Here is a 70872-nt window from a genome sequence, read left to right on the forward strand (position 1 = left end):
GAGGGGTTCGGAGCCTCGGAGGAGAGGGAGGGCCGGAGGGGTTTGGAGGGCGACAGGGGTTTGGAGGGAGGCAGGGGTGAAGGGGGGTTTGAAGGGAGGGGGGTTTCGGTGGTGCTGTTTGTGGAGTCGGGCTTCACGGCCGGCGGCGCGGCGTACGGGCGAAGGGAGGTGGAGCGCGGCAGGGTTGGGGCTTCAGCCTTCAAGCCTTCGAAGTTCGAAGGCCATGGGGGCAGTCGGGCAGACCGGCAGAGCTGGACCAGCTGGTTGGAGCCTTGGACGTGGAGGATGGTTGGAGAATGGAGAAGGAACTAGGGTAGAGCTACGCTGCAGCAAGTCGGGGAAGGGGATCGCCGCCTCGCCGGATCGGGATTCGGAAATCGGGGGAGGGCTGGGAGTGGGAGAGGCCGAGAGGGAGACTAGGGCATCTGGGTCGCCAGGTCGGTGGCGGTGGGGACTGGGGATTAGTCGAATTCGATCGGGACTCGGGAGGGGGCTGGCTGGGTGGGTCCGTGGGAGTCGATCAGATATTCAGATTATTCACTATTCAGCAAAGCCAAATAGCTAAATAGTACTGCTGTACTGGAACTCTGGGAGACTTTTGTTTGGGTTGGGCGGCTGAGAGCCTTTTATTTGGGCTGGAAGATTAGAGCTCGTTTGGGCTCGTGAACTGCTAGGGCTCAAGTGTAAACGAGCCTCAAATTGGGCTCCAGTTCGGGCTCGTTTGACTAATGAGCCGAGCCCGAGCCGAGCCCAAGTAGCTCAGCTCATTAATAACCCTACTCGGATGGATGGGTACATAAGTTGGATTTTGCAAGTCTTTGCGTTTTATCAATTACTTGGATCAAAATTCTTCAGCCATCAACATAGAATATCCCCAAGAGACAGCTTAAATAATCTACGGCAAAACTGCAGAACTTCTCTATATCTACATTCTACATCAGTGGAGCTTTTCACTACATATTCAGCGCATGTAATAAAAGAAACACCCACATAAATAATGCTCCTAAATAAATAATCCTCTATGCTTTGATTTAGGCTCCAAGCAGTCTAATTTGATTGATTGTCAAATGTAAACCAGCCTGGTAAATCTAAAGGGCCTTTAGACAATTCAAGATATGCATTATAATAATAATGCATCCACTTGTGACAACTTACAGAATCATGCACCAATTCACCAACCAAGGGGCCAATTCCTTGGCCCAACAGGTAATGAGAGGTAAGAGATTAACATTTCACATCGCCAAAGTGGATGCTGAAAAAATATGTGCTCGTGCAAGACAACTTGATAGTTAACTTCATTTGTTGATGACATCATATTAAATGGGTATCATCTTATCGATTATTTTTAATGCCATAAATAGCCATCAACATAGTCGCATGTATAGACATATCAAAGTAGAACCAACTTTTAATCAAATGATGAAGACAAAAAGAGAGAGGAAAAAGTCATTTCTCAATACAATCAGGCAACACGAATTAAGCAACAATGTCGAATAACTTCGATGTTGATGTAATATCTCCAATAATTGGAGAACGCCAGCATTTGAGCACACTACAGCGAAAGTAGACTGCTTGCAGCAAACAAAGCAGAAGCAAAAAATATCCATCCAGCAATACGAGCTAATATGAATCTGCTTGAAGATCCTCATCCATATGCACACTTATAACAGCAACGGCAGTTTTGGTAACGCAGGTCCAACTACAAAAAGAAATGAAAAGGAAGAAATACGATTTAGGAATAAGATAAACAGCATGGAGAGAAGCAAGCACGAAGCTCTCTGCATATAAGCATACACGAGCTGAAACAGTCTACAGAGACTAATTTGCCATACAGGCTGCAGGTGTGCATTGATATCCGTTTAACAATGAGGAATAGAAAGTTACAATGACCAGCGCAATTATGCAAATTAACTCAAAAAAGTAGTTGAATTATTTGCACAAAGCAATTGTGTGTAATATGAGATTACGTAAGGCAAGAAGTTGAAAATAAGCCAAGAGAGTAATCAGCACAGCTAAATTGATATATCACAAATAAAAGCAGCACTATAGATAATATTGTTAAAGAGAGTGCATCTAACTGAAGTCAAGACAATGCAGAGAGCAGATATGGTCACTTAGAAAAAAATAAACATAAATATTTTGTTACGATCATCTCTGGTGTGAGTGTGCACGCGCTCACATGTTTGTCTAGAAAACCAACTTTCCAAAAACAAATATGAAATCCTCCTTCATCCACACGAAAACTAGTTACAACATCAGGATCAGAGCATATTCTATATAAGTATATGATCTGGCAAACGTCAAGGAGAAATCAGGAAGACAAGGACTATATCTCAGAAATGAGGGGAAAGATCAGTAATGCCTCCTCTATCAGGAAGCAATATTCAGCCTCCTCTATCAAAAAGCAAAATTCAGAAATTGTAAAAATAATCCATGATTCTATTGCAAAAAATTGCGAGATATCCAACATAGTAATAAAATTTCAAAAATATATGCCTATTCATTATTTTTAATACATTGGAATAATCCTTTGAACAAATATGCAAGAATCAGTAGAGAATTATTCAGTGATCCAATGTCTTTGTCATTTGACTGAAAAATATGGATAGGGTACTTCAATATCAATGAAAAATCTAATTATTTAGCAATATAGCAAAATCCTACAGCTTTGGAGGGTGGAAAAATGTAATGCACAGTTGTGCCTACTTTTAAGCAATTGAAGACCCTCCATGATCCCTCTCAACATGCTCCACCAACAATACTGGATCTCGAAATCCTCTGCTACATTTGGGGCACACATCGATCATCGCCCTACTATGAGCCTGCTGAGTATTGCGCTGATGAGATTTTTCAGCATGCTCAATCAAAGCAGACACAGTGGAGAACCTCGCTGGACATTGAGTACACTGCTCCAAAAGTGCACCGCCACTACTGCTCTGTGGCGTTCCATCCTTTGCCCTTTGCAAAGCTTGGGTAGTTGCATTGCCTAGTTTCTGCATGCCTGCTTCAGCAGAAGCCCTCAAATTTGATGCTGCGCTAAGCAAGCCTGAACCCCACCACGAGGAACCATTTGAACAGTTATTCGATGACGACTCGCGTTTCTGACTCCTATTTAGCAGACCAATAAATGGGAAGCCAGAATCTGGTTTTTTTGGTCCAGGACACTTGTGGTCAGGCCCAAATCTATGCTTCAAGCAGTGTTCTTTGGTGCAGTCTCTACATCTTAACGTGTTAGAGAAAGTTAGTATTTCTTTGCAGCCAGGAACAGGACATCGTTTTTTTTTGGTTGCTTTCTGGTAGTTTGATGGGTCACAGTCACTGTTTACATGAGACTCCCATGTGATATTAGGGTCTTCATTTGGGATCAAGCGAACTCCTTTAGCACAGAGTGGGCACACTAGGACAGTCACATCCTGTTGGTTTGCATTTGGACAGAGGTGTTTGATGTAACTTCTGTGCTCCAGACAAAATACCTAGTCACCATTCCAATGCAGAATCAGTTGGTGTCTGATGTAAATATAACAAAATAGAAACAACACAAAAATAATTGCAAGACGAATGCTACATCATACTGGTTTAGGAGATAGCAGGAATTCCTAATTTGTATGAGAACCTGATACTCTTGACAAGGAAGAATATAACTGGTCTCCATCTAGCATTTATATAGTTCAGCTATAAACTAGGTCTAGCCTCTCCAACTGAACATGGTCACCATGTGATACAAAAAGCTAGTATTTTTTATGGAATAAATTGTATTTAGGTGCCACATGTGTACTTTGCAATACCATCAGCATACAAGTACTCCAAGAACAATCTTGACTCTTGAATTATACCTAACACACACAAAAAATGCACAAGTGCCAATTCCTTAATACTGCAGATGATAATAAGAAATGCTGATCCATACTTGATGAAAGTGAGAGCTAGAGAACCAAGTTGGCCCAAAAAACTCCTCATCTTAGATGAAAAGGGAATCCTTAATATAGAAGGGGATCATGCGAAAGATCATTAAAAAGTTAATCTACTCTTGGATGGAACCAGATAGATTAACTTAACCAAGTAAAAATACCTTCTTTGGGATTGCTATATATTAATACATGACAACTGATACCACGGGAAAACTTGAAATATATGTTCCACAATTTAGATTCAAGTGTAAATACAATATCTTACAATTGACTATGGCAGCTTTACACAGAAATCTGTCAATTGCACATAGCTTAGACTCATTAAATTAATTTTCCTTCAAAGTAACTTCCCTGATAGTCATTTACCAATGCCCAGTTAAAGAAGGTGGCTATAATCAAGTTAAAGGCAAGCTGCAAATTTAATAATAATAATTTTGAAAAATGGATAAAAAATAGCAAAAGTCAAGCTGCATGCAGAAAACTAAGAAGAAGAATAACATAAGTAGATGGCACTTGCAGATAGAGTTACTCTCTATTATTTTGATAGACATAATAAAATGGATTAAATTGCAAAAGAAAAGGTTCAGGAAAGCTGGCAATAGATGCAGTTATTGGGAGGAATGTATTGTCGACAAGATTCATAAATCCAACCTTGGTTAGCCTTTATAAGACTGTAGGAAATGGTTATGATTCATAAATCAGCACTGTGAAAGCTGTTTAAGAGCCTATGGATCCTGCTTCCATTTCCTGGCCAGGCTTACCGCATTGCTACTCCCAAAAAAGTACCAAGTACATTACCTAACATATATCAAATATATTTAAGTATCTATACATATAAAGTAGCATAAATTTAATCTATACTTAAGTCAATACTTTGTTAATATATCATCAAGTAGGCAGCAGAGATACATTTTGACAACATCATCACGTACAAGGTTCACAATCTCAGTGCCAAACCTTGTACCAGTACCATCTTGGTACAATGTCAGCAATGCTAGGTATAAGGTCGGTTTGACGTACCAACACTCCCGTATGCCCCCAATATTGCGTACCAATTTGGTACTGGTATTGTATGGTATACCCAGTTCGGTGTACCATGATCAAGTATGTATCACATTAATACAAATACTATCGTATAGATGATGTATGAAAAATTGTTTAATAATACATAATTCATGATAAATGCAGTATATTTACATCTCTTTTGTTACATAAACTTTTCAGACTTGAAGAAGACGGACACAAAAATTTTAATAATCACCATAAAATATACATAAACATGTATGTCATTATATGTTTAGCATTCATAGAGTGGTATGGGTATATCTACTTATTCTGAGTTCATATATTTGCAGTTTTATGATTTAGTTGTTCATATGGGCCATGATTGGAATGAACCGGAAAAGAAGGCTTTGCAAAGCTAACCTAATGTCAAATTGGTGGCATGAGGCTTGGTTATATAGCTATCTATAATAATAAGTTGACATATGTTAAACATATGCCATCAAAAAAATTCTGGTTACATCAAAGATAGAGTAACTAATTGATAGGTTAATTTTTTTAATTGTGGTTCATAAATTCTTCTACTTTTTTCTTGTTTTCATCTCTTCCTCATCATCTTTTGCCTCCCCGCTTCATGGTCCACAACCCTTTTCTTTCATTCCCTTTTCTTTCATTCCCTTTGACAATTTTCAGCACAACAAAGACTGAAAATATAATACAAAAATAAATTTATCTTAGTAAAAAGATTAGATCATAAGCTACTAAATTGGTAAAAATGGAGGATAATTACTAACGGTTGTGAATGTGGACCGCAAATAAAACTAATAAAAACGATCTTTATGAAGTTAACAACTAAAATGATGTAATCTATATCAGAAGTTGATTCTATCTAAAAGAACAGATTTACAACCAACTTATACAACTGTTTTGATAGAGGATAAATGAATATGCAAAGTGATATGGTACTTTGACCATGCAATGGATTTTAATATAGCAACCAAAATAAAATTTTAGAAGAAGAGATTGGCACCTGGCAAATTCAATAGCAAGTCAAGATCTTATGGATATATTATTCCACTTAAACGATGAGCAATCAACTTATGATTTTAAATTAATTCCCGATGAAAATTTGACCATATGATATGCAAAAGAAGTAGGAAGCGAGGGAACAAGAACTAAAATGTCAATTTCTACGAATATCGACCTTAAGCCTTTAAAGAAAAATTTGGGCTTAGCTCCATAATGATGCTATAGGCTAACTAAAAATTGATATAGGAGGGAATAGTGATGATTATGGGGAATATGATGCATGAAGAATCAAAAAATGTAAGAAAAAAGGGTCAATAACCAGAGGTAACGGTTCAACCATGTGATAAAGTTAAATGAACAAAAGGCATATGCAAGGACCTGGGTGTTGGGCCCATACCATACCATGCCATGAAGTACAAACCATGATGCACAGATACCAGCATGATTGAAAGAGTGCGCGATGGTTCTAATATCAACATGTACCAACATGTACTGGACTATATATAACATATGTTGCTAGGACGCCATGGTCCATGCACATACAAGTTGTTCAATGGATAAACCAAACTTGAATACAACCTACTGTACCCAAACTTGAATATACCATTAAAGTTTATTTCTTAATTTTCCTCTCTTGAAACTCCCTGATATCAACTTCTTCAATGTTATTGCTTCAATGATATACTATGATCCAAATTCATGTTAGTAGTTTGTCAAGTAACTAAACAATGTAATGCATATGTCCAGTATTATTTATAAACTGGCACCAGCTTTAGTAAGGTTTAAGATGATAATTTGATCATACAAGTGTGTGATGGGTTCAAATAAGTCTCCTTCCCGCAAGCAAGAAATCAACAATAGCCCAAATGGGAAAAAGGAAAAAGAAAAAAGAAACAGGAGAGAGGCAAAAAGGAAAGCTAGAACGTGTGAGCCTGATAATTGTGGGTCTGACAGAAATCCTTCATTATATTTTATGTTAGTGAAGGATAAGTGTCAGCAAACTACAAGTTATAACCCCATAACTAGTTCAAGGCCCTAAGTGAAATCCCCTTAAATATAGGGGGCAGAGCCATGCTAGTCATTTTTAATTATGTGAGTCTGGCCTACTTCAATCAGAAACGTTAATGAATTCTACTTCAACGAGGGTTCTTTTCAGAATTTTCTAATGATTAGGCGTGGGCTTAACACAATGGTCACATTTTAAGGGGGCAAGAAAAGAGTCTGAATCCTGTCAAGTTCAGAGAACGAACTTGACAGTCTAATTTCCCAATCATGGTTGTCCAACTATTGGGGCAGCCATGATGCATCAGGGCCCATGCTGTACATGGAACAGTGACTCCACAATACATACACAGCACCCAATGCATCATGGCCATCCTGCAATATACAGAAAGTCGTAATTGCGGAACCTGAGATGGCCTATAAACTTAAGAGGATCACAAACTTGAAAGAAAACATTGATGTTAACCCATCTCACAATAAACCTGCAATGCCTTCTTTATGAGTCCAAACAATGACCATTGAGCTCTACTACCATTAAAATTGAGAGCAAGAGTTGGATGGTTTTGCAATGATTGGATGATGCACTATGGGAAAGAAGAGTTCGACAGATACAAGTTATACAAATGTAGTAGGATATATCCTTTCATCTATCATGTGTAAATCATAAATTGCTAACTAGGAACGAGAATCAACAAGACTGATGTTATTTTTTTCCCTTTCCTCAACCCTACCTCACAGGAGTTTCACATAATGGCTTCATAAACACACTCTTTTTTGACAACCCGAAACTCTTAGATAGATCAACGACCCAACCTCCTCAGAAATTTGTGTCATTAGAATGTTTGATTCAGTTGTGGAGTATGGACCTTGTTTTTCTACATTAGTTAGTCCTATAACAAGTTCGTGATCAGAAAACCAACCGAACAATGCCTTCCTTTCCGTTATCTAGTACCCGACAACAAATAACGACACTCTTTGTCCCTTGACATCAATTGTTGGTCCCAGATCCACAAAGATTAGCCTTTTCCCTTGTTTTTTCACAAAAAGATTTGTATTATTAGTCTAAACCCCGGAGTATGACATATTAGGTTGAAGTTTTCGCTACCAAGAGCCAGATAATTAGGCATTCTATACAAATGCAAATCCTCAGATCTTCCATCATATTTTATGAACCCCACTTCCCTCTTAGAAAAGAAGGCATGAGATCCAATTAAATTCTTCCATTAATATCCTAATAAATTCCATCAATTCTAGAAGTGATTCCATAAGCTATCCTGATGTTTTCCAATATTAAGAAATCAAAAACGGAAAGAAAGAGAGAGAAGATTGAGGAGAACCTTGTTGCAGCGATCGCACGTAAAGGGCAAGAAGTCGATCTGCTGGCAGTCTTCGACGCTGCAGTGCATACCGAGATCGGGGAACTCCGGCGTTCCCATCGATGGAAGGAGGGCGACCAGATCAATCTAAGAGGAGGCCAAGGAGATGAAGAAGACTAGAGGGACACGGCGATAGATATAGTCCGATTCGAATTGGGATCGCCGTCCTCTCTCTCTCTCTCTCTAGCCCTCGCTCCCTCCCCTTTTTTGTTCTTTTTCTCTTTTTTTCTCCTTGTTCTTTTTCTCTTTTTTTCTCCTTGTTCTTTTTCTTTTTTGAGGACGGGTTCAACGAACCGCGCAAGGGGTCGCAGGGCGGAAGAAGGGGAGATGTTTCGTATCGGAGGATTTTGGAGGTGCTGAATCTGAACCAGTAGTAGGTTGCCACGTATAACAGATGTGGCAATTTGGCGTGGGGCTCATGCGGTTGTGATGCGTTGGTATGGCGGTCGTGGCAAGGGCTGGTTGTGGAAAATTATATATTCGGGTTTGTACGGGATCTGGAACCCCTGAAGGGTTCGGACAGGGAAACCCGGTTCGCGTGCGCCGTTCCCGCTCGGTTGACTTGATCACGACTTCTTTTTCTTGGGCTGTTGTCGTATCCGCCGTCGGATCAGGATTTGACGACGAGGGGTGGCCTAGGTTCCACGATTTGTTTTTCGGCGGGAAGGAACCGTTACGGTGTCTGAGTTGTCTCCCCGCTCCGCGTCCGAACGTACCTTCTTGCACCGGTGAACAGCTACGGCGCAGTTGTTTTCGTCTTGCCGTGTCTGCGTGAATCACGTCACCGAAAATTATGAACTTTACGCGGTACCACTTGTAACATTTTATATATGTGAATTTTATAATATCAATAAATAGTTACATGGAAGAAAAAATTAATTTGGCATCTTTTAATTTATTGGAGCATAGAGTTAATATTCTAAAAAAAAAACCTTCAGTTTTAAATTGTCTAAATGGAATTGCCAAAAAAATCTATTGGCAAACGAATCTAAATTTTAATAATTTCATCGTATAATAATACAAATATGGTAATTATCTTGAGAATTAATCATGATCTAGTGTACTTAAAAAAATAAAGATAAAATCTTTACTTCAATTTTATAAAATACATATATATATATAATTATTCTAAGAATGCTAATTAAATGGTTTCTAAATCCTAAGCTCCTCACTACTCAATCCCAAGCACTGTCTACCTAGCTGCATTTGTAAAAAAAATGAAAAAGATGTGATGAGCTTCACAGCCTAGTAACTTACCAAATTCTCTAGTAAGATTAAGTTATTATACAAGAAAAAATAAATTTTTAGTCGGTATTACTTTTTCATATATAAAAAAACATACCAACAAACATATTAAGTCTATCAATATAGATTTGAAGATGTATAATGTATTTGGCCAAAATAGATTCTCTAAAACAAATAGAGATGGACTATTCATTCTCACTCTACTGGTCTTCATGACTATGGCCATAATCGGGTATGTGGGAAGCTTCGAAAGAGACTAGATTCTGACAGCAACATGTTATCATCGGTTATACACTAGTGATCACCCCACAAGAGGTCAAGAAGGAAACTATCTTTGAAATCATATGGAGAACATGCTTATATTAGCATGTGCCAACAATTAGCCTCGATTGGCTATGACCGAAAGGAAACTAGCTCCTAACTCATTATGTGTTCAGTCAATATGCATCAGTGATCGCTCCACTAGAGCCTAAATCTTAAGCTTGTGTGATCATAGTTAGATTAGAGAGTAGCAAAATTAAAATATATACAATATTAAAAAATGTATCAATGCAATGAAGTACGATTTATGCTTGGGTAAATCATATCATACTTAATCCAATATTTTACAATTCAATTTCATGCAACATGCATGCAAAACTTAATTTCAACATAATAGAAAAGGATTAATTTCCAAATAATGTATACCAGATTATGTGTATGATTAAATACACTAGGGATAAAGGTTTCTTACAATTTCACTCTAAAATCTTTCAAAATTCGCATATCAAGAAAATTGTCTAAAAATCTAAAATAATCGAGTGTCTTATTAGACTTCTAACTTAAAATATCCTAAGATAGCGTCTAGTTTATGTCCAGACTACTGAATTTAGCCTAACATCTAGGAGTTTTGACCACCTTTTGGATTTAACAATTAATTATAACCTAGCACTAATACATGAACTTCTCTAGGAGATGGGGTTCATGATCATCTGAATGCAAGGGAATCAGTCTTGATCATGCTGCTTTGCTATCCGGATCCTGATTTCCACCCGATCAATTTAAAGAACCTGGGTTTGTTTTAATTTATCAATTGAAAGAAAATTATACTAATTAAAAAAATAACGTTCGATCAAGATTAACTAATGAAAATAGAAGAGAGAGAGAGAGAGAGACTCGGTTTGGGTTCAATCGAGAGCCAAGGTTTGGTCTGTCAGTGGCATGGGTCATCACTACATCCGGTCCATGGGTCAACCAACATAGAACGGATAAAGAGACACCGGATCTAAGGCCAGTTGGGCTTTTGGGCTTGATCCACTTGATTTAGGTCCAATCAGGAGCTTGACTTATTTAGTTTGGGTTGGCCAACATAGAAAAAGAGAGACTTGACCTGGATTTACTTAGAGCTTTGGGTTTGGTCTGTCGGTAACACGAATTAATCACGATGTTTAGTTCACAAGTCAAGTAAGAAGAGAAAAGAGGATTTTTTTTTTGAAATAACAAATAAGGAAAAGTGGAAAGCAATTGTGAGAAATTAGAAGAAGAAGAAGAAAGTGAAAACATAGAGAAGGAAGAGAGGGAAGGGAAGGAAGAGGAGGGATCGGGGGAGGGGTGGTGACAGCCAGCGTGGCAGTAGGGGATCACTGGCCAGCCAACGACCACCGATGGTTGTAGTGGCTGGCTGGAACACGTCGAACATAGAAGGAAAATAAGTGGGATAGGGCATTCAACTCGGCTGAAAATTGGTGGAATCGAGCTCAGCTTGAGGGAGGATGGAAGAGGACGAGGGAAGAGGGATCACTGACAGCGGTGGCGGCAGCAAATCCCAACTGACAGCGGTGGCGGCAGCAAATTCCAACTGGTAGCGGTGGCCTCTGATGGAAGAAAGTGATAGATCTCGAAACAGAAAAAAAAGAGCACCTGGAGGCTAAAGAGAGAAAGGGGGTGTTTTGGGTGATAGCGCTCGGCTGTAGCAGCATGACAGGCACTAAAGAAGAGGAAAAAAGGAAGATGAAGCTTGGTGGTGGATCGTCTAGAGGGGCTGGGGTTTTTAAAAGGGGTTTTGGATCAACTCAACCGAATGGTGGATAAGGACGACCATTCGTTGGTTGCAGCAATTCCCAATGACTGCTAGCCATTCGTACCAATCCTAGGAGTTCGTGCCAGTCATGCCTCCCTGACCTCATCCCTAAGGGCGATTGTTTGGGTGGAGAATCATGATCTCCTATTCCGGCAAGTATTATTTCTTTTTTGAATTTTCAATCAAAATCGGCCTGCCAACTTTGATCCAAAATAGGCCTATTTTAGCCTGGTCCTCATAGGCAAACTACCTCAGGAAAATTCGTTACAATATTAGAAGAATCATATTGCATAATCATAACAATCAAGATGAATCTGTCCTCCTAGTTCTTTTATTGGAGATCAGAGTCATATTAATCTTCAAAGCAAGGTCAGGATCTTTCCATAATGATGTACAAGATGAAACCGCCAAGTTGGGTAGCACTCAATCAAGTCGACAACATGCTAATATAAAGATTAAGATATTCCATTGCTAGTAAATTGAATACGCTTGCAAGCTGCTAGTGTTTCCATTTGTATGGGTCAAACTGCAATTCAAAGGTAGATGCAAATAGCAGATTTGATATTGTTATCCATCGCCCATATACATATTCGATATTTCATCATGCTAAATATACCTCTAATTATCCCAACTAAAATTTACGATCATACAAAACTACAACATCCACAAAAATTAACCATTTAACAATTGTATTCCGAATCAAGCATGTCTTAAATATAAAACCATGACTGACATGACAAGAATCGATAAAGATCAAACACTTGCCAAATTCACTCCTAACCAAGTCTACCTTTTAACTGTAGTACCCCAGCAGAACACCTCCAAAGTATCTTGCTTTGCATTTCTACCAATCATCACCCTTCCTTGCCCTCCCCCGGCATTGTCTAGATTCTTCCTCTTCTAATCAAGATTCTCACGACGTGTCAATCCGGCAAATCCTGACCGCAGCATAACATGCTCCCCCCCTCGTTCCTATCTTAATCCCACGGTCCACCCCACCCGACCGCCTCTTCTCCTGGTTCCCCCACTATTTTCTCCCAATTCTATACTTATTCCATCCGCTTCTTATTCCTTTTTGTTTTTTTTTTTTTATGTCGCCCCTCTTTTCAAACAAATCACCCGCAGCGCCATGCCCCGCTTAAAGCCAATGGCCTTTCACGTCGCGTGCCCGATCACTTGGTTCGTTTCCCCCCTCTCGGCTCTCTCCCTCTCTCTCCCTCCCCCCTCCCTACTCTCTCTCTAAAACGCTCTTTTCTTTCTAAATAGTTTCGTGAGTTTTTGGCAGCCGGTTGATATGCGACTGCGAGCTCGGCTTCCCGGAGGAGCTACGGAGCCCGCGGGCGCGGAGGGAGTTCGAGGAGCAGGGCGAGAGGCTTGAGGAGTTCTTGAAGGACCCGTGGCTCGTGAGGGCCGGCAGCGGTGGCGGAGGAGGGGGCACCGTCCAGGTTCTTGTTCCCAAGGTCGTGCCAACGCCGGCACCTCCCCTGCCGCCGTCGACCTCGGGGGACCATGGCGGAGGCGGGGATGACGCGCTCTCGTCTGCGCATGTCCGGTGGGCTGCGTTGCAGCGGCAGGCGGCGGCCGCGTCGATGGCCGCGGAGGATTACGTCCGGCGATTGGAGGCCGGCGGGGCCGCGGTGAGTTCTTCTCGTTGGTTCTTTTGTGTTACTTGATTCATGGGCTGGGGTTTCTTGTTTAATCGGGGTTTGTTTCCGTCGTCCGTGGGTTTTGGGAAATTTTGAGGTTTTAAATGAATTTGACGGGGAAGAGATTTAATCTTATTCCTAATTTTCATGATTTTGAAGTATATTGCTCTTGCTTTCGTTTGCTCGAGAAATGCAACGTATAATCCCTTGTGATTTCCTCTTGAGTCAGTTTTGCGATCAATGCAATCTATTGCTAGTTTTTAGCGATATTATAAAATTGAACCAACAGGAGCAATATTTGAAATTGGTATACATTAATCACAATTTTTGCTGGAATGATGTTTGTGCACATTCATTTCCTCATAAATGATTTTATTGTAGTATCTTCTTTTCAATTGCTCATATATACTTTTCCCTTTCCTTAAGAAGTCGAGTTTGTCCCAAAGCCAACTGAAGATATTCTCATATCACCCTCACATTGTTAAAGGTCTGGCACGACTTGCTGCACTTTGACGTCATGTGCCGGAGACTGATGCACAAGATACAATGCGCTGTCAAAGGATGCACTAATTTGACCTGAATTTTTAAAATTTCACTTTTTCTGTGATAAGCAGATATGTTTTCGGTGGTAGAACCAGGGGAGCGGCCCCACCACATACACATTAATTTCAGGCATCACAGCCTCTTTCCTTATTTTCCTGCTCGATCAACACCATCCTTTTGTGCCTGTTTAGAAGAACAGAATCCCCATTGACAAATTTCTTGTTATACTTTCTTAATTCTTGGTTGCTCCATGAATATATGTTTAGTTAGTTGTATGACATGCAGCTCTCTATCTGCAAGAGGACAGGATTTATTTGATTTTCTTATGAAAGTTTGTGTTTAAACCAATTTGTTGTTTACCCAGGTTGCCAGCCTATGTTACATGCCAAGTAAGGACATGATAGGCATGAAATGACATATAGTTCTACTGTTCTAGTATGATGTGGAAGTGTTACGCATAGGGTTTAGAAAAGGATGGTTCTGTCCGGCTAATGTTAATTGACGTGAAATACAATATTTATCTATAGGATGAAACATCTATATATCTTTATAGTAGGTTCGAACTGGCCTTTTCAATAGACAGAAAGTGCAGAAATTCAGCTTGATAGGCTCTATTTTTGTGGCTTTTGAAATAGTTTCTGTTTGTTTTGCTCTTTCCTGTAGTAAAATTGGCATGTCTACTGTGCCTGGTGGGTTCAGAAGGCCTATCTGATGAATGGATGCAACCTGATAAAATTCGATGAAGATACATTGTTAAGATGCTTTTGCACCCCACTTGTATGCCGCTTTGCAACCCAGCTGGAAACTTTCTCATTTTTCCTTGACTCCTACTAGACTTCCTATTTTTTTGGGCAAATAATCCATATAATATGCATATGTCTACTTATAAAAGAGCAAGATTCATTTGATTTCTTATTTATGATAATTACAAAAATTTCCTATTTTTATTGTGGAATTGGATTTCTGGCCTGTGGCGTGTGTTGCATGAGGGCATGCTTGGCATGGCATGGCATCCAGTTTCCTACAACATGTGCATTATTACCTAGAATCTGGTCAAAAAACAGTCTTATTTTATTATGCTATTTCATACTGAAATTCATTATCTGTAACTTTGATATAGTCTGGTAAAGGAACACTCAAGCGATGTGCATGCTGGTGTCAGCCCCTCTGTTGAACAATCTACAGAAGATATTTTTGTGAAAATTTTTCCAATTCAGGCTTAGAAAATGAATCTTTTGTATATTTATGATGAAACCCTTAAGCATCTACAGTATATCAGAACTAGCCAATCAGAGAAATGGACATATTCTTGTTGATAAGTTATATTTCTGCTGCTTTTTGAATATGCCTTAAAAACCTTGTTTGTAGTAAACCTAGTGAGCTCGGTATGCTTGATCGGTTTAGACGGATGGTCGCAAACTTGTGATCCGGTACTTGGTAAGAGGTGTCGAAGATACATGGTTGGGATGCATGATGCTCACTTAAGACGACTTGAGTACCTGACAACCCCTTCACTGATTGTGATGCCTCAAATAAATATTTCTTCTGTAGTGGCCCATGCTGCACATGTAGCCTTCATTGGATTATTTTTGGCCCTGCTATTCATCATGAGAGTGTCTTCATGTCATATCATTTCATTAAGAGACACGCAAATGCCTTGAAATGAAATACGTGAAAGAAAAGTGCCACCCTTTGTAGTAATTTTAAGCAGTGTTTGAAGAACCAACCTTACCGCAGTAAGGAACTCCCTTACCAAGGTGTTCCAAGTAGTGTCCCATATTGACGTTACGAATCATGTGGCTATATGGGGGCATACTGCTGTTCATACTGTGTTGGTACGTGGCTAGTGCGTGCCCATACCATGGTACTTCAAACCTTGAATTTAAGTTCGAGATCTTTCCTGATCGGGATCTTTCTAAAAGAGAAGTTCTATTGTAAAGCATGATGCTCACTAACCATGCTGAAAAGTAACCAATGATTTTTTGTTTTTATGGCTGGCCATGGATCCTTTGTGTTAAATATTATATTCTCTGTGTTCTTGGCTGAATCTTTGACTGTTTCAAACATTCAGACCACAACTTGTCTTGCTTAAAAGGGAATGTTATTGCATTTCTGGTTAAAAATTGATTATCATGAATATAAAGCCAAACTGGAATCAATTGTAAGAACCAAATTGGAGAGGGTCCTTGGATAAGGATCAATTTTTATCATAAGATCCAGAGTTGGAACTTGAGACCCGGATAATGGATCATACAATCCTTGGATCATCAGATCCATATCTAGATCTCCTTATTACATATGAAAGCATTTATATGATCCATCTTTTACAATCCACTTGATTTATTTCACTTTTAGAATGACACATTCATCATTAATGAGCTTTTAAAACATAAAATTATAAATATGCTAAGGGATATTAAATTTCAAAAGTAAGGAAAAAGAGATTTAGTTATTTGGAAGCTAAGACCTAGAAGTAGAGTTTGATATCTTTGCAATCACTTTTGGTAGTAGATTCCTTTTCTTCTATGATCTTCTACTTAAAGGATTTGGTGAAAACTCATTGTTAAACATATTTTGTTGGTTATATTCAAAATTAAGATTTGGTTTTTTCTAAGGTCTGCTGAACCGGCCGGTAAGGAAAAAGATATTTAGTTATTTGGAAGCTAAGACTTAGAAGTAGAGTTTGATATCTCTGCAATCACTTTTGGTAGTAGATTCTTTTTCTTCTATGATCTTCTACCTAAAGGATTTGGTGAAAACTCATTGTTAAACATATTTTGTTGGTTATATTCAAAATTAGGATTTGGTTTTTTCTAAGGTCTGCTGAACCGGCCCGTACCGGCCGGTTCGGCCTATACTGTACCGGTACCGCTCGTGACCGGTACCGGTAGGGAAGAAGAAGAGGAAGAAGAAGGAAGAAGAGAAAGAAAGAGGAAGAAAGAAGAGGAAGAAGAGGAGAAAGAGGAGTACCGATTCACAGTTCGCACCTAGCCTCGGGCTGACCCCCTCCCGAGCACCCCGACGACGGTGACGAGGATCACCCCCCTCCTGGTCAGTTTCTTCCTTCCTTTCTTGCTCATAGGAGAAGGGGGAAAAGAGAGGAGAAGAGAGGAGGAGAGTGGAGAAGAAAGGCGAGGAGAGAAGGTTCAGGAAGGAGGAAGAGAAGGAAAAGAAAAAAGAAAAAAAAGTCCATGCGCAGTATCCTGCGTTGGGAACTGTGCCCGCACAGGGCAGCACTTCCACACGGAATGCCCCGCGTGGGCCATTTAATGCCACAGAGTGGCATTTAACATGGACCTCCGCGCGTGCGTCTGCACGTTGGCTTTTTTTCTTCCTTGGCCGCGCGTCGGCTTCGTGGATTTTCCTTGGCCGGTTCGGCACTGGATCCAACCGGTACCGAACCGGTACTGGTGCCCACCGGTACATCGGTACAGTCGGTACGACAGATCTTGGTTCATACTTTTTTTCTACATGTGAGAAAACTCCATGTTAATGTCCTGTATGGTTCGTTGAGGAAGAAAATTTTATTTCTCAAGAAACAAAAGAAAGAAGACAGTTTTGTACTTTGAACATGATGATGATGACAGTGAAGATGATGACATGTCGCTTCTCTTTTCTAGGCTTATTTTAATATACATTGTTTAGGAGTCAATTTGAGATATCTATGGACTATATGGCAGTATACGACTATATTAAACAATTAAGCACAATGCTGGTTTTTTGGATATGATGAGTACAGGATTACTAAAAAGTGAACTTATATCTTTTTTTTTTTATTTACTATAATATAATTCAATCATGTTATTCACTCGTCATATTCATTGACTTTATTTTAATGTTTAAAATAAATCAAAAAAAGAATCTTCTAGGACCTCTACATTGTGACATGATCTTGATATGATTGTACGCCAACTACATTAAGAAGCAAAAAATTGGGTTAACTTTGCCTATAATGACAAAGCAATTATTTACAATGCTAAAACGTTGCTATATATAGATTATTTTTAATGGGTGAAATTGAAATAACAAACTTCCATGTTTGTTCTTGTCAATAATATTCCCATCCTAATGTACTTTACTCTCTTGATGCAATCCTATCCAATCTTTCTCTCTCTCTCTCTTTATATGTGTATATGTATATATGTATGTACAATTGTACATATACATATATTGCTGGTTGTCTCCTTTGCGCGTGCGCGTATATGTATATCTCTGTGTGTGTGTGTGTCTGTATACACACACACATATTATATATATTGTTGGTTGTTTCTTTCTTTGCTCACTTTTCCTTTTAGTAGATCAAAATTGACCATGTTTCTCCTTTCCTATTAGTAAAGAAATATTTAAAATAAGTTCATCTTACCCTCATGGGCAGCGAACTTGCCCATATCTTGGTAGAAATGAGAAATCAAATGAGGATGGTGGGGGAGTATGATATACAAGGGTAACCCTTATATGGAGGGGAGGAGCAGTTGGCTTGATAATTTGGGAGAGAACCCTCTTAACATTTGAGTTGAGATTGAACTCTCCAACTACATCCCGAGATTAGATGTCAAAATTTGTTCAATGATCCTGAATGTATTGAGATTGCAAGATTAGGTGCTTCTCAAGCCCCTTCTACTTCTTCCATCCCCTCTTCCACCCATTCCTTAGTTAAATTAAAGTCTTAACATTATATTTACTACCAATAATTTTCATGTTGACCAAGATATCAGTTTGTACCAATATATGGAATTCATCAATACTATACGCAAACAATTTCATCACAAACTCAATCTTTGCCCTTGTTACGTTGGCCAATGTAACTCAAAATATTGTTCAAATACAATGTCAATAGATCCCCCCTGTTTACCCCCATATCCCCGCTGCGTGGGCGTCCAGGAAGTCAACTCAAAACGAAAATAAAACTACTTATTAATGCTTTGGCCGCTGAAGAGGAAGAACAAGAGTCTGGTTGCGCTTCGGGACGACTTAGTGAAGATTTTTTGGTCTTTTTAAATGGCTTTAAATAAACCATTAAAGATTAAAAACAATACCTTAAAAGATATTAAATCTTCGTATTAATGATATTTTAGTGTATTGGTTCTAATTCCTATACACTAGCAGATAAAATATCTCAGTTCTTTCCAAATTTTCTGAATTCTATCTTGGTTGAGATAAATTAAGCCTTGGATTTTTCTTGGTATCAACCACCCATCAAGATGGCTGAGAATCGGTATTTAAAAATCTTGTTTAACAACCATATATGAGATATGACATAAATTAGGTACTTAATCATGGTAAATTAAGACCTTAATTCATCTTGGTATCAACCACTCATCGAGATGGCCGAGATATTGATTTTTTAAAAATCTTGTTTACCAACCATATGAAAGAGATATTATATAAATTTGGTATCTAGGCATTTAAATGCCACCAAAGCACTAAGGCCCGTTTGGTTGCGGGTAATATGGCATGAAAAAATAAATCCCATGTCATATTACCATTTTTATATAAAAAGTGGATGAGAGAGATGGTAAAATAAATGGTAGGTCCCATGCAAGGTCGGTGGAACCATGTCGAACCGGGCAGTTCTGACCGGTCCAAGCCGTACCAGTGGCTCACTAGTACGGTTCCGGCAACAGTTTTCATTGCCAGACCCGGAGAAGGAGAAGGAAAGAGAGAGCGAGCGGAGGAGGGGGAGGGAGAGGGCGGGATGCCGACGGAGGGCGGTGGAGCCCGACCGAGGCTGTAGGAAGCGAGGCCGCGGCTAGACCCCTGTTTTGTTCAAAATAGAGGAACCGGCTGCGGCCTTGGCCGGCTCTCCGCCGGCGTCCGCCACCCTCCGCCGGTCTTTCTCCCTCTCTCCCCCTTCTCTCTCTTTTTCTCTTTTCTATAGTCTGCGTGCCGTTTCCTCCGCTGTACAGGCCTGACATGGCCCGTACCGACTCTATCGCCAGAGAACCGGTACGGTGCCCGGTATCGGTTCCGCTGACCTTAGTCCTATGTCTATTTTTTTTGAGAGAAAAGGCAAGACAAATACTACCCTCAAGTGGTATTTGTTTTTTCATGCTGGATTATTGAGTGGCGGTAATTTGAAAATATCATTTCTTGATGGAAATATTCTCACTTATATTATATTAATATAATATATATTGCTAATATTTATAAAAATAATATATATATATATATTTAATATTAATATATTTATTAAAATAATTAACAGATATTTATTAATTGTCGATAAATCTAACATAGGATTTATTTATATTTAATATATTTATCTATATACCAAAACATACTAAAATTTATTTATAATAATAAATATATTTTCTAATTTATGTATAATTAATTAAAAAAATATTTATTAACTCATGTAAATATATTTCAATATTCAAAATGGCCAATATTGATAGTGTTTATGTGTGTGAGCCATAATGACCAACAAATGGATTGATAAAGAAATGTTATTACCTAAATTGTATATTTAAGGGTATTGTTGGAAATTTGGCAATATTCTTATATAAGATTACATCGAATCAACATAGTAATCTTTTTTTGATGCTATTTTCTCGAGTAATTTTTTTACCAACCAAATGTGGTAAAATTTATTTCTCTCCGCAATCATTTTCCTAGATACATGATTCTCAGGAATCGTCAAATTACCTCGTAATCTGACATATCCCATCCAGATGAACCCTAAGAGTAAATATGCTACGCTGGGCCTTTAGTTTTGTTTTTAAGGACATGGAAAAGACCATGGCTTCACCTTTCGCTTCAAAGTAATTATTTACCACAACATTTCTTTAAGAAGCAATAGGAGAAGTCTTGAAATCAATACCTATATTTGTCCAAACCTTCAACTTTTATCAGCCTCCCACATTATGTATCCAGTAGCAACTTCCTGGGCATCCAAACTATACACAATTTTCTACTAAACTATTGTCACCTTATTCTTTTTTAATTTGAGAAATATGGTGCGAATGCCACCATCTGGTTTTTAACCGGAAGCCTCTCCCCAGCACATGGAATCACAAGAGAGGTGCCTAACAGTGGACCCAAGTTCTACTGGCCATTGTCACATTTGTATTGGGTGGGGAACTTCAACACTTCTCCCTAACTGATGTCTTATCTGTCTGTCTTATGATATTTGTGCTTCAATATTTGTTTTGATAAACAGGTTTGGGTAGTCTTCAGACGCCATTCTTTTTGTTGTTTTTTTTGGCTTCTTTTCTGTTTGAATCAATGTGTGCTGGGGTCGTTGATGGGATGGGTTGGTTCAAATTTGGATTGAGTTAGCCTTATTTACTGAAATATACTACAGATTTTTTTAGTCTCTTGAATGCTACTCGACTGTGTTGCCCACTTTTTCCCTGTTTGGTCCTTGGTTACATGAATGAAACTTATCATTCATTTATTTTGGGATTTGTGAGAAAATTCCTAAAATAAGTTATGATTTGAAGATATCTCAATATTAGCAACATATGCAGATATACTACTGCAATGCTACTGCATTTTTATATTGACATGTGATTGTCTCATTGGACTGGTGTTCTATCCATAACTGACTCATTTATCTTCTTGGGTCATTCTGCAGTGGTGCTGGATATTGGGTCAGATTTAGTCCAGAAATGCCCCCTCCTATTTTGCTTCATATTTGTTAGGCAATTAGGCATGCCAGCCAACTATTTGATCAGCTTGCTTTTTATTCAACATTCTGACCAGCATTTAATACCTGTCTCATTACTTATTTCGTAGTTGATGAATCTCTCGTCATAATTTTGACTTGAGAATGAAATTCCAAATAACTGACGGTTAAATTAGCTCTGTAACTATTTACCTATGGGAAGTTATTCTTGCAACATATGAATTTGCAAGCTTTGCTTCGTTTCCTTCATCTCATTTCCCTACTGTAGAGAGTTTATCTTAGTAAGTAATTTCAACTTTGATGTTGGTGCTAGTTATTATAACTTTATAGAGCATTTATGCATTGAAATGAAACATTCTTGACTTTGTTATAAGGATCAGGTTGCATTATCCTGAAGATGTACCTAATTTGATTTTAACATCCTTATGTTGCTTTATCAAATAGTTCAGTGTGTTAACGGATTTCTTACTATGTTGAAATCCAGATGTTAGTAATTTAGTTTTCAATCTGATTTGAGTGAAGCATCACTTGAAGAATTTAGTTTTTCCATTTAATGATTTCTTTTGAAAGTGTAGATGATCCTTTTGAAGGAGGTTGACAAAGATCCTTGTGTTGTCACAGGAGGTACCAGGAGAAGCAGCTAATACTCTTGTTACAGAAGATCAATGTTCTTCAATCAAGGTTATGTGCCGTATTTGCTTCTCTGGTGAGAGTGAAGGCAGCGAAAGAGCTATGAAGATGCTGCCATGCAAATTCTGCCATAAGAAGTACCATAGAAGTTGCTTGAAAGTTTGGGCTGAACATAGAGGTTTCTGATTTAACCTCTCAGTTCTTGTAGAAAACCATTTACATCTACTTACGTACTTGAACGTGCTGTACTTGCAGATCTATTTCATTGGAGTTCATGGGCATGCCCCTCTTGCCGCATTTGTGAGGTTAGTTCTTTGTTTCTCCAAGGTAGTAGCCCTTAACCTATACATAAAAACCACAATGATGCATTGTGAGTCACATAAAGGATGTGCATTTTAGTTTTAGTCTACTCTTAGACTTGGCCCAAGTTGATGGAATTTTGTTTACTGCTTTTCATTATGGTTTAAGATTTTCCTCTTTGGAATTTATAACTTCTCGAGGGTTGGAAAGACTCTTTACTCTCTTCTGACTGATTACTAGTTTGCTGAATGATCTCCAGTTGTTATTTTTTTACTGCTGCTGATTTTGTTTTGGATAAGTTCATGAAAGATAGAAGCTTCTTTGATGCTTAGGCTTCAGGAGTTGTGTCTCACCTCAAGTAGTTCTTTGCTGTGTGAGAAGGCTGTTGAGCTCTTCTACTCTCTCTTTATTATCTAATATCTACCAAACCTTATGTCATGATACCAAACTTTTAGAAATTTGGGGTGGAATTCACGAGAGAGCTTCTTTGTATTCTTTCATCATAGGAGGAGAAAGATGGTGTTAAGTATTAAATATTCCCAGCAGGTATACATCTTCTTATGGTTCACAGGTAAGTATACGTATTCATGTAGTTACAAACAAGAAGAGGTGGGTTAGACAAGTAACTTGCTCAGATTTTGCCTCTTGGGAGAAGAGACTCTCGAACATACACAACTTTTTGATAACTGTTCAAATTTCAATCCTCCATTAAGTGCTTTCTTCTCAAGAGATCCACTGATTAATATGGTAGGTATGAAGCCTCAGTTGCTCCATGTTATAAATCATGGCTTTAGATAAATATGTGATTTGAACAAAAAAAAGGAGACATGGATGTTTTCTATAAAGGCCTTTGAGTCAAGTTCTGAAGTTAAGGCCAAAAGAGAGATTTTTTGCTGGAAATGGGCCAAATCAAATCAGTTTCATCTGGAACTAAGCCGAAAGTAACCCACAACAATAAGTTTCTGTTAATTTTTGCCACTTCCAAGGTTTGGCTAACAAATGTATGCCATAAAAACCTTATGACTATCCTGTTTGCCTATTTCTGTTGGTGCATAGCATGGATGTTTATTCCATATTGATCAACTCCCAGCAGGTTGCTGGAGTTTTGCTTACAAAGACAAATTTACTTCCTTCTAAGTAAATGTACTGAAAGTAATCAGGTAGCCAGTACCAGGGGCCTGAACTTCATGTAGGTGTTGATGTCAGTTAAATTTTTTGTTCTTCAGATTTGTCGAAGAGTAGGTGATCCCACTAAGTTAATGTTTTGTAAAAGGTGTGATGGTGCTTACCATTGCTATTGTCAACAGCCTCCACACAAGGTGAATTCAGTTCTCTGGCTTTCTTGTCTGAAAATTTTGAAATAACTAACATTTCTTTTTGAAAAAAATTCAGAACGTCAGTCATGGGCCTTATTTATGTCCAAAACATACAAGATGTCATAGCTGTGGATCTACTGTCCCTGGAAGTGGACTTAGCACAAGGTATTGGCTGTTCATTTTTGTCCTAAGGTTTGTGTATTTTTGTGTTCTGTCAGGGGGCTTTAGCCTTCTTTTGTTGGATTGTTGATGCATGAAGTGTTTTTGAACAACAAAGTTAAGGTAATCAGTGTATATGTTGGTCTAGTAACTTGTTCTCACATGGCATGATGTGTTTGTTGGTCATGCAGGTGGTTTTTAGGGTATACCTGCTGCGATGCTTGTGGAAGATTGTTTGTGAAGGGAAAATATTGTCCTGTTTGTTTGAAGGTACTGGTCGATGTTTTTAGAACCATAAGCAAACTGATTTTCTATTGAAATATCCCTAGACAGAAATTCAGAATTACTGTCTCTGGAAATGTTCGTATTGTTGAAATTGTGATTGAAAATTTCTCTGGTAGATAATGGGCTTTTGGTATATATGCTTGGTTTTCATGCTTAGCTGCTTTTGTTTCAAAGACATTTTGATATATTGTAAAACAAAGATACAGACACCTCAAAGATGTAGGCGTACCTCAAGCTTAGATATGTTCTCCCCTTTCCTTTTCTGAACTACTTCTCTTGTTTGCTGGTAATGCATGAAGGTGGACCAGTATGTCCATATAGATTTAATGAGTGACCAAGTTTTCTCATGTTTAAATTTTGTAGGTCTACAGAGATTCTGAAATGACGCCCATGGTTTGCTGTGATGTTTGTCAACAATGGGTGCACTGTGTATGTGATGGCATCAGGTTTGTATTAAATTGTCTAATGGCTTACTGCCTTTTAGCATTTTTTTCACCCTCATCTCTCATTCTGTTTCATTTAACTTCTTAAAGAGTGACATTTTCTGTTCAGACTATGGATGTATAGGGACTATGTATATCTCTATATATACTGGGAGTTATTTATGTATGTATATTGGGAAGGCCTCGGAGTCCTGCATGTGTGTGTTGGACTCCAAGAGCTTCCGCATTTTAAAGGAACTTGGCACAACTCTGAACTCTGAATTCAGAAAACAAAGAGCGAACAGGCTCTCCTAAAAAGAAATTATACACAGGTGTGCAGCCTCCCTCAAAGCTGCAGTTTTCCATCCACTTTCCGTCGTGTCTAAAGTACACAAGGGATTCTACCTATTAGCAATGGAATTACTATTATTGTTTGTTAACTATGACAAAATCAACACATGGTTGTTGGTCAGTATCATGAATGGTTCGGTACAATTTATTTCCTAATAAATTACTGTTAATACTGTCTGAAAGGTTCTTGCAGCATGGACATATATATATATATATATATATATATATATATATATATATATATATATATAAAGAGATTAACTGTTCTTGATGTGATAATGTATCGGAAGCAAACCTGAGTCCTGGACCCAACTTTAATTGCATTTCACATTTGATGCATCCACGAGTTGACTGTCTTATTTACCGCCTCTCTAAAACTATAGTTTCTTGGAAGAAGAATTATCTTTTCTTATGATTAGATTTGAAGAGCACAATTGTCAGCTTCGTGTCTCAGTTCTACATTTCTTGCAGTGATGAAAAGTATCAGCAGTTCCAGGCAGATGGAAACTTGTACTACAAATGTCTTGCATGTCGTGGAGATTGTTACCAGGTGACATTTACTGTTCTTGTAGTTGGAAGAAAATTTGCTGGAGCCTGTTTGTGTTATAACTGATGCACTACATAATGGTCAGGTCAAGGATATGGAAGATGCTGTTCGAGAGCTTTGGTGGAGGAGAGATAAAGCTGACCGTGATCTAACTGCAAGCTTGAGAGCTGCTGCTGGACTGCCAACTCAGGAGGAGATATTTTCTATTTGTCCCTACTCAGATGATGAAGAAACTAGTCCAGTTATACCAAAGAATGATTATGGGAGATCATCAAAAATTTCTGTCAAATCTTTGACTGATAAAGCAAGCAAGAATTCTAAAGAACATGGAATAAATTTCTCCAAAAGATCGTCCAGTAAGAAATATACAAGTAAGGGGCATCAGGTGCAATTTTCTGGTAAGCCTGAAGAGCCATATCAACATAATGAAAGGCAGCATGTGGTGAGATCACCGGAGAGCAGCCTCAGAGACCCTAAGTTTGATGAGACAAAGCCATACAGAAATGATGCCCAGGCCTACTTCTCATCTCCTTTGACCAGAAGTCTAGGCAATGATAAGGGGAAATCTTCTTTTGATCAAATGGGAAGTAATAACCAAATGTTTATTGAGGAAGGTGTAGGTAACAACTCTGATAAGATGCCTAAGGTCCATATAAAATGTAGCAAATCACCAGGATTGCATGTGAAAGAGGGAGTTGGAAAAGAATCGAGCAAAACTGAGACTGTGAAAGGAACTAAATTAGTCATACATTTTGGCGCAAAAAATAGAAATGCACCCCCTAAGTCTGACGCTTCAAGTTTTCACAAGGATCAAGATGTTAATGCCTCCAAAGGTATGTGCCTTTCCCTGACCAGTTATTCAGTTGATCGTGTTCTCTGTTCTCAAGTTTTACACCTGGTTTGGAAATTGACATGCTTGTTTTTATCTAGTTAATATTGTGCCAAGGCATGACATTACATCACTGTTTGCTAGAACTTGTCGCGACAAATACTAATCGTCAGAAATCGTTCCATTCATCTTCCATAAGTCTTTTCCAAGTTACATACTAAGTTGTTTTCAAATGTCCTCAATCCAAAGTCTTATTTTTTTTTTCGTTTTAAAGCATTATCTCTCCTATCTGAAAGATATTGGTTAAAACTGTCCCTTATTGACTGAAATTAAAAGAGCTTACTGGTGGGATCAAGTAGAAGCTGATTAATGGTATAGTATGACCACTTGGGACTTCTATTGCCCCTAGCCTGTGCAATTTTGACAAGTTCATGGTTTCAATAATGTGAAAGCTTATCACAAAACATTTCTTAACTTTATTTGGTCATATTGTTGAATTGTTTGGTATTCATAATGTACTCAGATTTAGCTTTGGCTATTGCATGCACCATACTGATCAGGCAACTCTGATTTATCATTATGATAACTTACCACAATCGACGCATTTCAGCAAAAAAATTCTTGTAAATGAACTTATACTAAATTTACTTGATTCATCATCTTCTTCTTCCTCTTCTTCCCTTTTTCCTTGGAAAACTACTTGTAAATTTCTTTATCCCTGCCTTTTTACTTGGCTTTTGAATATTGAGCCGTTGTATTAATAGCAAACAAAGATACGAACCTACATTTTGAAATTTAAATCGTCTATTTAACTGTCATCTCAATTGCAATTACTTTACCTTGGTTGCAGGAAGTGAAGGCATGAGCGAGCTAGTAATGAAAGAATCTAAGAACTATGTAGTTGATTCTCATCCTGTAATTGCCAGAAATCATGACGGAAAAGGTAATGTTATCATGTGGTAGCTGATTGTTTCTTGTGTAGTGTTGTTTTTTTCCTGCATTAAGTTTTAAGGAAACTACTTTCGTTTGATATTTTTTCTCAGTACCTTCTTGCTCCTGTTTGATGGGTGAAAGCTCTCAACCCTCTCATGATGTTATTTAATCGACTAAATTCTTAGGCAGAAATTCTTAAGATAAGAGTCTAATATTTTCAGGGGCTAAACTTGAAAACTCAACTCAGATTAAAAGTTCAAGACATGGAGATAGAGAAGATAGTGTGATAAAGCTTAGAAAGATATCCGAGACACACAGGAAAAGAAGAGCCAATATTGCTGAGTGTGAACCTATGACTGCTTGCAGAAGTCCTCTTATAATAAGAAAAACAAGCACAGAGGTAGACCCTGCAATAAAGACTCGGTCTCAGACCACATGGACACATAATGATGATTTGCCAGGGAAAAATTCTCTGAATACAACTGTTAATTTGCAAAGTGAAATCCATGATGTGGCTGAATCACCGTTTACTTCCAAGTCCTCCGATGATCCCAAACCATTATTGAAGTTAAAATTCAAGAACCCGTTTTTTGAACATCGAAACTCTTGGGCACCTAGTGAAGGAGAGGAGAAGAATCCTGTCAAAGGGCAGAGATCGAAGAGAAAGAGACCATTGTTTCACAAAGAAAATAATCAGGTGGATGATAACAAGGCACAGCCGAATCAGGAAGATCCAATAGATGAAGTTGGTGATGCAAACTGGACATTGCAGAAGCTGGGTAAGGATGCGATTGGAAAGAGTCGAAGTTCATGAAGCATCAGAGAATTCTGGGTGAGTTTTCTTGAATACCTTGCATCCAATCATAGTATTTTGACTTGTAAAAGCTTGACACAATATTCAATTCTTATTATAGAAATTTGATGAATAATACATATTCCTCTTTGGGACTGATATCAGAGACAAGCTGAAAACCTTTATCCTCTTATAGTGTAGAGGCCACATTGTGCTATGCGTGCGTTCTGGACCATTCAATTTATCATTTTTTTAAGACAAAAACTGAAACCTTGTGTTTTCTGTTCTTCATTGGTTTATCATTAGATTCAATAAAATCTGAAAAGTGCTGCTTAATGCTACATAAGAAATGGATGGTTTGTTATATGATCTTGATATATGGTTGTGTTAACCTTCTTGCCAAACACTAATGCATGCCGAAACATGTTGCAGAAAATTCATATATTTATCTTATGGATGTGTGTGAAAGTTTCATGCCTTCTATCAATTATCATTGAACCATGTAATAAAGATGGAAACCTTGAAATAAATAAATAAGGTGAATCCCATGCACGAGATCAAAGGCTGCTTTTAGCATCCCATGATTTAACCTACCAGTTAGTAACTCCGAAAAAGATACTTCAAATCACATGTCGTGTCTGTATTGGATATGTATTAGACGGCGGTACTTGCTGGATACTTCTCGGATACATGTCTGATACTTTTGTAAAGTGTTCTATTATTTAAAATTTACTTCAGATAACACACTTGAGAATCAGTTGAGATCATGGTTTGCCGTACCGGTCAGTACGGGTCGGTGCCGGTCGGTACATACCGGTACCGGATCCTACCGATACGGTACAACTACATATTTCGGTATCCAACCGTACCAGCCTGAACCGGCCAGTCCGTACCGGCTTCAAATTTTTTTTGGCTTTTAGCCCCATCGGTACAGTACCGGTTCGGCTCGGTTTGGTTCGGTACTGTACCGGTACCGATGCCCACCGGTACGTCGGTAAAATCGGTACCGTGTACCTTTTATTCATTGAGATACTTATTTAATGCCTCCAAAAATTAGGAGGATGGTGTTTTCTTCTTTTTCTAATGTCAACCTTTTAATGATGCATGGTCAATTTTGTATTTTATGATGTTAATATTAAAGTATAAAGCATTAACTGGGCTCTATGGATTTGGGTGATGACTAAATAATAAGATTGTAAAACTGATGCTATCACGTATGGTAGGGGCTGTTATTTTGATAGCTTATTGTTATCTTTAGATGATTTTTTACACGCACATAAACACATGCATGTATACATAGTTATTATTGTATATGTGTGTGTGTTTATGTATTTATGCATTTATGGATGTATAAAATATATACCAATTGATGTATCCTAGCTATATTGTATCCTACTTTTTCGAGGTTTGCCGTATCAGCATATTCATATTGCCATATCCATATCTTGTATTCATGCCCGTGCATTATAGCTGAACTTTTTTATTAGACAATGTTGTCACTGTCCTTGTGCGAATATTTTTGCCACAGGACAGTAGTCTACTCTGATACTGCTTGGATCAATTTACAATCCAATGGAAGTGGGAGAAAAGACAAGAACAATTTCTTGTGCAAGGAGGAAAATAACTTTCATTCAAAAACTTGGATGCCTCCTCATTACAATTCATGACTATTTATAGGCAAGTCATGGGTAACATGAAAAGACAAAAGAAAATGAAAGGACAAGAGTCACCTTAATATGGGTAACTCACACAATAAAAGATATCAAAGCCAAAACTAAATTCTCTTGGAAAATTTAAAAGATCAAAAGACACCTGCCTCTTAAAATACCTATAACTTTCCAACCATAACTCAAATTTTAATTTTCTTAGGCTTGTTGGAAAGAAGAGAGAGAGAGAGACCTAAAACTTTTATGTTAATAACTTTTCTAAATTCGGCCATTTAGTACTCTGAAAATGGCATGCAAGCTGTATGACATCCATGCACCTGCATCATACTCCCCTGGTTGAAGCTCAACTTGTCCTCGAGTTGTCCAATGCCTCTTCTTTATCATGATATGGAATTAGATCAGAAATATTGAAGGTAGCACAAACTCCATAGTCACCAGGAAGTTCAATTTGATAGGCATTTTCTCCAATACACTTAAGAACTCGAAATGGTCCATCGGCATGATCTTGTAATTTGCTATATCTTTCATGGGGGAATCGTTCTTTACGAAGATGAATCCATACAAGGTCGCCTTCTTTAAATGATGCCGAACGTCGATACTTATCAGCTCTCTCCTTAAACTTTTGATTGCTCTTTTCAATCTTGGATCGAACTTGCTCATGCATCTTTTTGATTTCATTAGCCTTGCTTCTGCATCACCGCTAAATCGAACAACATGAGGAAGGGGAGCTAGATCAAGGGGGCCATTAGGATTGCACCCATAGACGATCTCAGAAGGACTAGCACCGGTAGTAGAACTACTTGAGCGGTTGTATGCAAACTCCGCTTGAGGAAGAATTAAGTCTCATTGCTTCTTGTTGTTGCCCAAATAACTTCGAATAAGATTGCCAAGGCTTCGATTCACCACTTCCGTTTGACCATCGGTTTGTGGATGATGAGAAGAACTGAACTGATGTTTGGTGCCCAATTTCGCCTATAGAGTCCACCAAAAGTGTCCTACAAATTTTGGATCTCAGTCCGAAGTGAAAGTCTTTGGGATGCCATGAAGTTTGACAATCTCTCGAAAATAAAGGTCAGCAATTTTAGATGTATCATAGGTCTTCTCGCAAGGTACAAAATGTGCCATTTTAGAGAATCGATCAACAACCACCATGACCGAATCCTTTCCACGTTGAGTGGGAGGAAGACCAAGAACGAAATCAATACTTACATCCTCCCACGGAGCTTGAGGTACAGGAAAAGGAGTATAAAGGCCGGTGTTTTGAGCTCAGCTTTTGGCAATATGGCATGTTCGACATAAGTTGACATATCTCTCTACATCCTTTCTCATCTTCGGCCAAAAGAAATTTTCTTTGACAAGGATTAAAGTCTTGTCTCGGCCAAAGTGTCCTCCAAGTCCTCCATTGTGGGCTTCTTTGATGATTGCTTGGCGAAGAGAGCAATTAGCAATACATAATTGGTTACCTTTAAACAAGTAACCTTCTTGAATTGAATAATCTTCATGAGGAGCATCATTGCATCGAGCCCAAATCTCGCCAAAATAATCATCATTAGAATAGAGATCTTTGATGAAATTAAAATCGATTACCTTAATCTCTAAGGTTGACAACAAAACATGTCTTCGACTAAGAGCATCCGCAACTTGATTGAGACTTCCGGCTTTATGATGGATGGTGAAGGTAAAAGATTGCAAAAATTCAATCCACTTGGCATGCCTTGCACTAAGCTTGTGTTGAGTATTGAGGAATTGCAAGGCTTCATGAGCGGAGTAGAGAACAAATTTCTTAGTCACAAGATAGTGCCGCCAATGATGAAGAGCCTCAACAATAGCATAAAATTCTTTATCATATGTTGAATAGTTCTTTCGCCCATCTCCAAGTTTGGCAGTAAAGAAGGCAATAAGGCGTCCTTCTTGACTAAACACCGTGCCAATGCCCACATTAGAGGCATCACAATCCACCTCGAAAACTTTTTCAAAATCTGGCAAGGCAAGGATAGGGGCCGTTGTCATTAATACCTTAAGCTTCTCAAAACTTTCTTGAGCCTCCATAGTCCATTGATAGGATCCACCTTTCAAACAATTTGTGATGGGAGCCATAATAGAACTGAAATGCCGTATAAACCTTCGATAAAATGTGGCCAACCCATAAAAGCTCCGGATCTCGTGAATGGTATGAGGTACCGGCCAACTAGAGATAGCTTCAATCTTCTTAGGATCAACTTTGATGCCGTTGGCGGTGACCATATAACCCAAAAATATTAGGCTATCGGTCAAGAAGTCGCATTTGCGAAGGTTGACATAGAGCTTCTCCTTTCGCAACATCATAAAGATTTGTCTAAGATGCTCTAAGTGTTGCTCTTGATCTCTGCTATAGACCAAAATGTTGTCAAAGTAAACAACAACAAATTTACCTATATAAGGCTTGAAGATTTGATTCATGAGGCGCATGAATGTGCTTGGTGCATTAGAGAGCCCAAATGGCATCACAAGCCATTCATATAGTCCATCTCTTGTCTTGAATGCCGTCTTCCATTCGTCACCCGGTCTCATGCAAATTTGATGATAGCCACTTCGAAGATCAAGCTTGGAGAAGATGCAAGTGCCGGCAAGTTGATCTAACATGTCGTCTAGCCGAGGGATAGGAAAACAATATTTGATGGTGATCTTGTTAACAGCTCGGATACCAATATATATGCGCCATGTTCCATCCTTTTTGGGGACAAGTAAGGCAGGAACCGCACATGGACTTATGCTTTCACGTACCAAACCTTTGGCCACCAATTCGTTCATTTGTCTTTGCAATTCTTCATGCTCCTTGGGACTCATGCTATATGCCGCCTTGTTTGGTAAAGTTGCACCTGGCATAAGATCAATGCAATGTTGAATTTCTCTTATTGATGGAAGACCAGAAGGAATTTCATCAGGAGTCACATCTCGGAATTCCTGCAAAAAAGAAGTAATCTTGGGTGGAAATAAATTGCCCTCCGGGTTAGATTCCACCATTATGAGAGAATATGCTTGGGAGGCTTCTCGAATTTCAACTTCAAATTCTGCCATGGACAAAAAGGTACTTTCCTCTCCCTTAAAGGGTTTGGGTGTGTTGTCCATTTTTGAAGGCCCAAGGGTTATTTTGACACCATCCTTCAAGAATGTATAAGTATTTTTGTATCCATCATGAACAATCCTTCTATCAAATAACCATAGCCTCCCTAAAAGTAAATGGCAAGCGTCCATAGGAACCACATCGCACCATATTTCATCACGGTAATTTTTTCCAATTGAAAATTGAACAAGGCAACGTTGGAAAATTTTTACCTCATTTCCTTTCTTAAGCCAAGAAAGAGAATATGGGTGGTGATGAGGTTCTGTCTTGAGTTTCAACTTTTCCACCATCTCCATTGAGACACAATTCTCGCAACTTCGTCCATCAATAATGACATTGCAAATTTTGTCATGAGCCGTACATCGAGTATGAAAGATGTTGTGCCGGAGCCACATGTGATCATTTTTGCTTCGTATTGATTCAGGGTTCGACGGACCACAAGAGCTTCACCATGATCACTATATGTGATGTCTTCTTCAATTTCATTATATATAGAATCTGATTCATTTTCTTCACCATCATCTTCTTCGGCAAGAGAAACCACTCTTCTATTTGGACACTCAGAAGCAATATGCCCATAGCCAGAACACTTGAAACATTGAGGTCGAGATGATGTTGGCCGAGAAGAAGATGAAGCATTTTTTTTCACCATTGTGGTTGGCTTGACTGTAGAGGACGAATGAGATTGCGATGCACTCCCCCGGTTAGGAATGCCCTCACGCTTGAAATTTCGGCCTCCAGGAGCATTTGTTGAACCATTTTCTTGCCGTTGTTGAAGTTGGCATTCCACCTTAGTAGCAAGTTTAATAACATCATTAAGAGAAATAAAAGAATGGAGGTGTACCATATCATGGATGTCACGCCTCAATCCGCTAAGGTAACGAGCTATTGTTTGCTCTTCGGGCTCTACTACACCACAACGAACCATAAGATTGTCGAACTCTTCAGTGTACTCCACGGTTCGCATCCCTTGAGTGAATTGATACATAGTGAGAAATGCATCTTGAAGGTAATTTTCGGGAAGGTACTTTTTGCGAAGCTTTTTCTTCATTTTCTCCCAAGTACGGATCTTGGTTTTGCCCTCCTTTGCTCTTTTCAACTTGAGGCGCTCCCACCAGATTGATACATGCTTTCGAAGCTTGATAGCTACGATCTTCACTTAAAGCTCATCGGAGACCTCTTTGTAGTCAAAGATCCGCTCAACAGTGTTAAGTCAATCTAGAAAGATGTCGGGTTGCATTTTTTCTTCAAACTCAGGAATGTCTACCCTGATGTATGGAAATCGAAATTGATGACGTTGGTGAGATGAAGAAGAATTGCTCCTCCTACCATGACGTGAACTTTGGTCACGGAAGGTATTGCGATCTTCTTCAGTGGTGCCGCCCTCCTTTTTACTTGGGTTTTGCTCATAACGAGCCAACCTTTCGATAAGGTTTTGGAATTGCCGCCGTAACTCTATGTCGCGAAGATCTCGCTCTCTACGAGGTTCTTCATCGCTAGAAGGACCTAGGTTGCCTCGGCTCGCCATGGTTGGTTGAAGCTTGCATCACCACCACCATGAGAAATGCGATAGGTTTCCTCTCGAAATGTCAAGAGATGATAACCTGGCTTTGATACCACTAGATACCGCTTGGATCAATTTGCAATCCAATGGAAGTGGGAGAAAAGACAAGAACAATTTCTTGTACAAGGAGGAAAATAACTTTCATTCAAAAATTTGGATGCCTCCTCATTACAATTCATGACTATTTATAGGCAAGTCATGGGTAACATGAAAAGACAAAAGAAAATGAATGGCCAAGAGTCACCTTAATATGGGTAACTCACACAATAAAAGATATCAAAGCCAAAACTAAATTCTCTTGGAAAATTTAAAAGGTCAAAAGACACCTGCCTCTTAAAATACCTATAACTTTCCAACCATAACTCGAATTTTAATATTCTTAGGCTTGTTGGAAAGAAGAGAGAGAGACTTGAAACTTTTATGTCAATAACTTTTTTAAATTTGGCCATTTAGTACTCTGAAAATGGCATGCAAGCTGTATGACGTCCATGCACCTGCATCATACTCCCTCGATGGGAGGCAGAAAAGTTGAGGTGGTGCTCCACTTATGGAGATGTCCCAAATTGTTGGGTAAAGTGTAAGTGTCTGTAATGTAGGCACAAGGGAGTGGTTTGTCATGCTGTTGAAGGCATTTCATCTTTATTAGTTCGTACAGATGATGGAAGTTCCAAGACCTTGGAGATTGGAAAGCAGGCAGTTCGCTTAAGCTCTCAGAAACATAAAGAGGCAAGACTATAACACCTTCATGTTCTTATCTGCATCACTGCTGTAAATGTTGTCACCTGTATGTTCTGACTGCAAGTAGCTTTCCCTGGTAGCATGGGTGCATTGGTGCCCTCCTTGTTTATTTCATCACAAGTTTAGCCATTTTATTGTGCAGGCAGAGCAAAGCTAAGGCAAAAAATAACCCATTCTGTATAGAGTCATCTTCTGAAGATTGCTGATTCCTCCAATCAAGCATGCTTTTGAACTGTTTCCTTGCATCAAGTTCAACTTGGATTAGTTTTGTTGCTGAAGAATGGCATGAACAAGAAGCTCCTGTTGCCCTGTTCTCCTCAGAGGTTCTCTGTTGATGACTTCTGGTTTCTCTTTGTGTAGTGTTGTTCTTTTACGATGTGGAAGATGCAATGCTGTTGGCGTTCCCGACTTAATCAAGGGAGGGGCATGTTGTTGGAAAAAATAATGGGCTCTGTTATCTGCAGCATGAGGTTGGGTAGGAGAAGCTGAACCCTTATTTATACCCAGTCAAATTAACCTTCTGTGTCGTGTTGTTTGACGAGTCCAGTGGGGTTTAACAACTGACGGCGTTGGTAAGTACATGCAACTGGATGCTACAGCATAAAATCAGTGCAGTTCAGTTGGTGGATAATAATGCAAAATGATTCGACTGTGATGGAATCTCAATTTCTGTTTGATGATCTTTGTACTCCCATGGACTTGGATAAAGTTTAGATTTTACACTTTGCTTTTGAGTTCTTTCTGCATATAGATTTTCAACAAATATGACTTTTTTTTTTAGCAATTAATCATGCCCAGGAAGATGCTACCTACTGCTTAATTTTCTTTGGAGTCCAAGGGTCATTAGGTTGTAGCTGATATTGCATCGTAATTGGAACTGCATACAGGCATAACTTGTTTTGGTGGCAAGCAGGTGCAACTGTAGTAACTAGTTGTTTTGGTTGCCTGTAATTAGAAACTAAAATTTCAAAATCTGTGTTTGGTTGTCTTTTAGTGGAAGAGTGTCACCTTGCAAATAAGAGTGTTCAATTACCCTCCTGAGGTTATCCCGGCCAACCTGTTTTGCTTTGTACATTGTTCAATAATTACCTTAGCGGACATATGAATTGTTTGATCAAAATGACATATGGTTGACTTTGATTGGTCATTGTTGATTCAATTTGGCCATAACTGTTGAGGATGACCGATGCTTTTTCCTGGTTGAATCGACTGACTCCTACACCATTATAGATAGTTTAATTTAATGCCGAATAACCCTAGTAGGGCCTGGTCTTGGTTCATACTGATTAGTCAACAAAATTCTCCTCTCATCACTTGCTTTTATGTGTAGTAAAAAAAGTCGATTTTATTAAAATGTGGAAGTCTAACTACAGCATTGATGTACATGTTTCCTTACAATCTAACGAATGCAAACATGACTGAGTTAATTCGTTGCTATTTCTTTCTCAACTGCTTCGTGAAATCGGCTCCATAGACACAGATAGCTTGAGAATGCGAAACCCTGGAGGTTTTGTTTTATGGCAAATACTTATTTTCAGAATATCATCAATATCATCCCATAATATAATAGCTTTTAGCAATTCATAGTCGCTCAAAATTCATGTGCCACTCTATATCTCAAGTTGCTATTCCTATGTTGGTAAAAACTATTGCATACTTCAGACAGGTAGGAGGCAGGCTCGTTGGTGTAGCATACAAGAAACCCAGGCCAACACTTCTATAATTAATTATCATTCATCAGGAATGATAATAATATTACTTCTTTCAATTCTATTACTATAGACACAATTCATTGTCAGTGTTTTAAATGCATGCCTTGCAGAATACTAAGCTATAACTCCTCTTATTTTCAAGGCGCAGGATAATCATAACGCAGTGTCGGATTGCACAAAGTCTCCACCTAGCGCTTGTGGTGGGAAGGTGCTTTAGTCAGACTCGAAAAAAAAAAGTGGTGCTCATTAAGTAATACCAAGGATGTATGCACGCATGATCTGGTTTGCTCATCAAATATCGTCGAAGTAATTCCACAGTTAATGTGTGTCCTTGACCATCTAGCTATTTCTCCTCCTTTTCCTTGCATTGCCACTAGTGCCCACCTGGGTTCCCTACTGCGACCGATATAATACATACTTGTTTAAGATCTCACACAACTCTAATGCATAGCCATTTTCTATGCATTGGATACGGTCGTAACTTTTGATATCAGAGCTAGCCTCATGTTTGGAGTTCAAGTCATGAAAAGGATGACCCGTAGAAAGGACTCCTTGGAAGAAAAGGGCTACAACGGGAGTCACCTTCATGCATGGAAAGAATTTAGGGCTGGCTTAACTCTTAGGTGACTGAGGCGGCCGCCTAAAATCCTGGCTTCGGGAGACTTACAGACTGGTTTAGGAGATGAGCGATTTTCAGGCAGCATGTGTATTCCAGGAGGCGAACCGGGCAGCAAATTACGTCGCCTCCTTTGTCGCCCGACATACTGGAGAGTTTCTCTGGACATCTGCAGTAAATATACCCCTTTCTTTGTACTCTTTACTTTCTGGTGACTTGGCAGGATGTACTCATATTAGAGCTATGTGAATTGCCGTTTTCATTAAAAAAAAAAAAACCTCGGCCCCCAAATACATTTGTTATAGTGAGTTTCAAGATGAGCGTCTAAATACATTGAGGCCCCCAATGCATTTGGAGGCTTTGGGAGCCTCAAATGCTACGTATCCTTATAGTTATAAATGCATTGAAGCCTCAAATGCTACGTATCCTTATAGTTATAAATGCATTTAGGCCGCCAAATGCATTTATGTTGGAACGTATTTTTTACTTAAAGAAATTTATTATCTCTTTCCTTATTTATGCATTGAGGCTCCCAAATGCATTCATGTTGGGGCCTTTGAGTTCGCCTTAGGCCCCTAAATACATTGAGCTGCTGAAGAATTACGTAGCCTAGAGCGAGAACCATCACAAAGCTGGCCGACATGGTGCTAGGCTGCGAAGCATGGTGGTCCTTTAAATACCTAGGTAAGACCTAAATCTAATGCACCTCTAAAGCCTAAGGCCCTGTTTGGGGGAGCTTTTGGAGGGCCAGAAAGCACTTTCTGGCCCTCGAAAAGTACTTTTAGATGAAAAACTGTGTTTGGTAAATTTTTCAAAAAGCTGTTTCAGCTTTTGCGGGAAGCTGAAAAGAGCTTTGGGAGGAAGCTCCAATTTGGAGCTTTTGGAAGAAAGCTGTTTCAGCTTTTTCGGAAAGCTGTATTTTTTGACAAAAATGCCCATATTAAAATAACATAATTACATAGTTTATCCCTTTATAAACCTAAAAATCTGCTAGAGCCAAGAACCCTAGCCGTCAGACTCCCTTTCGTAAGAAAAGGTTTTTTTCTTTTCAATTTTTGTATGCATCTCTTGAACCACATTTTAGAAGAAAAAACTTTTAATCCTTTTCTATACCTTCCAAAATCAATCTATTGTTTTTTTTTAATCATCAACCTTGCGGCCCACGCTGAGGTCCTCCTCGAGCGTGGACCACGAATAAGAGCCCCTGGACCGCGGAAAATTATTTTATGAGAAATTATGAAAAATTATTATGGGAAATTATTTTATACTAATAATTATAATATTTTATACCTTTATTTTTGTATTATACTATAAATATAATATCATATTATATTATATCATAATACATTAATATGTTATGTTAAATAATTTAATATTATGTTATATTATGAAAAATTAATTTATACTAATAATTATAATATTTTATACCTTTATTATTGTATTATACTATAAATATTATATTATATTACATTACATTATAATACATTAATATGTTATTTTAAATAATTTAATATTATGTTATATTATGAAAAATTAATTTATAATAATAATTATAATATTTTATACCTTTATTATTGTATTATACTATAAATATTGTATTATATTACATTACATTATAATACATTAATATGTTATTTTAAATAATTTAATATTATGTTATATTATGAGAAATTAATTTATACTAATAATTATAATATTTTATACTTTTATTATTGTATTATACTATAAATATAATATATATTACATTATATCATAATACATTAATATGTTATGTTAAATAATTTAATATTATGTTATATTACCAAATATTAATTTACTCTAATAATTATATTACTATTATGCTATATTAACATAATATTATTTTATATTACAATAATATTATACTATATCGTATATTTATGTATTAATTTATGTTATATTTTATTATGTTCTGTTGTATAATACTATGCAATGTCCTTTATGGTAATTTTGTCATACAAAAGTACTTTCTCAATTTGTTTACCAAACACAAAATAAAGTACCACAGCACTTTACGAATGTAGTTACCAAACAGCAAACAGCTTTTTATAACAGCTCTACTTCAGACAGCTCTACTTCCAACAGCTCTACTTCTAACAGCTCTACTGCCAACAGCTCCCCCAAATAGGGCCTAAGCCTTGCCGGTGTATTAATTAGGATTTAATATAATACCGGATGAATTGATTGTAGAAATTTTTCCCAAATGAAAAATGATGAAGAAACAGAAATCTAATGCAAAAGTTTATAATAGCTGGTGCATAATTCTTTCATCGAACTCATCACCGACAACTCAAACAGAATCTGCAAAACAATATTTATTATGTTTGTTTTCAAAGTTGCTGAAACCTTACCGATCTGTAAATATTAATTCTTTGTGTGGCACTTGTTATGAAGTGTTGATCAAACCCTATGAAAGGATTAGGCACAATTCCTACTTTAATTTGCGTGAGTAATAAGGCCCTGTTTGGGGGAGCTTTTGGAGGGCCAGAAAGCACTTTCTGGCCCTCCAAAAGTACTTTTAGATGAAAAACTATGTTTGGAAGAAAAGGTATTTTTCTTTTCAATTTTTGTATGCATCTCTTGAACCATATTTTAGAAGAAAAAATTTTTAATCCTTTTCCATACCTTCCAAAATCAATCTATTATTTTTTTTTTATCATCAACCTCGCGGCCCACGCTGAGGTCCTCCTCGAGCGTGGACCATGAAGAAGAGCCCCTGGACCACGGAAAATTATTTTATAGAAAATTATGAAAAATTATTATGGAAAATTATTTTATACTAATAATTATAATATTTTATACCTTTATTTTTATATTATACTATAAATATAATATCATATTATATTATATCATAATACATTATATGTTAAATAATTTAATATTATGTTATATTATAGAAAATTAATTTATACTAATAATTATAATATTTTATACCTTTATTATTGTATTATACTATAAATATTGTATTATATTACATTACATTATAATACATTAATATGTTATTTTAAATAATTTAATATTATGGTATATTATGGAAAATTAATTTATAATATTAATTATAATATTTTATACCTTTATTTTTGTATTAAACTATAAATATAATATCATATTATATTATATCATAATACATTAATATGTTATGTTAAATAATTTAATATTATGTTATATTATGGAAAATTAATTTATACTAATAATTATAATATTTTATACCTTTATTTTTGTATTATACTATAAATATAATGTCTTATTATATTATATCATAATACATTAATATGGTATGTTCAATAATTTAATATTATGTTATATTATGGAAAATTAATTTATACTAGCAATTATAATATTTTATACCTTTATTATTGTATTATACTATAAATATTGTATTATATTACATTACATTATAATACATTAATATGTTATTTTAAATAATTTAATATTATGTTATATTATGGAAAATTAATTTATAATATTAATTATAATATTTTATACCTTTATTATTGTATTATTCTATAAATATTGTATTATATTACATTACATTATAATACATTAATATGTTATTTCAAATAATTTAATATTATGTTATATTATGAGAAATTAATTTATGCTAATAATTATAATATTTTATACTTTTATTATTGTATTATATTATAAATATAATATATATTACATTATATCATAATACATTAATATGTTATGTTAAATAATTTAATATTATGTTATATTACCAAATATTAATTTACTCTAATAATTATATTACTATTATGCTATATTAACATAATATTATTTTATATTACAATAATATTATACTATATCGTATATTTATGTATTAATTTATGTTATGTTTTATTATGTTGTGTTGTATAATACTATGCAATGTTCTTTATGGTAATTTTATCATATAAAAGTACTTTCTCAGTTTGTTTATCAAACACAAAACAAAGTACCACAACACTTTACAAATGTAGTTACCAAACAGGAAACAGCTTTTTATAACAGCTCTACTTCCAACAGCTCTACTTCCAACAGCTCCCTCAAACAGGGCCTAAGTCGTCTATCTAATCGCGAACGTGGCAGCAGAGCGGCATACTGATACCTGTGGGCCCATCAATAAAGCTTGGATGCGGCCCATAACTATCCGGTCTAAAGCTTGTCAATCTACGGCCCGGCCCGGCCCGGCCCAATCGAAGCCCTACATTGGCGTTACCTGTAGAGAAAACCCTAGCGTTCCGACTATAAATTCCCCTCTTCCCCAACATCGAGCCACGATACCCTCGGGCGCTCCGTCTCCTCCAACTCCACCCAAAACCCTAACCCCCTACATCCCCCACACCCCCGATGGCGGAGAGAGGCGGCGACCGTGGCGGCTTCGGCCGTGGATTCGGCCGAGGCCGTGGCCGCGGCGACCGCGGGCGGGGAGACCGGCGCGGCGGCCGGCGCGGCCGCCGCGAGGAGGAGGAGAAGTGGGTCCCCGTCACCAAGCTCGGCCGCTTGGTGAAGGAGGGCAAGATCCATAGCCTCGAGCAAATCTACCTCCACTCCCTCGCCGTGAAGGAGCACCAGATCGTGGACACCCTCCTCGGTCCCCAGCTCAAGGACGAGGTCATGAAGATCATGCCGGTCCAGAAGCAGACTCGCGCCGGCCAGAGGACCCGGTTCAAGGCCTTCGTTGTCGTCGGCGACGGCAACGGCCACGTCGGTCTCGGCGTCAAGTGCTCCAAGGAGGTGGCCACGGCCATCCGCGGGTCTATCATCTTGGCCAAGCTTTCGGTGATCCCGGTGAGAAGGGGGTACTGGGGGAACAAGATCGGGAAGCCCCATACAGTGCCGTGCAAGGTCACCGGAAAGTGCGGGTCGGTTACCGTTCGGATGGTCCCGGCCCCTCGTGGTGCTGGGATCGTTGCTGCCCGTGTCCCCAAGAAGGTTCTCCAGTTCGCAGGGATCGAAGACGTTTTCACGTCATCTCGTGGTTCCACCAAGACCCTCGGGAACTTTGTCAAGGTTTGGATGATAAAGATTACTTCTTTGTTTGTCTTCTTACTTCTATTGATTTATTGGATTGGTTGAAGTAATTAGGTGCTGAATATGCCCTTTTTCCTTTTTTATACCTGCGACTTTTTATTTTAACTTATTATTAATTGGATTGGCAACGATGTGTTTGCATCGGGTTAGCTACATTTCATCTGGTTTGTATTATGTAATGTGATGCATGTTTTGGAACAATGTTTTTAACGATATGCTTGATGGTATTCTATATGTCTGATTTAGAATTAGGAGCTTTGATATTGGATTGAGTTCTCCTTGGTCATCAAAAGTGTTTGTGGTAAATTTCCATCTGATGAATAATTTTGAAAGGAGGATGCAAATTGAGAACGACTTTCATTACTTTGCGTGGTTTAGAAAATAAAAGCTAAGGGTACTAGAGTGAAAAAAGGTATGTTTTTTTATTCTTTTGCTGTTGTCTGCAAATGTTATCTGTGGTTTTTTAGGCACTTAACTTAGTTGTTCTGTCTGTTGTTACATGGTGGTGCTACTTTAGTGTTGCTTCTGATCTTTGAAGCTTGTTTTTTCAGTGTTGGAATTCACAATGATTGTACTTTCAATAAAAGCTAGACACTTGCACAGGAATTAGAAGAAATGCTGGTGAATCTGATATTTATCTCAGCACTACAATCTTATTATTAGAGAGTTGCATGTTGGAGTCTGGATATTTTTGATTTGATTTTGACTGGCCCTCATGGATAATTTCGTTTGAGGAAATCTATGTTTCATGATTTTATTCAATTGTTGAAATTAATGGTGTTTGGCAATATTGAGTCATAGGCTTTTAAAGAAATCTGATGTTAGTTACTTATCTAAACCTATGCCTTTTTTCCTCCTATATTCGTCCCACTATATCAATATGAAAATTTGCCAACTAGTTTGTCATTGTAGTGGATATTCTTTAGTCTTTTTGCATATTTATGGCATAAGCTTCTTAAATAATTAGAAATGGTCATTTTTAGCCACTTGTTGAAACTCATCTCCATGTTTCATGTGTCATATTACCTTGATTTGCGTAGCTCATGTTCAATGCAGCTTACTTCTCAATCAACTGATAATGTTTGTTCATTGTTGCACTCTTAGACGATGGTTCTATTATTGAATGATTTTGGATGGTTCTAAAAATGAGCATTTAGCATGAGGAGTGGCATCTAATTTAAATTTTATCGAGTATTTTTTGTATTTCAATCAACTTATTTTTTTTGTTTGAAGTTTGCATGAGGCACTGCTAGTAGTTCGCTTAGTACGATGCACGGAGAAACAAAGCTGGAAAGCCTTTCGTGATATTTTATGAGGAGTCATGCTTGTTATGCAGTATGAGGCTATGTTTTGGGGCTTCTATCTTTATTCATGATAATGAGAAGCCTCCTTTTTCTATCCTTTTTTTTAATGTTACATCATGTTCTTTCTTCATTATAATATGTGTTCTAAAGTTCCATTGAAAATTTTTCTTCCTATTTTTTAGGTTTTTGATTATCATGTATTCTCCTGTAACCCTCGTCAGTATTTTTAAGCAATTAGTGTGTTTTAAATTTTTTTATTATGTAAAATGGAATTAATAAAAGCTCATGATGTCTAAATCAAACTCGCACTAGAAAGATTTAATCCTTCTAGTTGTCGAGATTACATGTATTATTGAACCTACATAGAGTGTTATTCCTATTTTCTCAACCTTATGAAAGAAATTTGTCAATTTGAAGAGTTCAGCTTAATCATCTTAGACTGCCTATTATGAGCTCAATGTAAGAAGATTAGTGTGAGAGAATATTATGGCAATTTTTGCATGATAAATTAATATCTTATATATTCTAGCATTTGTGGATTTGAAAATTATGATTGAAGCTAATAATGGTTATGAAGGGGTAAGTTCGGGGCATTAAGGTTATGAAGAATTTTAAAAAACAGTCGGTTTTGTTTTAAAATGTACATCAGAGGACAGTATGATCTAAGGAGTTCACTAAACTTTATCATTTAATAAAGTTCAAGTGTTAATATTCTATTTGAAGGAACACAGGCTCGAAATTTTCAGTGGCCTGGTTCTGGGTTCTGGCAGGGCTGGATATTTGGGAACTTGAGCTCTATATATTTTAACCTAACTGATCCAACCCAGCCTTGTGTTGCAATTTCTTCTACGTAACTTTATGTAAGCTAAATAAGGGAGGGCTGCGTTAGATTGACAAGTAGTCAGGTCTAGTTGATTTTGCTAGGTTAGTTTGAATGGTGTATAATCTGTAGAGAGATAAATTGGTTATTATATATCTTGTTGTGTTTGTATTTTGTATGGTCAAAAACATATTACATATATATAAATATTTAAAAATTTTGGCATGAACTAGGTTATGCTGCAGCAGGTTGGCTTCTGGGTGCATCTGGGTTGCTAGGCATCTCAATGCAAATTCTACCCAACCCTGGGAGCAGTGTAGGTTGATGACATTCAGGTGGAACACTGAAGTATATGTTCTCTATCTTCTGTTTATATAGCCATTGAAAATGGTGGTGCTATCATATGTTCACATGTTGGTTACCATGTTGTCATCTTTACCATTTGACATGAATACCTTTATGTGTATGATTATGTTCCTATGAATGTGGTAATTTAACCCAAATCATTTATTAACCTCTACATAAGTATCTGAATGTGTCGCATTTGCATACAGTTTAGTTTAGGATTGATTTAATATTGTTTTGATGTGATATAAAATGTGATGAATGTTGTTGCAGGCTACTTTTGATTGTCTCATGAAGACCTATGGATTCCTGACACCTGACTTCTGGAGAGAAACTCGCTTCACCAAGTCACCATTCCAGGAGTACACGGATTACCTTGCGAAGCCCACCAAAGCGATTGTTATCGAGGATCTTGAAGGAGTGGAAGCTTAGAATGCTGAGAATTTTAGTTTCTTTTTTATTTGGCAGTTTTGCCTGTCATGCGTTGTGGTTTATAGGAGGTAATCAGACCTGGATGATGCAGAGACAGCTGAATGTTTAGTTGTTATTAGAGGTGCTTGCTTTGTCGTAAGAGTTCTTTAATATATAGACAGCTGATGGGTTTTTATTTAATTTAAGTGAAATACTGATGGTGCTCCGGAGGATGGAGCCATGAGTTTTATCGTCTATGGACCATTTTTTGCCTGCCATATAGCAGGCCATCTGCTATATTGCACTTTATCTACAAAGGGCCCTTTGGTTTTAATAGAGCTTCCTTTTTTATTAAATAAACCTGTTCCTTTATTATTCCTTACCATATGAACTGAAGATTTGGGTTCGAACAGTCTCTTCTGGCTGTTCAGCACGGTAGATTTTTCCAGCAAACTGCATAGGCTTTGAATAGTGATGCTGTTACCTTGGGTATGCTTTTTTTTTGGCCGTGGCTGCTGGGGGTAAGTCTGTATGATGGCTCCCTCTAGCCTGAACAAAGTCATATGGTCATTCTTGGTTCCAACATTTCGTTATTTTTTTTTGACAGTCTTTGTATGATATTCAGAGCATGAATTCCTGGATTTTACCCCTTGCTTAAGCATTTTACAGATTTCGATTTTCCCCACAAAGGGCTGGTTACGCTACATTTAATCTGTTCAAAAACTAGTTTTAATGCTATCAGGATTCGGGACTGTCACTAAAATTTAGGGGTGGCAATCGGGTCGGGTCGGATCATAAACGAGTCGGGTCACATGCAGGTCGGGTCAGAAAATCATAAATCTGAATCCGACCTGTTTATTAAACAGGTCAGAAATTACAACCTGAACCTGACCTGTTTATTAAACAGGTAATCCGACCCGACCCGTTTAACCTGTTTAATAAACAGGTAACCTGTTTAATAAACAGGTAACCTGTTTAATAAACAGGTAACCTGTTTAATAAACAGGTAACCTGTTTATCCAACTTGACCCGACCTGTTTAATCTGTTTGCCCAATCTGACCCGTTTAATCTATTTATACCTGTTTAACCTGCCCAACCCGACCTGTTTAACCTGCCCAACCCGACCTGTTTAGACCCGTTTAACCTGTTTAGACCTGTTTAACCTATTTAACCCGTTTAACCTGTTTAACCTGCCAACAGTTAAACGGGTTAAACGGTTTAAACGGGTCAGACATCTAAAACCCGTATCCAACCCAATTAATAAACAAGTTAAACGGGTCGACCTGTTTACGACCTGAACCTGTTTAGGCCAAACTCGAACCTGTTTAGGCCAAGCTCGAACCTGTTTATGGCGGGTCGAACACGGGTCGGATTGGCGGGTCGGGTCATATTTTGCCACCCCTACTAAAATTCGTAGGATTGAACTCTCTCTCTCTCACGCGCGCATGCGCACACGCACTTGTCTAGGATTGGGTCACTAAAATTTGTAGGATTTAACTCTCTCTCTCAATTTTTTTTTTTTACCGGGTGATTCATACAATCCGTGGATGGATGTACCTAATAAAATTGGAAACTAAAATATCACGGAGCTCTTGAGGCAGCTCTTCATCCTTCGTCGATAGGGTGCTACTGGCATGGTTAGCTATATAGGTGACCGCTAATTCGTAGCTTTGTTAGCTTCTCTAAACACATGCTTCATCTAGGCAATTCTTCTGTTCCTTATCATCATCTAGATATATCGAATCAGTGGATGGCCAGCAGCAATGACCCTCGGACCTCTCTGGATCCAGCTGATGACCGTAGTTGAGTCACCTTCCAAGATAATTGAACCAGCTGAGAGCACATGCTAAGCGTGTTGAAGACCTGCCCAGGCAGCTCTCAGCTCCGCACCAGGAACCGTGCAGTCAAATAACTGACAGCCTTCCGCTGCCACGACCTTGGAGTTCGGGTCCCTAATGACGAAATCCGCTCCACCCTTTGTGCCTCCATCTAGCACTGACCCATCAAAATTGACCTTGAAGAAGCTTGGGGTGGGGGCTTCCAGGTGAAGAACACCGTACGAGGAGCTGCCGAGGTAGAATGGAAACTCCAGATATCCCGAGCTGTCAAAAGTCCTTCTAAGGAGAAAGCATGACTAATCTCTACCGCCTGCGCCCGGGCGCTCTCCGCCGCGAGCCTTGGCGACATGCTATGCTCACTGAAAGTTCGAGCATTCCTTACCAGCCATATCTGATATGCTGTGCAGGTCGCTTTAATCGCGTCCTGGCATGTCAATGGGTTGCCCGACCACCAACGGATGGTCCGTAAGAACTGGTCCCTCCGAGACCAACCCTTCCACAGCAACCCTGCCGCACGCCACGTCGCCCTCACCCATGTGCACTGAAAGAGTGTGTGGTCCACCGACTCATCGGCTCCACATGTCCTGCACTCAAGGGCAGCCTCAATTTCCATCCGCTGAGTACTGCTCTCGTCGGAAACTGATCCTAGACGACCTTCTATAAGAACAGTCGACCCTCGGATGGAGGCCCAGGTGCCAGACCCAGGTATGCCTGTTAACGAGCCGAGCCCGAGCCTGAGAGATTTGGGCTCGGTTCGTTTCACAGAAGCTCGGGCTCGGGCTCGGTACCGAGCTCTGTACTGAACTCGAGCTCGGGCTTGCTTGGCAAAATAAAGGCTTGGGCTTGAGCTCGTAAAGCTCATTTAAATTACGAGCTCGAGCCCGGGCTCGGGCTCGGGCTTGAGCTCGTAAAGCTAGTTTTAATTACGAGCTCGAGCCCGAGCTCGAGCTTGGGCTCGGGCTCAATACGAGCTCGGGTTCGGGCTCGGGCTCGATACGAGTCCGGTGGTCTGTTTTTTGTTTCCTTGAAATAGCACAGAAATAATTTGAATGTATATAAAAGAAATCATAAAGTGATAGAACAATAAACAAGTAGGAAATGGACGAGCAAGATTGAGAGATTTAATTATGCCAGCATAAATTCTTTTTGGCTCAGCGCCTTGCAGTACCATAAGACCACAGATACAAGTGCCACATGAATTAAGGGAAAGTATGAACACAAGTTGTTAAAAAGATGCATTTTCCTGAATGAAGACATCTTAAATGGTATTCATCAGATTGGCTGCCAATAAAAAGGACAAGAAAGTTTTAAATTAGACATTCATCACTGTCCCCTGCTGCTTAACTTACAAAGAGAGCGCTGCATGAGCAAGCTATGGTGACCGCCAGGTGTTCTGGATGTTGTTTGAGATAATAACCTTCATGGCTCCATTTCAGTAACATCCTGTGGCCTGGAAGGAGAAAATTGGCTATTTGATGCATCGGTTCAGCTTGTGATGCACGATAGCAATTATGGCGATGTCAACTATGGGTGTATCCTGGCTCTTTTCAAGGAACGAGCTTCGCTTTTCCCTTGGGAGTATTCCTCACCCAACGGCCACCTTGGACGCAAGTCAAACTGTATCATGGCAAACAAGCAATTAGGTGCTGTGGCTGCTAAACAAAACAAGATTATAAAAGCAAATGTAAGAAATAATTTGCAGGGTTTTTTTTCAAAAAAGAAAGGGAACTAATTTGCATGTTTCGAAATGGCAAATCAAAGACTCGGATAAGTAGCATTCACCAACCTGTTTTCAAACAACTAAGAATTGATGTTAACAGGATTGGCTCTTGCCTATATAAAAAGGTATAATAAACTAAACAAAGATGAAGATGGATAGCTGATGAACACTGCTCAATGACCCAACTTCGACAAGGTCTCGTTTTTCCTCCTAGACCGTTAAGATCAGCCGCGATCCTATCATTCTATCAAGATCAGGACTTTCAGCCGCGATCCATTGCTAAATAAGTGAAGTTCCAAACAATGTTCCAGCTAATAGGCCTAGCTCCTGAAATTGAAAAAGATCTTTAAAATTTAAAACCCAATTCCTGCAATTACATGCGATTTTTTAAATTCATGATGTCTTTCCTTTGATCTTATAATTTTGGAAAATAATCACCAGATTATGCATCAAAACTAGGGAACAAATTCGGCTGTTCAGTTTCGCATAAATTACAGCATCTGTCTCTGCAGAAAAAGATAAGAATATTAAGAAATCAAAATATAGCCATATACATCATACGGAAGCTGAAAATCAACAAAAGATTAGTCTATATGACCAAAACAAATAATAGTTACTGTAAGGACAAATAATGATCTGCAAAGCTTGTAACTAATGTCAACATCTTGAGTGCTCACTATTGAAGATTCCAGAGGTTCTGCATCCAATATTAGTACAAATACAACTGACAAATGCTAAATGAAGCATTACCTTGAGTACAAGAATAACAATAAGGTACCTCCTGCTCATAGGTGGATGAACTTGGACCAAAATATCTTTGCGAAGAAGTCATATGATCTTTATCTGCACCACTAGCTCCATCTTCAGCATTGTAATATGGACGTCCATCTATACCATAAAATGACGACCCAGAACTAAAGGATGTAGAAACCATGAACATGACTAACTTGTTTCTGTTGATCCATCAAGTGGGTTGGCAATTGTTGAAATGGTCACAGACAAAAAAAGGCAATGACAGCAAGCCCGGTCACAGACAAAAAAGAAAACATATGTTCGGCTAAAGAAAGACGACAGGCTTGGAAATCAATATCCCATTCCAACATACCTTAGAATTCCAAAACTAGGCAATCTCAAATCCCAAAACCAACTGGGAATCACATTATGCTCATAAAAAAATCTCAGTTAGCAAAAAAAACGAAGAGAACAGAGGAAAGCTCACTAGAAAAGTGATATAGAGAGGAGAGAGATGGGTGCAGTGAATGCCAAACAAAGGCGAAGAAGGTGGGTGACATCAGAATCCTTTGTATTCTAATCCATTCCAACTTTCCAAGAAAGCATTAAATTAATCCGAGAAGACGCCAAGAACTCACCCTCTCCAGCTGCACACACGTGCATCTGCCGATCCAAAAACCCTCAAAAGATTCAAAAAACAAAAAAACCACCAAAAATCCCCTCAAAATCTCGCCTTTTTTCCTCCTGCCTAAAATCAATTAATGGGATTCTTTTAATCGAGGACTCACCTCGTTCTGCTTGCAATAGTCGACGTCGGTCCAGCTATTCTCGTCCTTGATCACGTCGGCGGGCCAGCTAGGGCTGGGGATGATGGCCGAGATCGATGACGTCAGGCGAGTTTGAAATCGGCGACCGGCAGATCGGGAGGTTGGCGAGGTGGAGGATCCTGGAGTGGAGGTCGCTGACGGAGATGGAGGTTGCACCAAAAGCAGATAAGCAGAGAGATGATGGAGCAAAGAGATGACGGTAGAGGAGCAAAGAGATTTCCGTCGCGATGAGGAGAAGTGAGAAAAGAAGAGGGAACTCACCGTGACGCCGAGGAGGAGGACGATGAGAAAGAAGAGAAGCACCGCGCTGGCCGCCGGAAGGAGGAATGGAGGATGGTTGGATTCTGTCTTGGAGTTGGAGAGGAGCCGAGGAGGCTTAGCCATTTGCCCGTTTAGAAAATTAGGAGACTAGGAGAGGGAGAGTTGGGGAGGAGGGCTTTGGCCCATTGGATGCAGTGTTTGGTTTCCAAATTATCTCGACTGTTGAATTTCAAACTTTAAGTCATGGGCTCGTTTAGGCTCATGAGCTGCTCGGGCTCGAATTTAAACGGGCCTCATTTTGAGCTCGGGCTCGGGCTCGTTTGCCTAACGAGCCGAGCCCGAGCTGAGCCCGAGCAGCTCGGCCCGTTAACAGGCCTAGACCTAGGCATACTCCAGACCTAGCTCATGCTCCGGCCGGAGCACTCGGGAGAACTCCCCCACCCTAACGCTGGTCCTACACAACATGCTCTACACCCGAGTATCCGGACCCGCATACCCCGAAATCAGAAGGGACCGGACCCTCTCAGCTAGGTGTGTCCCAAACATATGATCCAACCTAGACTCATCCCAAGTAGCCCTGCCGGGGACAAAGAGGTCGCAAACTTGCAGTCCCTCCACTACCTCAATGTCAACCATAGTCGGCTAGAGTCTCAAAGGTAGGGCACCCACCCATGGGTCGTCAACCACATCGATACTCCACCCATTGCCTATCAACCATCCAGTATTCTCCACAACTGTTGGTAGGTATCTTGCGATCTCACATAAATGAGCAACGACGCCCACTGCGAATCGCCCTTACAGTGCCCGTCCGGCCATATCTGGCAGCCATGATTTGACTCCACAACCCCTGCGGCTCCATTGTGAATCAAGCTGCATGTCGGGCAACCAGCGCCTCGCACCTCTTCAGAAGAGACAACACACTGAGGTCGCCCTCACTCAACGCTAGGCAACACTCCTCTATGGTACTATGTGCATCCCGTGACCCCCTCCATACAACCTTCACAGGAAGCTCCAAAGTAGCTACTCGATCCTCATCAGCACTATTTTCGGAACCACTGTATTTGCCATAAAGTGGAAAGGCATGGAAGCTAGCACTAATCATCAATCTACCCATCATAGAGAGTGAAGATACCCTGTGGGGCACTGATCTCTTAACTATTTGTCAAATATTTTCCATGCCAATCAAGGTGTTGCATGATTTGCAGATCTCTCCAGGTGTTAAGGTTACTTGCTGAAAGTGTCAAGACCGTAAGTCCTGTCCCCAGCAGGCTTCTTGTACTACAATGTCGGCTGTACAAGCTTAACCATATCGTTTCTTCACGCATGCTATGAAATTGAATTGGACCATCCATATTTTTCGGTCTACAATTGCACGTTCCATTGTCAAGCCTATGATGATGCTGTCAAATGATGACCCTATGATGACACTGTCAAATGATGACCTTAGTGCGCTACTATGGCACACTGTCTTGCAGTTGAATTATTATGCTATGCGTTGAATAATTATGCTATGGAGTTGCATTGCAAGGTAGTTAACTAACTTGGATATTTTTAGTGTATCAGCTTGAATACGATGCAAATTTCATATTGTTGCATGAATTAGGATCGCAGTATATTTTTTTTAAAGTGCCATTTCTTTTGGTAAAGCTGATATATTATATATTTCTTTTATGGTACAAGAGTTAAGAGTACATAGGATTCATGAGCTGGGAGGTGAAAGGGAGGCAGTAGAAGCAGAGTCCCATGGCATAGTCCCTATGTGTTTGTGTTTTGCTATATAAGCAGTCATCCAGTTAATAGAGCTATTAGCTTTTTTGAAAATATGCGTCACCTCAAAGAAGCGAAGGCTAGCCATCATTTGCACATTTGGTGTCTGACATTGATAACCACTTTACCATCATAGAAGAGTTCCCCTCTAGCACAATATGGAAAGCCCTCAATGCCTTCACAATTTATGCCCATCCTTCTCATGCATTGTGCAATTCTGCCATTGGAATAATATCAAAAACTTAGATACCATTTGCTGCAATAAGGGAGCTATAAGAATTTCTGATAACGAAGTTAGCTCTATCGAATGCTCTTTTGTCATACGCTATCAAAATTGATCTCGGGCAAACATGCATGCTATTATTATCAGGTCCAAATTATGGTAAATTTGCTCAAATGACAAGGTATGTGCTTCGTATTTTTTGCTGAGCTGAGAGCAACTAGTTCATGTCCCTAGGGAAAATAAGTTCGCTTTGTCCCCTCAACCATTCCCCTCCTCACAGAAGCAGCCGTCCAACTTGGTGTTAAAGGTCGTAGAAGATGGTGACCTTATATTTGATTAAACGCACAGAAATCACGTTACACCCAACAACTCAAGGACAATATGCTACGCCCCTAGTAATCGTAGCGCCCGCAAGCGGGTCTTCTTTTCAGTTCACTCTCGTGGGTAGAGGACTTCTCGAGTTCCAATTTCCGGGTTCGGGTCGCATCTTTCGCGCGTTAGAGTGATCGTTGCGCGATCCAACGGTGGATTCGCGCGAAGGAAGGTGAATCCTTCTTTCGCGCGAAAGATACCTGGTAGATCATTCCAGCTCGCTTTAGAATCTCGCATCCAACCGGCCCAATCAATCGGCTCCACGTATGACGCCGAATGGAGCCCCGACGGTCGGAAAGCGTCGAAAAGCGTGCTATTGAATAGCTGCCACGGAGGGAGAGGAGCATCTTCGCCCTCTCCGGGTTGGTGAGGCGATTTGGACCTCAGAATTTTGCTTGGCGAGGGTTGAAACCCAACCCCACCTTAAAACTAGGGCTCCCAGAAGGAGGAAAGAAGCCGAAGACCAAACAAGAAAAGAAAGTGCCCCCCTTTCTCTCCCCCGACTAAATCTTGAGAGATCTCTCCTGACCCTCGTTGATTGCCAATTCCTTTCCTTCTTGTAGTTTTTGTTCACTCCATCTGAGTCCTAGCTAAAGATTTGATCTTGGGAAGCTACTCTTGGTGACGAGATGGCTGGAGCTCGGTCGATGGCGATCGGTTCCGTGGCCGTCGACTCCCATCCCTCCCCTTGCCTCTGCGTCGATGCTCTGCCCCACTCCAATCTCAATTTCAGGGGAAGCGGGGACGCTCACAGGATCACGGCATGCCGGAAGCCGTCGAGGTCGGCGCCGGGCTCTTTGGAGCTGAGCAGCTCCTTCGTGGACACCTGGCAAGGGCGGCGTCCCTCGGGGCGTTCCAGGAAGCGGCAGAGCAAGAGCAAGAGCAAGAGCAGGAGCCTTGTTGTCCTGGATGAACTGGGCGGGCAGTATGAAGAGGGCTTCGATGATGTTCATGTGGTAAGTGGAACTTCTCTCTAATTCCCCCTTCTTTGTTCTTATTTGTTCTGGTCCATGTGTTAATCGATATTTGAACTGAATTATTTCTACAGAATTTCACTTATATATTTGATATCTGTCATGTTTGCTGATGCCATTGGATTTATAAATCGAGTTAGAGTGCTAACTGTTGAGTTAATTAAGGAGTCCTCCAATAATCACTCGAGGCATTATTTGATTTGAGTCTAGACTAAAGATCGATGGCTGTGGTGTGCTTGGAAGTCTTTATGAAGCAAACCTTTTGAAAACAATAAAGAAAAAGAAAGATTTGAGAACATCTTGCAGAACAAAGGAGTTACCATTTAGTTAGACGCATGCATATAAGGCAAAGTTCTGTGCTGAACTCAAGAAAACAACATGGAGTAGGCTAAGAATAGAGAAATCTGCTCAAGAATCTTGATAATCTTCAATACCGTTATTCGAATATAAGGTATTGCTCTCTCTCCCTCCTTTTGAGCTTTTCTTTGTTACTCTGTTTCATGGAAAGGATGCTAGTAGAAATACTTAGGTTCATTGTAGCTTTCTGGTCAGATATATTAAGGAAATTCCATCTTGTATGAAAGGAAAAAAAGATGTGAAAATTTGAAAAATGAGATGACTTGCTACTACTGTTGGATGGAAGGCCTCATAGATTACCGCTACAAGCACAGATTACACACAGAGGCTTATTGGTCTTACTTGAAGAGATATGGGTTAATGAATGCTAAACTGAAATTTACTATGATGAACGAATATAATTCTTGTCATGGTTGATCTTGGATTCTGAATTTGATGGAGTTTTCTAAGGTGAAGAATGTGCTTAAGTGCGAGGGACAAAACAAGAAAAAGAATATATTATGTGGCAAAGAGGGTGTGGCTTGCAGTGATCTGCTGGGAGTTGGTTGCTAAGTATTAAAATCAATCAAGACATGTATACGGTATGAGGTTAACTAGAGGACGGTGTGCTAAGCTGGAGCTTATTGTGAAAGTGAGCCTTTTTTTTTCGGAAAGTAATCTAATGCATAAATGGTTCATGCTAAGGTCCCAATGCCATCAAGAAATATGCATCATGTCTGGGATTTTTGGTTAGAGAATTATTTGTAAATCATGTATATTGCATTGCATTGCATTGGATAGAGGTAAAAAATATTTTTTTTAGCTGGGAACTACGGTTCTCTTTTAATAAGTTGGGTTTCATAGAGTTCTCTACGGATCTAGTTTCAACATTTATTTTGGAACGTAAACAATTAAAGTTTACGGTGAATATTCCTTTTAAAGATTTTGATGTTTGCTAGAAAGAGAGGCTTGAGAGAGGAGGTAAGAGAGATGTGACAAGTGAGCAAGAGGAAAATGTAAAAGGGCAAGTCAGGAGGGCATGTTCTGAAGGTGTGTACTTTCCGATGAAATTCTGTATCAGGTTGTTTCTTCTCTCAAGTCAGCTTTCTATATTATGTCTTGAAAATTTTTAATGAGCTATGATTTATTTGGAGTTTCTTTAATTTTTTTTATGATTTGTTGCCAACAAAACATTAATCACACGCATAAGCAGGGCTTGTGACTGGTGCTAATATAGCTGGTCAAATCAATATCTAGTGTCTGTTAGAAGAAAGAAAAAAATAACTATTGGCCTTCAAAGCAGACAGGCTGCACAAGGTAGAACTGATGCTCATCATTCACATGTCACATGTAGTTGTTATGCACTTGATGTCCACTGCATTGATTGAAGATACATTTTATTCAAGAAGTAAAATGGAGTTACTTCTTGAAACTTTACTTCTTGAATAAGTAACTAAATGGAGTTACTACAGTGTTGATTTGTAACCTGCTTGATGTCTATGTTATAATGACTTTGCTTTTGTTTATTAACTCGATATAGCTAAATATCAGTTAGTGGACAAATGAATTATTTTTTGAAAACTTTTAAAGTTGCTGAAATATCTGTGCTGACTCTATCTGAAAAAGTGCGAGCTGATTTATTTACAGATTGAGTTGAATAAGATTCCTTTTTTTTTTCTAAGGCTGTGTTTGGTATTGAATTTCTACGGAACTTCCATTTTCAGTTCTATTATTTTCCAAGGCTGTGTTTGGTATAGGGAATAAGTGAGGGGATATCCTGCCAACCACTCCAAAAGAAGCCTAGAATAAGCCTATGCAGGTAAGTACAAAAAGTAAGAGAAGGGATCATCCTATTCCGCCACTTTGGCAGAATAGAGTTATCCTTATCCACTCTTTAAACACACAAAAAGCGAGAGTGCAATTTTGTCATTATGATAAAAATCCAAATCATTGTGAAAAATGATGTACTCATTTATTACCTGGGATCTTATCCCTCTAAACGCCAAAAGAAGACTTAACCATGAAATAGCCTACCCCTTTTACAGTACAAGAGATATCCTTCCAAAACTTATCCCCTCTACCACATGCAGCTAATATCTTGATAACTGGCTGTAGAAGATTTTATGAACATTATGGTCATGTCTTTTGTAATATTAGAGTCGATTATTAGTTTTTCTATGCATTGTTGCTTCAACGGGCTCAACTTTTGCTTGAATATGCAAGATTGGTGACATTCAGTTTGAAGCTATCTATGAAACCATTCTGGGGATCATTACTAGCCAAAAAGTTAAAACGGCCAACTTTTTCTCAGCTGCAACTTTCTCTCAACTTCTTGGATACCTACGTACATATGTATATATATCAAAGGGACTAATTCGTTTTGAGCATGCGAACATACTGATAGGATTCTCTAGTGGCAAAGTCACTTAAGAACCTTAATTCGGAGGAAATGGCTCTTCTAACTTGAGAAACTAGTTTTGATGATTCTCTTTATAATTTCTTTAAAGAATGTGGTAATTGATAACAAGGTGCTTTATAGTATTGGTGGGACAAACTAGGGAGCTTCCAGTAACATGTAATGGCATACATTATTTGAGTCACAGTGCTTTTAGCGCATTGTAAAAAAAAGCCTGCTTAAAAGATGTTGTCTGTGTCGTTCTACTAGAAAAAAGATTCTCTCGTACATTGGTCAAAGTTTTATATGCATTTTCTATGCAGGGCTGCAGTTTAATGTACTCATAACTTAATTACTATAATATGCAGAATTTATGCTGGACTTAGAATGTTGTTATTTTTCATTCATTTGCTATGTATTAAGAGAACGATCTGCAAATACTCTAGCAAAACTTAGCTGTGATCATTTCCAACATGATAATTTATTGATTAAGGTGCTAATTCCATAATCTGTTTTTCAACTTGTAAGTTATTGCTATTGCTACTCATCTAAAGTTCTGTTCTTTTCGAGTATTGGCTTAACTGCTATCTTATATGAGATGGCTGGACGCATAATTAAACAAACCTAGAGTTAGAATTTGCTGTTTTTTCAAGCGTATGGTGTTTTTGAGGCATTGACTGTGAACTTTTGCTTTTCAGCAACTTATCAATTACTTCACCTACAAAGCTGCAAGGACTGTTCTTCACCAGCTTTATGAAATGAACCCACAAAAGTACATGTGGTTCTATAAGTAAGTCAATTTATATGTGACATTTTTAGATGTAAAACTTGCAACTTATATTTATCCCATATGTTAGTATTATGCATATCATGGCCTGCATGCTTATGATTGTAAGATGTCTTACAGTTTTGTTGCAACCAACAAACCAAGTGATGGTAAACGTTTTCTACGTATTCTTGGAAAGGTAGTGTTAAATACATTTTGAGCAATCAAAATGGCAATAGTTTATGTTGACTAGTCATAAACACATTTTCTTTTACCCCTGTAAAATTTGTAGGAGAAGCAAGACCTAGCGGAAAGAGTGATGATTACACGCCTACACCTATATGGCAAATGGATTAAGGTAATGTACATAAATATAATTTAGCATCACTGCTTATTCAATATAAAAAATAAACTTAATCCTTTCTGTTTGATGCTCAGAAATGTGATCATGCGAAAATGTATCAACAAATTTCTGATGAGAACTTGCAGTTGATGCGTGAACGGTTAATGGATACTGTCATATGGCCATCTGATGACACAAACACAGAGAAGATTGGCTGATGGCTATAGTTGCAGTCGCAATATTCTCAAACACACAAGATTGGCTGATGGCTATCGTTGCAGTCGCAATATTCTCAAACATGCAGGAGACGAAATATTCTCGCTTTATATTCTAGTTGATTTTATATCACATTCTTAGTAATTTCCATCTCAGAAACTCTTATGTGTATAATGTTACACAGCTAATAAAGAATATGAATGGTACAATATATAATTATCTTATGCCAACCAATTTTCCTTGTAGGTCCGTTTGTGTTGAAATTTTCAATTAAGCTTGAAGCTGATCATTTTGGTATAGGGAAAGTAGATTATCTTCTTATGCACGAACGATGCCAGGGTTTTGTATGTATCAGCTTGTTCAACTCGATATCTGCTAGTAGATTTATTTGAGAAAATAAGAATGAGGGTGGAGGAGGAGGGGCAGAGAGAAGAGAGAGGAGAGAGAGAGAGAGCTAAATTAGGAACATATTATTATTATAATATATTATTGATAATATAAAATAACAATAATAATAATATGAGCACATAGAATTTGAATATAATAAATAATAATAGAATATTATTATATATAATATATATATATATATACAATGTAAAAATATTATATATATAGAATATTGTATTATCCAATATATAATATGAATAAAAAATATACAAGATCAGTTTATAATATAAAATATTATATATAATTATAGTGTATGGTATACAATATCGAATTGTCCAATATATAATATCTTACTATATATATATATAATCAATATCAACAAATATAATAGGTAACAAATCTTTTTTATTATAGCTCAAACACAATATCCAGTACCAGGAAAAAAAAGAAATCCAATCTCTCCCTTGGTTTTACCCTCTTTATGGGAACCTGGTAGGTGTTGGAGTTCATATTCCCATGTCAAAATGAGTTATTAGACATAAAAATGGATTGGCATAGGAAACTAATATCTATTCCCACACACCTCTCTTTGCTGCAATGCAAACGTGATCTAATATTAAAAAAGAGAGAGCTAAGCTGAGCTATGCATACAATTATAGAACTTATGTTCAGAAATATCTTTCAGACGGCTAAAAGGTTGGCTGGACACTCTCCCAAGAGTTTGCATTAATTCCAATCCTAAGAAATGCGGCTGCTGATGAATCCTTAAGATCGTTGATTTAGGGACCCACAGCAGGAGCTGCAGCAAAACCCTACCATAATGTGGGATCTAGTTTCTTAATAAATTTGATATTTTTTTTTGCTCCGGGTACAGCAATCATCTTATAGTAATGGGAACTCTAAAATTTTGACTCCACGTCCTAGTTTTGGACTCTATTTCTTCAATAAATTTTTGATGAGGAGCTAGCAGACCCACTTGCATTACTTTCTCTTAAGCATCGCCTCCCTATTTTTTTGTTTTCAATAATGCTAGTTTTTGTAGACCACAATACCAGCTATCCCGATCGTGCTCCAGAATATTTATATATTCATACCAAAAATGTATAATATGTCCGCTTTATCGAAAAAAAAGGGGGAGTGGGATAACCGGTCCCTCGCTTGGTTCCACACTACAATCGTTATGTTTGGATGAAAAGAAAAATTGCTTCCAAGACTCATTTTTGTTGAATTTATTTATTTATTTTATTTATTAAAAATCAACAAAATTAGAAAACTTAGAATAGTTTTCTAAAAACTTTTTTTTTTCTATTTTCATATAAAACTCCTGGTTTTTCTTTTTCTTTTTTTTTCATGAATTTTCTTGCAGCCAAGTGCGTATTCTTTTATTTTTTCATTGCTTTCATTCTTTCATCAAATATATAACTCTGCCGAGGCCGAATAATTAAGAATACTCCGAGACAAAAAATTTCTAAGATTTATATTTCTGGCTGATTTTTGTTGACTGTGAAATCTAAGACTCGTCTGATTGTTCGTGTAGATGGAAAGGAAAACTTTATCTAGATATATTTTAGCCTAAACTACGACACGAGACATCGTATATACATCCCAATCTTGAGCGTGGCAAGAGTGCCTTGAATGGAGCAAAGCATTCACAAACTGTGCTTGCACCTGAGTTAGCCCCCCACAGCTCTCCTGATCTGGAAAAGTAGGAAATGGACGATACGTCCCAAGGATTGACGATTTGGTCATTTAAAATGAATGACCTTAGCAATATTCGTTGTTGCAAGAGTTCAGAGCTACTCGATGATGGATTGCAAGATTGTAGAACCCATGGCAGCGTGAAAAGTGTTTAGTTGCCTCAAAATTCGGAAATTGGTATACATATTATTAAGTGTTATCCATGGGAACAATAATTTCACGTGCACTTGTTATTTAGACTAAGAAATTAAGGAGGCATGCAATGGAAAGATATCATGAACCACAGAACTGTATAATTTTAAGTGCAATGTATTACATATGTTCCTATCTATAAACATGTCTTCTCTAGTTCTTCTCTTTGGCATGATGAGAAGAGGACCCACCCAAAAGTGGTTGGGCAATAATATGTGAATAAGAAACAATTTATTTTCTTCTATGAACTATAAATGGGTATTGTATAATCCTTGGGATAGGTCGAGGATGGTACACCCCCAGTGAGATAGGTATCGTATAATCATGCCAGGAAATGCTTTCCTCCTTATGACCTCATTTGGCGCAAGGCAACGGGATCACGTTCCCTTCTTTGGTCCAATTTACATGGTTACATAAGCTTGTTGCAGCATGCCCCTCTCCAACTAGATCGACATCTTGCAGGACTATATCATGGCAAGGGACAGTTGTGCTGCAATCAAATTTGATAGCAACTTTCGAAGCACTTGTTCCCTTGATATTATTGTACGTAACATTGCTAACTTCCACTGCTGAATCCTACAAAATGATCAATAGTATTTTAGATGGAGAGAGAGAGAGAGAGAGAGAGAGAGAGAGAGAGAGAGAGGTTACAAATGCTACCTGTTGTTTGCATGGTTCTTGGGAATCACAATAACTTTGGTCAATAATTATAGGATTCTGCACTCCATGCATAACCAAATTTTGAAATATGATATCCTTTGCATAGCCGCGTCCTCCCTATACATCAAAACAGAAGCTAAATATGGAGTAGACGAGGAAACTGCACTCACGTATGTAAACCACCTTTGCATGTCAAGTAAGCGAAAGAAGTTGATTTATAGATGACGCGATCAAACAAATATAAGAAAACTCACATGCATGAGAACTACGCTTAATTTATTGGGTTAGACTAATGACCAAGGCATATATACACACATACTGCCAGCTTCATTTATAATGAAAATGTTTAATATTCATATTGTTTTATTCATGGTTCGATATCCCAGGCATCATTGGTTTGAAAGCATGAAGGTGATAATTATAAAGCTATGGTTTTGCCACTTAACGGCTAAATATGGATAGAACCAAGGTAAACTTTTACGCCATATAGTGATACTTCGATCATACGTATATAACAGACTGGCGTATCAGAATTTATTTATTTTACTTGCCAAATATGGGTAGAACCAAGGGTAAACTTCTACGCCATCGAAGAAGCACTCTCGCCATCATGTAGTCATCAACTACCAAACGTGACGAATGTACTACCCAGAATTAATGACGGGAAAAGTAGCCTACCCCACAACAGGGGTCCCAAACATGCGCAACTTTCAAACCCATCCAGAGATTGACATCTGTTAATCAGATGTGTCGAAACCTTTTAAGAAAAGTGACCTCTGTGGAACTTTGTCTCCACACTTGTGAATCTCTTAGTGGAACCGAAAGGCGACGTACTCCTTCCAATAGTCCTTGCAAGTTAATTCTTTCTACACCATGAATGGGAAAGAGAGAAACTACACTCACCTGCCAGGTCTTGATCCTGGCACCATTTGTGGTGCCTTTCAGTTGCGCTGTGTCCACAATCACATTCGAGACTTGGGCTTCCGAGCCGCGATCTCCTAAGCTTCCAATACTGGTGATGTCGAACGATAGACACAAGTAAGTACTTAGAATGAAGCTAGAATTGGTCCCGTATATTTTGGAGTTAAAACGAGTTTTATATATACCTGATTCCATGGCCTGGTCCGCAGACTATATTTGTAGCCTTCACATTTTGAGACCCACTCTCGATAGATATGCAGTCATCACCTTCATTAGTTTGTAGCAAAGGAGAATAGGTTCGTAAGAAGTGATTGGAGTTATGCTATATATCCAATTAGCGAATCTAATGGAAGTTCTTTAAGTACATTAAATGTTTAACATAGATAAAGGAAAAAAAACATTCTTGTATCGATCGTACCAGTCCCGATGACACAATTTGTTATCGCTATATTTTTGGTCATGGTAACGTGAATGCCATCAGTATTTGGACTCTTCTCCGGAGCGGTGATGGTGAGGCTGGAAACTTTCACATTAGTGCTTCTCTCAAATGATACATGAATCTGTTGGCTATCTTTTATGTTCAAGTTCTCCACCGTCAATTTGTCACAAGAGTAAAAGGTCATGGCCTGTTGGAGAAGAAACAACTCTTTTCAATTGAAGAATCGCTATGTATGTATAATTTTTTTTTTTTCTTGCGTAAAGAGATTCTAAACGTACCGTTGGGGCATTCTTGCAAGGCTGAAAAAGATAAAAATTTTGCTTACGAAGTTAGTCATTTCTCGATGAAGAGGAGAAGTAAAAGATTTTGAGATTTTGCAAATGCTTACTAGTGATTTATCGATTTTGCAAGAGTTTTGCCACCATATCTTCCCGTTGCCGTTAATGGTTCCACCGCCTCCCACGTAAAGATTTTCGATGCCACTGAATAGGATCCAGTGTCTGCCGTTCTTTCCGTTCCAATCTGATCGGTCTGAAGATGCTTCAATTGTTCCTTTGATCTGATTTACACCATATAGAACATTAGAAGCTGGTGTGATGCGCGAACTTGACATGAAAAACACTGTAATCTGAGCAGAAAACCAGTGGGTTTTGCATCACATTGTTTGTTAGATTCATTAAAATATTTCTTTGCGAAAGCATCGCATTGCTTTTAAATATTGTTTATCGATATTATCGGTTTCTTCTACCGATCTTCCTCTTCAATTTTTAAATATTTTATTTTCTGACTCACACGGATGTATCTATTTATGTTTAGTTTAATTTAATGCATCCGATTTACCTAAAAAAAAGGAAAAAAAGCATCACATTGTTTGATTCATCTCACCATCAGAGAAACATCGGATTTACAAGGGCCAGAGAAGGTGACTGGCTTAAGTAGGTAGCGCTTGTTCTCAGGCACCATGAGGACAGCTGAAGTAGAAGAGGAGCAAGCTTTCTTCCAGGCCTCTTCAAATGCCTAAAAAAACCACAAGAAAAATGTCACCCCACTTATCTGCGACTGCAGATGTTCAAGTCTTCAATATCATATAAAAAAGTCTATAATACAGCAATTCAGCATGCACACAAGCGCATGCTACACATACGCCCACACACACACACAAAGAGAAAAAAAGAAAAAAAGGAAAAAAAATAGACATGTTCATTAAACCGAATTGGGATTGCATCTAAAGTTGGGCATTCATTCAAGGACATGAAGGTTACCTCTGTATCATCAGTTCGATCACCTTTAGCACCGTAGCCCTCCACATTCACCACTTCTTGTGAAGACCTAACGCGAGCAACTCGAGCGACTCTCTCCAGGACAAACCTATTGGGTCGATATTTAATTGTTTCTCTTTCTGCATGTACTGCTCCGTAGTATGATGGGTGCGTACTCATGACATCAGAAGAAATATCATCAAGGTAGCCAAGGGTGCGGTCTTCATCCAGTTTGCTATAACAGAAGAAGTGGTTGAAGGAGAACAAGACGAGAGAGAGCAGAAGAAATTTATGTGGGGCCATTGCTAGCATCACAAACAGGAGAAGGGACAAAAGAATGCAACGTATTAGGTTTTGGATCTGTTTCCTTATGGTGGAGGAACCATGTCGTTGTGAGCATATATATACACACACAAAGGTCGCTTCGGAGGGAGGGAGGGAGGGAGGAGAGAGAGTTTTCTACTCAATCAATGGGTTGGACCTTTGAATCTATGATTGTTAGGTACAAACTGAGATTCGGGGACGCAAGAGTTTGAAACGTAAGGGATTTTAAAGGACTTTTTATTCCCTTAAATTTACTGAAAAATTAATAAATTAAAGGAAAAAACGTGTATCATGTATATATGCATATTCTTTTATATTTGTTTGAGGTTTATCTACGTACTCGAATGCATGGCATAACTAATCTTGACAGACTGGCCAAAAGGGTGTTGACATATTGATAGAGAATTTTTAATTAGTCTACCGGTATCCTACTGGTAGACTCCTAGAGTTACGCATTAAGATCAACCTATGTAAAACAAAAACTGTTCAATCAATTTAAATTTCTTTACCCATCCAACTAAGCTTAGATAAACACAAATAACGGTTCATCTTGCGATCAATCATCCACAAAATATTGTCTCATAACTAAAATCAAAATGGTCGATTGTAAGTCCAACTATTGTTTAATTCTTAGTATATGAACACGTTTGTCAAGTAAGCAGCCTTTTAATAGTAAAGGGCTCTATACAAAACCACTTGCATCCACAATACTAAAAAGCAAGGAGTCCATCGAGGTATTTTAAGTTTGCTGGAAGCTTAAAAGCATTAAAATTGTACTCTTCCTACCTATGGATAATGTTGAAGATATATACCACTCCATGTTCAGTAGGAGTCCTCACTCCTCAATATATATAGTGTTGGTGGTAGTGGTTTATGTTAGCCTAGATGCACAAATATAATTAATAAATTAAATATTTCTAATATTTAAAAACAGTAAATAAGAAGAATAAACTAGCAAATAATTAACTTGATAATAAATAATAAAATGAAGAAAGAGAGAGAAGATGGCTTGTGGATCGAAGCACGCTGATGCATTGTTCCAGAAAAGTTTATGCCCCCACGCACGGGTCTGCTGGCACAGATCTCCTAGAGATACGACGACCCAATACAGAACCACGTCTTCCCCGTCAGTGCGCCTTCAGGGAAGAAAGAAGAGCACGTTCACGCTTGCAGATAGCTCAAAAGAAACTTAGAAAAATTATGAGGAGAAGAAAAATTTTCTTTATTTCTTTTCTCCCCAATGATTCCTATAGCTCTTTTTATCTAGACTCCTGGAATAGGAAGAAGAAAATTTTTTTATTGTCATTTGAAATGATCCTTAGAGCCCTTTATATAGGCTTAGGCACGTCAAAAGAAGAAAATTCCCCTCCCGCAGATTGATGACGTGTCTTCTTGTGCTTCTTTGATTCTTCGGCTTATTGCATTTTGGCCGTTCATGCTTCCTTCCTTTTTCGAGGGGCCTTTCCATGCTTGCTCTTGCGCTGAATGCATGACACTTATTATGGTTACTTTCTTTGGAAATTTTTCCATATTTGCTCCTGGATGCATTACACTTATCATGGTTTGCTTTTTTTAGAAATTTTTCCATATTTGCTTCCTTACTTGTGCACGGATGCTTGCCACTTGGCCGTTAACCAATTTAGTTTTCAAAATTTTAAAATATTTAATTTAATTCAACAGTTTATTGGTACTTATACTCGTAATGATTTATTATTAATTCTTCTCGTGATCGTTACTACTATTAATATAATTCACTATTCCAGTGATTGAGGTACTAAAGCCCTCAAATTTCTCGAATTTCGCTCAGAAAAGTAGGAGGAGGTGTGTGTGTGTCGCAGAATAACGGCACTTGCGTGATGTTCTCGGAATGCTAAACCAGATAACGACAGTCTGCCGTAGTGAAGCTGCCTTGCAACCAACGAAAGGGAGGGCGGTGGCCGGCGAGGGCATGGGCTCGGATGAGAGCCGTTGAAGGCATGCGGGCGCAAAGGCTTTAATTACATCTGCATTCGTCAGTCGTATCTTTCGGCCAGCAGAGAGGGAGCCTTGGGGGTAAAAACCAACCCCTGAGAAGAGGAGTCGTCTTCGGCTACCAGAGATGGGATGGCATGTCACCTCAGCCAAACATGTATTCCACCCATGCATGCACCCCTTGCCACCTTTGACATGATGAACTCATGTACGTCATATCTTATGATGTCATTGCTTCCGATGCAATGTACATGGTGGCACGGGAAGGAACGATATATATCATCTTGTCTTGGAACTTCCATCACGATCCAGACGTCAAGTTATGGCGTCTTGGTACGTTAGATACCAGTCTAATCCATTACCGAGCTAATCACTTCACGAAATCCCCCAACATGCAGTTCATTGCACCATTGTAACAGATTTTCTTTCTCTTTTTTTTCGGCGGAGGAGGTTTTCATATCACTTTGTTATTCGTTAGATTTGTGGGACTGTATGGCAAAACTATAACCTGTCCTTCAAGTTAAGCAATTGAACCAAGATGGATCTTTCTCTAACAAACTGTTGCTGAAAATTGGATCCGAGAACGGTCGTCGGTCGAAGAGGGGGAGTAGCAGGTGGACACAGGGGAGTGGCGGTCCGTCGGCGGGCGGCGTCCTCCGTCGGGGTGCCTGCAGAAAAGCCGGTGGCCGAGTTTTCCGGCGCCGGCCCTCCGATGCTTAAGTCAGAGGGGAGGCAATCTGTGTTTTAAGGAGAAAGAGAAGAACAGTTTCTTTTAGTTTTTTCTCCTCCCCCCTTTGAGAAGCAAGGGTTCCCTTTTATAGGGAGGTCGGTTTACCTGCGATGTGATGGGGCGAGACCATCGTACGGCTCGGCGTGTCGCTTGGACTGACACGCGATCGGATGAATCATTGCATTGATGTCGGAGATGAGGCCGTCGTACGACCCGAGCTGGCACGCGATCAGGTGAATCATTGCATTGATGTCGAGGTAAGGCCGAAATCAGAGACTTATCACGGTTGACTGGACTCCGCTGAGCTGATTTGCTGTGGAGAGCCGTGGGTCCGTAGATAATAGGAGCCATGCGCATTAATTGTTGAGTGAACCGGAGATTCGCATTAATTGTTGAGTGAACCGGGGGTTCACAGAGGTCATGCGCAATAAATGTTGGAGTAGTGGCAGGATATGGCCCTCGGCCGGGCCTCGGAGGGGTACGGCTGTAGTAGGTGGTCGACAAGGACAGACCTCTGGGGTCGGAAATTCTCCAGGTTGGAGGTTCTGAGGTTGGACGTTCCGAGGTCGGACGCCGACTTCGGTTGTCCAAGGTCGGCGGCTATGCGGCTTCTTAGGGGCGGGGTTACTATATTGCTGGGGAAAAACCGTATTCCCCCAACACTACCCCCCGACTTCCGAGTTCGAGCAGCTTGCGAGCTCGGACGTGGGAAGTAGAAACTGTCATTGTGGTTATTGAGGTCGGAGGGGATCACATCCGCACCCTTACGCGTCTTGGAGCTTTTATAACGGAATCTGCGCCCTTTGGCACTTCGAGGTCGCTTTAGACGGCGAACTTATAACGGGGTCTGCGTCCTTACGCATCCGAAGCAGCTACAACGGGGATTGCGCCCTTTGGTTCTCCGAGATCGCGTCGTGCGGCGTACTCATGATGAGGGTCCCTGGGCCCAATGGGGCGGCGCCTCGATCTCGTGGTCGAGGCCCCCCTTATGAATAGGTATGCCGTTTCGTGCTTCAAAATGAACATGTGGCATGATCCGAAATCGGATGTTTCTGATCTCGTATTGGTAGGATAGGGATCTGGAGAGGCTGAGGTTATACCGGTGTTCCACGTGTCCCTGAGGCTTATTAAATGAAGGGAGCGGGGGTGACGTCCGCTCGTTTTTCAAGGTGGTCCGGTTCTGCGGACCCATGATGAGGCCGGGAGATCCGATGGGACGGCGCTTCGATTTTGTACCCGACTTATTGATCTGGAGTGAATGCGGTGCTTCGGCTTCCGAGATCGACACGTGGGGCCATCCAGACGGGGGATCGGGACTAAACCCGCCGATCTGGGCCGTTAGGGGGATCTATATAAACCCCGCGAATCTGCCCTAAGAATTTCATTTGGTTGCCTTTCATTTTGCCGTTTCCTCCTTCATCCTACCTTTTCGACCAAACCTTGCCGGCGGTGCCCGGAGCGATTTCCGGCGACTTTTCCATAGGTTTCCACCCTGTGTTAGCTAGGGTTCCTCTTCCCCCTCCTCCTTACTCCCTTTATCTTTAGTTTATTTCACTTCTCTGTAAAGTGGGTCTCGGTCCAGAGGAAGTAGGGTCGAGTTTGTCGGGGGAGGAGTTGGAGTTAATCCGCTCCCGGTTCTTCTTCCAGCCCGGATTTCGTCTTGAAACTGCGGGACCGGAGGATAGGGTGATGCGGCCGCCCCCGGGTCGGATCGCGATCCATCGCGAGACGCTCTGGGCCGGCTTGCGGTTCCCTGTTCACGAGTTCGTGAACAACTTGCTGGTAGAGTATCAACTCGTCCCAGCACAGCTTGCTCCGAACTCGTGGAGGACCATAATCGGGTTCTTGTCCTTGTGCCTTACGCATGGGATCCCGACCTCGGTGAGTGTTTTCCGCCGGTGTTTTTTATTAAAAAAAAACCCGGCGGATGCGGGGTGGCTATACTTCGCCTTTCGAGGTGGTATGTCACTCTTTCAGGGCGCCCCTTCCTCTATTCATGAATGGAAGGGGAAATTTTTCTTTCTTGCGTCCGAGGTGCCGTGGGGGTTCAACCCGAGGTGGGGGCATCCTCGGTTGAAGGCTCTCAATAGGCTCTCCGAGCCCTCGGGGAGAGAGTTGAGGGTCTTAGACTCCCTACGGGCCCTCGTGAAGGGATACAACCTAACCGAGCTCCTACGGGAGGACTTCTTGGCGAGCGTGGGCTTGAGTTCGGCGCGCCCCGAGAGTAAGAGTAGTCGCATCGCTTCGTTTTTATCTGCTTTCTCTTCTCACTAACATTGGTCTGACACTTAAGAAAATTTTTGGTTTCAGATATTCCCCACATGCCGACCAGCAATACGTCCCTCTTCTCTCGAATAAAGAGGCGGGAGGCCGAGGCCGGGGGGGCTATTCCCCAACCTCGGAAGAAGTCGAGGTCGGCCGGTGCTTCCACATCGGCCGGGATGGGAGGCCCGGAGGCGGGGACCTCCACAATTGATCCGGGGCGGACACGGGCCGCCGGCGACGCGGGCCCAGCGGCCCCTCCTTGTCCCGCCCCCGTCGCCCAGCGGGAGGGGCCGACCGTAATCTGCCTACGGCGCCCGGGGCCTGAGCCGACCAGAGGCCCCGAAATCCCTAGCACGGACGAACCGAGCTCTTCAAGGGTTTTTAGGGGGGAGTCTGCCGAGCCAGGATCCCCACTCCTCGAGGGGAGCTCGGCCATCCACGACGCCGATGTCGCACGCGCCGTATTTCAGCGTCGATGCTTCCAGCGGACCGGGCCGAGTTCCGGAACTTGTCGCTGGAAGAGATCGTCGACGGTACTTACCGCAATACCGCTCGGGTAAGCTACTTTCCCAATTTTCCTTAGACTACTGGCGAATATGTTATGTTTTTCAACTCGTAATCGCTTTGCCCTCTTTCTCTTGCAGCATATCCACGAAGTCGACACCCTGGTATTTATCGCCCAAGGATGTCAAGAAGAGACTCGGCAAGTCAGCCGGCAATTGGAGCTGGCTAAGAAGAAGATTGCCGAGTTGGGGGTGGCGCTGGCCGAGGCCGAGGCGCGGAGGGAGGCCACTGAGGCCGGGCGCCTAGCTATGGTCGAGGTGCTCGAAGAAGAAAGGGCTGCCCACTCTTTGGCCAAGTCAGCCCTCAGAGGCGCGCCTGGGGGAGGTCCAATCCGAGGTCGCGGGCCTCAGGTACGAGGGCGGGGTCCTCCGCCTCAAGATCGAGCAACTGGAGGCTCGAGAAAGGAGGGCACTCGAGCGGGCCGAACATGCCGTAGAATCCTTCAAAGAGTCGGAGGAGTTTCGCGACATGTTAGAGGAGGAAACCGTCGATGGGTTCCTCCGGGGCTTCGATAACTTCCGAAAGCAGATGGCCCGGATCTGCCCCCAGTTCGACCTTTCGACGATTCGTCCGAGGATGATGCTGGGTTACAGCTCTGATTCGGACGACGTTCCCGCCGCCCTGGCATCCGAGGCGGAGTCGGCTGAGTTGGACACAGCCGAGCCTGAGACGGCGGTGGCCGAGTTGGAGGGCGTTCCCGAGGCACCCGCTGAGGCCCCTGCCGCAGACCCCGAGCCCGTGCCCGCCGAAGACCCTCCAGTCATCGCCATAGATGACCCTGAGGGTGACGCCAACTCGACCGCCGCCCCTTAGGACTTTAGATTTATTTCTTCTTTCTACTGTAATCAAGGTCGGCCTTCAAGTTTTTGAATGGTCGACCTCCAATTCTGTACTTAGCCTTTTGGCCTTTCATCAATGAAAAATTTCTTTTGTCACTTCATGTTTATTTCTCTTCGCTTTTCTTTGTTGTAAACGAGGCCGGGATTTTAACTTATTGTTTTACCGAACTACTTGATAAAGGCATGTCCCTTTTGACTATGTTCCGCTCTCCTGAGTTCAGTTTACACTAGCCAGAGGGAGCCCTGAGCTTAGATTTTAGGAAACTTTCCTAAGTCCTGCAGCTCGGACTTAAAGATTACAGAGGTCGCCATGTTTGGCTTTTGGATTCTTGAGGCACCGAGCTCGGGCCTCAGGCCTCCGAGCGGGGCCGTGCTAGACTTACATAGATTACAAGTTTCGGCGAGCGGAGTCGAGACTTGTAGAGGACACCTCGGTTTTCTTGGGCTCGATCAGTACGCCCACAGTCGAGGTTATCTTCATAGGTCGATATTGGGGTCCGTGTATGGGGGCCGAATTGGGCCCTTGTTTACGAAGA

General features: G+C 39.6%; 6 protein-coding genes across 8 annotated transcripts; 3 read left to right on the forward strand and 3 right to left on the reverse strand.

The window, feature by feature from the left end:
• Positions 1-1289: 1289 nt before the first annotated feature.
• Positions 1290-8636, reverse strand: LOC103703698 (zinc finger (C2H2 type, AN1-like) family protein). 2 transcript variants are annotated; one of them, XM_017841919.5, is made up of 3 exons: positions 8279-8635; positions 2707-3473; positions 1290-1699 (listed from the first exon to the last, which is right to left on the reverse strand). In XM_017841919.5, the coding sequence occupies exons 1-2, from the start codon at positions 8375-8377 to the stop codon at positions 2709-2711; spliced, it is 864 nt and encodes a 287-aa protein (XP_017697408.3). In that variant the 5' UTR covers positions 8378-8635; the 3' UTR covers positions 1290-1699; positions 2707-2708. The 2 variants fall into 2 exon arrangements, with proteins under 2 accessions (XP_017697408.3, XP_038972682.2); XM_039116754.3 differs by lacking the exon at positions 1290-1699 and having other exon boundaries at positions 2453-3473; positions 8279-8636.
• Positions 8637-12632: 3996 nt separating this feature from the next.
• LOC103703699 (uncharacterized) lies at positions 12633-35756 on the forward strand. Of its 2 annotated transcripts, none has more exons than XM_026803248.4 (13): positions 12633-12800; positions 12907-13258; positions 22059-22245; positions 22323-22372; positions 23594-23686; positions 23760-23848; positions 24034-24112; positions 24491-24573; positions 25372-25450; positions 25533-26280; positions 27127-27219; positions 27431-28041; positions 35217-35756. In XM_026803248.4, the coding sequence occupies exons 1-12, from the start codon at positions 12751-12753 to the stop codon at positions 28021-28023; spliced, it is 2496 nt and encodes an 831-aa protein (XP_026659049.3). In that variant the 5' UTR covers positions 12633-12750; the 3' UTR covers positions 28024-28041; positions 35217-35756. The 2 variants fall into 2 exon arrangements, with proteins under 2 accessions (XP_026659049.3, XP_088577153.2); XM_088721027.2 differs by lacking the exon at positions 35217-35756 and adding an exon at positions 34992-35065.
• Positions 35757-41655: 5899 nt separating this feature from the next.
• LOC103703697 (uncharacterized) lies at positions 41656-45571 on the forward strand. The gene is made up of 2 exons (XM_008786643.6): positions 41656-42415; positions 45179-45571. The coding sequence occupies exons 1-2, from the start codon at positions 41753-41755 to the stop codon at positions 45335-45337; spliced, it is 822 nt and encodes a 273-aa protein (XP_008784865.1). The 5' UTR covers positions 41656-41752; the 3' UTR covers positions 45338-45571.
• A 2806-nt stretch (positions 45572-48377) lies between these two features.
• On the reverse strand, positions 48378-50818 carry LOC103703696 (uncharacterized). Its single transcript, XM_088715424.2, has 6 exons — positions 50396-50818; positions 50246-50270; positions 49626-49763; positions 49314-49381; positions 48942-49202; positions 48378-48772 (listed from the first exon to the last, which is right to left on the reverse strand). Exons 1-5 carry the CDS (start codon positions 50816-50818, stop codon positions 49155-49157), a joined length of 702 nt encoding a protein of 233 aa, XP_088571550.1. The 3' UTR covers positions 48378-48772; positions 48942-49154.
• Positions 50819-53393: 2575 nt separating this feature from the next.
• LOC103703694 (chaperonin-like RbcX protein 2, chloroplastic) lies at positions 53394-58317 on the forward strand. The gene is made up of 5 exons (XM_008786638.5): positions 53394-54013; positions 57461-57552; positions 57670-57727; positions 57821-57886; positions 57967-58317. Exons 1-5 carry the CDS (start codon positions 53687-53689, stop codon positions 58087-58089), a joined length of 666 nt encoding a protein of 221 aa, XP_008784860.1. The 5' UTR covers positions 53394-53686; the 3' UTR covers positions 58090-58317.
• A 2126-nt stretch (positions 58318-60443) lies between these two features.
• On the reverse strand, positions 60444-64000 carry LOC103703726 (polygalacturonase-like). Its single transcript, XM_039116753.3, has 9 exons — positions 63647-64000; positions 63270-63401; positions 62773-62943; positions 62663-62683; positions 62364-62571; positions 62131-62212; positions 61928-62036; positions 61025-61141; positions 60444-60940 (listed from the first exon to the last, which is right to left on the reverse strand). The coding sequence occupies exons 1-9, from the start codon at positions 63953-63955 to the stop codon at positions 60719-60721; spliced, it is 1371 nt and encodes a 456-aa protein (XP_038972681.2). The 5' UTR covers positions 63956-64000; the 3' UTR covers positions 60444-60718.
• Positions 64001-70872: the final 6872 nt, after the last annotated feature.

The sequence above is a fragment of the Phoenix dactylifera genome, chromosome 1 (genome assembly GCF_051530095.1).
Source record: "Phoenix dactylifera cultivar Ajwa chromosome 1, Ajwa_hap1_PhDact_Kaust_v1.1, whole genome shotgun sequence".
In the NCBI taxonomy this organism is placed as follows: domain Eukaryota; kingdom Viridiplantae; phylum Streptophyta; class Magnoliopsida; order Arecales; family Arecaceae; genus Phoenix; species Phoenix dactylifera.

Coding starts and splice junctions, on each gene's coding strand:
- LOC103703698 (XM_017841919.5), bottom strand. CDS start 8,377: ATGGGAACGCCGGAGTTCCCCGATCTCGGTATGCACTGCAGCGTCGAA. Junction 3,474..8,278: donor CGTGCGATCGCTGCAACAAG/GTTCTCCTCAAT, acceptor AATGGTGACTAG/GTATTTTGTCTGGAGCACAG.
- LOC103703699 (XM_026803248.4), top strand. CDS start 12,751: ATGCCCCGCTTAAAGCCAATGGCCTTTCACGTCGCGTGCCCGATCACT. Junction 23,849..24,033: donor GGAAGTGGACTTAGCACAAG/GTATTGGCTGTT, acceptor TTGGTCATGCAG/GTGGTTTTTAGGGTATACCT. Junction 25,451..25,532: donor GTCGTGGAGATTGTTACCAG/GTGACATTTACT, acceptor CATAATGGTCAG/GTCAAGGATATGGAAGATGC.
- LOC103703697 (XM_008786643.6), top strand. CDS start 41,753: ATGGCGGAGAGAGGCGGCGACCGTGGCGGCTTCGGCCGTGGATTCGGC. Junction 42,416..45,178: donor CCCTCGGGAACTTTGTCAAG/GTTTGGATGATA, acceptor ATGTTGTTGCAG/GCTACTTTTGATTGTCTCAT.
- LOC103703696 (XM_088715424.2), bottom strand. CDS start 50,818: ATGGCTAAGCCTCCTCGGCTCCTCTCCAACTCCAAGACAGAATCCAAC. Junction 49,382..49,625: donor TTGTTATTCTTGTACTCAAG/GTAATGCTTCAT, acceptor CTTTTTCTGCAG/AGACAGATGCTGTAATTTAT. Junction 49,203..49,313: donor TAGTTTTGATGCATAATCTG/GTGATTATTTTC, acceptor TTTCAATTTCAG/GAGCTAGGCCTATTAGCTGG.
- LOC103703694 (XM_008786638.5), top strand. CDS start 53,687: ATGGCTGGAGCTCGGTCGATGGCGATCGGTTCCGTGGCCGTCGACTCC. Junction 54,014..57,460: donor GCTTCGATGATGTTCATGTG/GTAAGTGGAACT, acceptor TTTGCTTTTCAG/CAACTTATCAATTACTTCAC. Junction 57,887..57,966: donor TATATGGCAAATGGATTAAG/GTAATGTACATA, acceptor TTTGATGCTCAG/AAATGTGATCATGCGAAAAT.
- LOC103703726 (XM_039116753.3), bottom strand. CDS start 63,955: ATGCTAGCAATGGCCCCACATAAATTTCTTCTGCTCTCTCTCGTCTTG. Junction 63,402..63,646: donor ATCGAACTGATGATACAGAG/GTAACCTTCATG, acceptor TGGTTTTTTTAG/GCATTTGAAGAGGCCTGGAA. Junction 60,941..61,024: donor AAGAACCATGCAAACAACAG/GTAGCATTTGTA, acceptor ATCATTTTGTAG/GATTCAGCAGTGGAAGTTAG.